Raw genomic sequence first — 70,794 nt, 5'->3', positions numbered from 1 at the left:
GTGTTTGTTCGTTTGTTTATCAGAAGCCATACACCATGTCTCGGTCATGGTAAACGCATCTCATTCCAGCCTGCACTGTATCGAAGCCTGGGGCACAGAGCCCAAATTCAGCTGGCTACATGAGAAAGTAGCCGTTACCGAAGCGGTGGGCTATGTCTCTGCAGACGGCACGTGGCTCTTTCTTTCCACCGAGGTTTGCGGGCACTTCACCTGTGTGGTGAGCAACAAGCTAGGCCACAGTTCAGCCACGTACACCGCCGGTGAGTCGGTGCGCTACGCCGCTGTGCATTTGCCTGGGTGATACTGAGCTTGAAATGCCACGTCAGCTAAGTAGAGGAGGACTGTACTAATCTCTGCAAATACAAAATCAAACACGTGTGATGATTTTGAGGCTGCCTAAGTATCGTTTCATCTGAGGGTCTGATTTTTCAGAATGGTGGACTTGGCTTTACAAAGCGCAGCCATGTGAGCGTGTTTACTTAATTTGTGTTGTCTGTTCTGTGCTTGTGTTTGTTTGTGTATGTGTTTGTGTGTGTGTGTGTGTGTGTGTGTGTGTGTGTGTGTGTGAGACAGAGCCGTGTGAGGGATCGGGCAGGAGCACTGCCGTTGCAGTGGTCTGCCTCGTCATCTTAATTCTGTTGGCTGGAGTTCTAGGCTACATTGTCTGGAGGTGAACACACACACACACCCACACACACACACACACACACTCTTTCACGATGCATGCTTACATGAATGGCAGCCAAAGCAAGCAGCCTGGCAGAATAATCATTTTAAGTCACTCTGCTGTAAGTCAGACAAAACGTAGCACAAACTGTTGTCTCAGCTGTTTTAAAAACATCCATGGTGTATACATTTCTGTCTTATCTATCTAGTCTGACATGTCACTCCACCCTTGTCTCGTTTACTGAGCTCACGAGTTTTTTTTTTTGTTGTATGGGGTTTTTTTTTTGGTTAGGAGACACAGGAGATACAGCATCAGGCGTGAGAGACTTCGAGAGCCGTTCGAGGGGACTTTATAACCATAAGTCTGATGACCTGCATTTACTTAAATACAGGAATAAACACACATTAACAAGAAGTGGACTAAGTCTTAAAAGATAAACTTCCTGTACTCCCACAAAGGTGACCTTAATGTACCTTGTAATGGACGAGAAAGCTGATTGTATATTAGCTATATGAAGCCTTAAGGGAAAAGAAACCTTTGCTGTAATTCTTGTTGTTTATCAGTTGATGTCATTATATTTATGGAGTTGGTATGTATGAAATGCATGCAGGATTATGCTACATTTGCCTTAAAAGGTTGTCTGTATATGTTACTTTTTTTTTTTTTTTCTTTTTTGCTCTGCTTTGCGTAACATATTTATATAGTGTATGAAGTTTTATGGGTTTTTTTACTTTGCACAACTATGAAATCTAAGTTTTATGATTTCTACTTTGCACAACTATGAGATTTATATTTGTTCACTCTCTTCAAAAAAGACTACAAGTAATAATTTGTAACATTTAAACTTGTGTGTGTGTGGTTTTGAAACATTTTGCTGAAATGGTTATGACTGTTAATGTTGTGTAGGACTGAGACTTTGTATACATTGTGTTTGTGGGTGTATGAGAATTCCTGTTTAATAAGACAAGGCATTGTTAGATATTAGATTGATCCTTCACCTGACTCGATACTACACATGGTTGGAAGGACAGAGGTGAAGACTTCTGAAATATACGAGTTTTTGGGGGATGGTTCTGGGGTGCTGGCAGCCCAGTGGACTTTTGCAGTCCACACACAGAACCTCCTGTTTAAAGCAGAAGTCCTTCTCTATCCTAAACTAACTCTCCCTCAAGGTCAGTAGTAATCTGAGAATCTGTCGTGTTTCAAAGGCATGGGTTAATGATGAGGGTTTGTGATGTCATGCATACCCGTGCTTCAAGCTGTGTCAGACGGCCAGACTCTGTCAAAGAGAACCAGCCGGTCTTAGTAGATACACACATCAAACCAAATTGAGGTACTCACCAGGTACAACCATATTCAGCCAGAGCTGGATTTGAAAACATCCTTCGTTGAATCTTTAAAGACTATATCTGAACAACAGTACCCAACTGAACAATTACCTGCAGCATTGCATCAGGACAAATAATCAGTCATGTCCACAAGATAGTCCTATGTCCATTAATGTCAGTTTCCATTGTAGTCTTTTGACAAATGTCCTTATGACTCATACAATCGAGAAAGAAAGAAAAGACGCCAAATCTTTATTTGAAGTACAATTTGGTAGGTACACTTAAAATAATGTTCATGTTTCATTTTTCGTCATCTTTGAATCCTTGAGATATTGGGGTGAATCCGCATAGTCACTTGCATCATATCTCAATCTGCCAGACATCCCCTCTTTGTTATCGTTTTTTTTTTCGCTCTGAACTTCCTCATCAGAGCTATACATGTCCATGTTTATGTAGCTGGGGGAACAGAGAAGCGCTGAAATAACCTCCAGAGAGCTTCCAGTAGAACAAGGCCAGACGGATTCAACTGAGGGTGAATAAGGACAGGGCCTTCATCGTATAACCCCCTTGTGTGTAACGTTCTTTCTGGCCTATCTGGGGGTTTCCTTTTAACTGGCTAAAGGGATGGGTGGAGAGAACAGATAAGAAATCTCACTGATGTGAAGCTGATGCTGTTTTCCGTGACATTTTTTTTTTCTGAAGCTGTAAGATAATGGAATACTATACATTGTGAGTCCGAGAGGCAGGGCCGGCGCCAGAACAAATCTAATAGGGGGGCATTAGGGTGGCCGCGAGGGGGGCACAAACTGCCGTTCGAGAACTCAATCTATGGTGTAATTACATTTAAGTGCTTGATAATATGGGTTTGTCGTCAACGACCAACACACCAACCCAGTTCCAACTTCAAAACATGCTGCAAAGTCTTTCTCTTTCACACGCACCCCCCCCCCCCCCTACACTGCACAAAGTATAGCCTACATGAAAGCCATGTCTCTCTTTCCCTCTCTCACTCTCACACATACACACACACTGCGCTGTGCGCGTCAATAGAACATCATTTAAATAGAAACAGACTATATGCTCCAGGCTTACCGAATGAGTGCAGATAGACCCAAAAGACATTCAGCATTTTGCATAATAATCATGAAAGCCAAGGCTGTCATAAAGTGAATTAAAGCGCCGTCTGACTTGCTAATGCTAACTGTACATTTTGCGTGCGCTTATCTTGATGTTATGAAAACAAATCAACAAATCAGACCCTTCCGTCTCTCACTATCTAAGCTGTTTATCCTAATGAAGGTCGCTGGGGTCATTGGAGCCTATCTCAGCATTCATTGGACGAAAGGCGGGAAAACCCTGGACAGGTCACCAGGAGTGATGGGAAGTTCGGATCTTTTTACTGACTTGGACCTTTGAATCAGTAAAATGAATGAAGCTTTTTTCAAATCATCTGTTCATTTCGTTCTTTGGAGCTAGCGTAGTGCTGTAACCATCATCTGAGTGATGACGGAAAGAGCATGGTTCTCAGGCACTAAGAGCAACATGGTTCGCTTCACTTGGTAAAGTATAATACACAAGTTCACTTTTGTTAAGCTCTTAAACAACCTTTTGGACCATGGCCTACTGAGTTATTCAGTTGAAATGACTGATAACTTAATTTGCCCGTACTTAACTGCTGCAGAACATACCCAGCTAGTCTTTCATAAGACAAATAACTGCTAGCATAATGACAGTGGCAAGATGACTTTATTTCTTTCCATTTCAGTTTTTAGTGGTGATACTCTCTTGAGGTCTCTCGGCTGTTGCTGCGGTGTGGATGGTAATGAATGAGATGCAGTTTAACTAATGGTAACCAGTGGCATGATAGTGTACATGACCGTCCATTGGTGGTGTGCCTGAAGGCAGGACCTAAAGAAGAAGGTCAAAGTAATGCAGATGAGCACACAATGAATGGCGACTGTGGAAAGCAAAAGCCAAATCCTGGACATTTTTGGAGATTTAGAAATCCGGACAGACGCATTTTTGTAGGTCCGAAAAAGAGGACGTATGGTCACCCCACACATAGGGTGACCGGTAATAATAGCGTTGGTTACTGCTATAACCACGTGAATTACGAACGAAAGACCCAAAGACCCGTAGTTACGAGTCGCGAACGAATCACTCGTTCCTACACCGAGCCTGCGCAGCGGCCGTGTGACAGGTGAACGGAAGACACAGACCCCGAAAGACCCGTTTTCGTGAACGAAGCTGAGCCGGAGTGGCGGGCATGCGTGGCCCAGGGAGAAAATGAACCAATCGCTCACTTAGACGTCCAAGAAGGGTAAAGTCAAGGCTCTCGTGCTAAAGACGCTCTCATCCAAGAGGCTTCTTCAGTACCCGACTGACTGGTGGGGAGTCCCAGGTATTTAACTTCTGTGGGGTCGTTGTCAAGGCCATCATGTGACTTGGTAGTTAGTTCTTCTGGTAGTTTCAACGACAGACGTTAAGGGTCGTTGGAGTCACCTGTGGCCAGGTGTGAATGGTTGTTAAATCTCCTGGGCAGGGATGAAAGGACAGTATTGTAGGTGGGTGATAAGTGGTGTCATAGACCTCCTCTGTTGGGGGATGGCTGCTCTACTTTGATGTAGACGGCCTCTTTCACAACTCTTTCAAACCATCTGTCTTCCCTGTCTCACTTAGACCACTTGTTACTCCCGAGTCATACAAAAGATTAGTTCAAAATGAACTTAGACCACTTGTTACTCCCGAGTCATACAAGAGATTAGTTCAAAATGAACGAATCGTTCACGAACGACACATTCCTAGTCGCCAGTCCATCGCAGGGCGGACACACAGACAAACACATTGGCTGCGTCCAAAACCGCATACTAACGTACTAAATAGTACGTCAAAACAGTACGCCACCATTAGTAGTACGTCCAAATACATAGTATGCATAGAGTAGTATGTGAATAGTACCCGGATGAAATACTACTTCCGTTGGAAAAACGAAGTATGCGAGCACTGGACACTTTTCAATCCCATAAGGCTATATGGAAAAAAGGGGCGTTTCTGATGCGGTGTTTAAATGTACTGCTGTGTCCGTTTGCAGGTAGTTGTCATTAAACCGTGATTATAAAGCTCACGCGCAAAAATGTGGCGCAATTTGATTACCTCATTAGTGCGTCCAAATTCTAGCATACTTTCTGTCTACAATCTTTTAGTGCGTACTCCTGCAGTACGTACTTCAGTGCAAGTTTAGTGTGCAGTATGTAGTATGCGGTTTTGGACGCAGATATTGTCACGATTCTCGAAAGAGGCTGGATGCACCCGCAGATCAATTTCTCACTTTATTTAAAAGTAAACAAGAATTTCACTTACAGACTCGAGAACAGAACCTTGGCAGAACAAGAAAATGAACATGACCTGGAGGAAATATCCAAACAATACCAACACAAAGAAACAGGGGAAACCAAGGAGTACTTACATCAAACAATACAAGATCTAACTACTAAACACAGGTGAGAGCAATGATAGAACAAAGACTAAACAGGACTGAACCAAAAACTGACAGAACGGGGGTGGGGGGGGGGGGGGAGACAAAAGAAAACAGAACCCAGACCCAACACTAGAGGGAGAACAAATGAAAAAAGGGGACACAGGAGACAGAGGGACCAGGGCGTGACACACATTCAAATGTGACCTTATGCAAATATGACCAACAGGGTGTGTTTTTTCTTTTCTTACCTTTCATGGTGCCCACACCTTCTTAAACCTCAAATTCAAGGACTTTTCAAAGAATTCCTCAAATTCAAGGACCCAACACAGCATAGTTTGAGACGCGGATCAAGGTTGATTACTGTTACAACACTGAGCATTTTTACAATCAGAACCAACAAGCTTTACAGAAGCTCACAGACAACAAAATTAAACAGAGAGAGAGAGAGAGAGAGAGAGGCTTGAATGTGTGAACATTTCTCAGTCGTGCTGTGTTACAGTGATGAGTCGCTTAATGTTAGCTTTCTCGCTTGCTCACTGCTGCTTAGCCTGAATCATTTGACTTCAATCACTCACGCGCGCTCGTGACCGTCACGGTTTCTCGAGGCAGGTGACGCGTGACACAAGGACACGCAGACGGCGGGAGACACGCATGCAGACGGCGGAACGTAGCCTGTTTACCAACGTTAAGTAAAAGAAGATATCAAAAGAATTGCTGCTGAGGTGGGGGGGGGGGGGGGGGGGGGGGGGGGGGGGGCTGCAATAACTCATTTGGGGGGGGCATGCCCCGTATATGCCCTGCCCCACCCCCTTCACAGCGATAACTCTGTTGAGAAGAAACCGTACAATTACTCAGTAATTAAATGTCATCATAAACGCCTACAGTTGCATGTTGCATAAATGGGTATTTTGTTAACAAAGAAAAAAAATCCTAACAAATCAGGCAGCCAACAGAGACATGAACAAAAGATGGGCTGCTTTTACTCTTATATGGCTTCGTTCCACTTGTGATCTAAAACAAAGAGATTCCACTTTTTATGAAGTTTTGTGGAGATAGAGTTGTATTCCCAAAAGAGAGTTTTCATGGGTAATCTTCCATGTCTTTCCCTTCTTAAGGAGGGGATTTTCGTCATTGAAGGGTTGGCTGCAAACCCTACACCCTGCATTAGCTAACAAAGTGTTTCTGTTTGTTATCAAGGGTGAAACACCCCTGTCCTTAAAAGCTACTTATAGACACACCCTGTACTGTTTTGTGTTCCCGTTGGGCACCCTATATCTGACTTTCATGGAAACAAGTTCTATAGGTCAATCATTGGAACACGTAGCCAAACACAGCAGTGTGCTGAAATGAAAGACAATTCTCATAAAAGCCCTGGTGGATGTTTATGACTCGGCCAGATTAGTTCTGAAGATACACCCAAGCACAACTCCTTTTTTTTTTTCCTTCTTAATTGTCCGCACTGACATCAACGCTGTCTGACACGCTCTGTCATCTCAGGACAAGACATTTGAGGGACGGAGGAGGGGGGAAAGGAAGAACAATGCTAGCAGGCTAGCGTGGAGAGAAACAGAGTGCAGACTCCTTTAAAAACACAGACTCTCTTGCTCATGGAGCACAACTGCCAACACCACTAGTCCGCCTTTGGTCTGTTCCAGCTGGTGAGCTCTCATCTTCAGGGCCAACTCCGTGGTCATTCTCTGGGCCTGACCGGCAAAAGATAAGAGACTGACCATTCATCATACACCTCCCAACAATGCGACAGCAGTTGGAAACCAGTAAGATGGTTGGCAGGCTATGTGTTCCAAGGCTAGCGTGCAGGGGTAGGTTCGTGCTTCACAAGTAGCTTTGGCGTTCCAGTCCATTGTGACACACGTGGGCGTGGAGTGACACCGCCGCACAATATGTTGTTCCCAGTGTGGATAAAATAGACCTTCTCAAAATATTTTGTGAATCACAAGATTAAGAAGAAAGGGCTTTATGAGGGTGAGATTACTAATATTGCATGATGCGATTTCCACCGCCCTGCAGCTGCTCCGGGAAAACAAAAAAAGAGTTCATGGAGGGGTTTTTGAACAGGAATAACCAACTTGACGTATCTGTCAAAACATCGGATGGATACTTCAAAACAACTAAAACAAAGGGCCCCTCCCCCACGCCCCTCCACACCCCCCATTTGAAAATATAAAATTGATACAGAAAAGATGGGAAGGAATTAAATGTACCGCTACGTATTTCATACCGTGCTTCCAAAACTGATTTTTTTTTTAATAACTCTTACAGAAATGTTTGTGTGTGTGTGTGTGCGCGCATGCTAAAATAAGCACGAAGGAAGTGTACAAACTGTAACTTCCAGGCACCGGCACAACAATACAGAATTTCCTTAGGAATCAGTTCCACCTGCTCCTCCCTTTAAAACACACAAACACACGGCCAGACATACACACATTTTCCATCCGGCACCTCTGTGACAACCTACTAAGGTTTAAAAAAAAAATCAGTCAGTTAGGCAAAGTGCAGCGTTTCCTTTTGAACGCTGGTCAGTTAACCGTGGGTGGATTGCTCCCCCTCCTGGCCAGAATTAGGAACTGCACAAAATCTGTTCCGCTCAGTCCCACCGAAACGAGGAATCAAATACTCTCCAGATGTACTGATTTATTAAGGAGATCACAAAAACAAAATTGTGTTTTTTCATTTTTAAAATTTTGATTATAGTTTTTATTTTTACTTTATATAGTCAAGATACTTGATTAAGTATACCAAGTGTTGGAACAATAAAGATACAATAAATAAATAAAAATGGGAGATCACAGTGCTCTCACAGAAATTATGAAAAGACACCCTGCTGTTCATTCCCTGACCTTACAATGAAAGACTGATTTTTATATGTGAAACAGTGTATTCTCCTCACCAATCAATGAAATTTAATGGCTGTTAGGAACAGATTTGAAGGTCCAACAAATTTCGGGCTTAAGTTGATTAGCCCTTTCACGCAACCATACGGAGTTCATTGCAATCTGAGGAAAAGAACTCTGAGTGACAGAGAGAAATTCACACTCAAGGGGGGTCTTTGACTTGCCTCTAAGTGTCAGCTATTTTTGGATTACCTGATGAGCAGAACCGAACATAGAGGCCTCCTTTCTGCGAGACAAGCCGTCTGCCGCATCACCTCAGCCATCCAGATAAATTGTTTGAGCAATAATCACGAGTAATTTCACTTGAGTAGATGCTCTAATGTGCTCATTAGAGACTGAAGCGTCCCCTTGGTTTTCATTGTGTCTCCATTTAACGAACTTAATGAGTCTGTTGAATAAAAAATGAGCAGTGATTAACCTCTAAAGCAAGACAAGGTACTGCTGCGACTTCGCGTTTTGTTTCATCATAAATATTGTATTTGTTTTTTAGCTGAGTGACACGACTGGTACGTTTGGTCACGAATACCAAGTTGTTTTTAAGCAGAGTTTTATGAGGCTTGAATTCATGTGTCAGAACATTTTTAAAAGGCTGTAATGCTTTACTGGATGACTTGTTTGTTCAATTTTTCTACCTGGTCTGACAGACTACCATTCGTCTTTATGGTCAAGGCCTTACGTTTTTATTCAAATGAATTTTTTTTCCCCCTTTAAATTCATATCCTTTTGTCTTCACGAGTTATGACTGTCGTTTTCAGGAACAAGCTTATCTTTTATATTATCAAAGAAAAAAAGAAACAACAGTTTCTTCACTATTATTGTCATAAACTATGGCTATGATATCAGGTGACAGTTTGAAAAGCAAAGCTCATTTTTATTGCAAGTATTAGTGAATGATACACTTCAAACTGAAGCAAAGCAACACTGAAAGGCCAATATTCTACAAAGAGAGAATTATAAAACAAAGAAAAGACATTTAAAAGGTAAATAAAGACCTCTTGGTACATGAGCGAAAAAAAAAAAAAAAACCCAAGAGAAGAGAGATGGAGAGGCCGAGTCATAGAGCTCCTGGTGAGAGAGGCCACCGCAGCGCTACGGAACATTCTAGAGAAGTACACATCATCTCACTTGACTCATAAACAAACCAGTGCCATCTGATCTGAACTTTTGTTTATTTATTTATTCTGGTGGTGGAGGGGAGTACCATATATATATATATATATATATATATAGCTGACAGATGTGCTGTTTCTGTTTAATGAGATAATATACTTTTTGGAAGGGTTGGGGGGGGGGTGTTTTACAGTTGCTATAGCAACCTACACATTACATATTCATGTTGTCGGAATGTTTGAGGTTAACATTTCCATTAACATATATGCACGGGTCTCTCTCTCTCTCCTTTTTTTTTTTTTTTTTTTAAAAATCAGAAAACCCTGCTTGTTAAATCCGTTTGGTTGAATTTAAGCCCTACCTCTTAACAGGAGCTACATGGTCTCTGGTCCCCCAAAATGAAAAAGGTAATGACATCAGAGAGACAGAAGAGTGATACATGACAAGATTATGATGAATAAGACAGGCACTGGTCTCCCTAGAGCAGACATTACAGCTGTGTCCTTGTCTAAGCCTTTTTACCCATAAAACCAGTGAGGGTAGTCCATAGTTTTCAACAAGGCTTACATATTCACACTCTTATCTGGATTCGCAAGAAAGACTACTGCCGCACTGTTAGTGGTTTAAGAGACACGAGAGATACCACAGGGCTATGGTTAGTATGCTTCCTCTATACCCAACTAAGGCTTATACTAGACATAAATGAACTGGACAAATGTAAGAGGAAATTTAAGGCTGAGGCTGGCATGTTTGAGTGGAATGGGACACGTGGAAAGATTCTACCCCCTCTTCCCCTTTGCTGTTAAAAGCTCTGGCACAAAAAAAGGAAAAAAGAAAAAGACAGAAACCGAAAACTGCGGAGGGCGGCAACAGAAAAAGAGAGAGACAGAGAGGGAGCGAGAGAGAGAGAGCGAGAGAGAGAGAGAGAGAGAGAGAGAGAGAGAGAGGGAGAGAGAGAGAGAAAGGGGTCGCTCTCTGTCTCCCTCTTGGTTGTGTTCAGCACGTCTGACTAAGCTAACCTGGCTGCGCTCTCCCTTCTATAGCCAAGCCAGGCAAACTCCTATGGCTAGTACGTTAGCAGCTTGAGATGAAAACATCTGGTTCTGTAGTGAAAGTCAGTGTGGTTCAATGTATTCTTCCCCAAAATGAGATGAGACGTGACACGACACAGGGGAGGGGAAGACTCTTGCCCTCACCTAAACTGGGGTTACTGAGGAACAGTCAGTGTGGAGAAATGTAAAAGCAGGACAATGAAAGGAGGTAATTTGGAGGGGGGGGGGGGGGGGGGGGGGGACTGAGCTGGATGGTGCTCAGTGCGTTTCCAGAAGGCCACGTTTTTGGACCATCACGACATCTTTCACCTGCTCCACAACCTCTGTAGCTCAGTGACTAACTTTCTGTTCCCACTGTGGTGTTGTGCTTATGTGTAAGGGGAGAGTGAGGCTCCGTTTCCATGGGAACCTCACTCTTTACTACCCCCCCCCCCCCCCCCCCACCGCCCAGTAATGCTGCCTTACAGTGCGGACACTTCATCCGCTAACTTGCACTCTCTCAATAAATACACCATAAAATATTTCCAATATCATATATTTCATATATATTAAAAGAAAAAAAAAAACACAATTAAATAGGACAACAAAATAAAAAGTTGGCTCAATAAAAGGAAAAAAAAAAAAATCAAGGTCAGATAAGTGTTAAGACAAAAAAAAAAAAAAAAAAGTATCTTCTTACAGTTACACTTCTCATTCTAAAATAGTTATAAGGATATTGTTGTCAGGCATGAATCGAGCAATTATACCGTAATCAAAGCAATATTTGCAGGTTGTTGTTTTTTTTAAATCTCATTTAGTATAATATTTGCAGCATACCAAGGTAATTGAGGTGCAGTGTTTTGAGATCTCTTAAAGAGGTATATCCTCCAGGACCAATGGGCACCCAAGTGACAAATACAGGCTATAGGGTCAGTCCCCCCTTTTTTTCAGTCTCTATCTTACTGCTCCTAGTCACAGGTGTAGGTAATAAAAATAGAGCTATTTGTCTACAATATATAATAGAATTATAGATATTTATATATTTATATATAGACGTATGTATGGGGCATTGCACATGGATGAGAAGAAGTGATGAGCCACTCAAAACACTGAGGGGGGTGGTTTCTGTCTGTGGAAACCACTGGAAAGCTGGCACAGACTACATGGCCTGGGCCTGGTGTAAACTCTCAGCGCTAAAAGTTATTAACCGTCTGATAAAGTGGTTCCACTCTCCCTATAGCAGAATCTCTATGGACCAAAAGTCTGTCTTCTAGTTTTTCCTTCTAGACTACGAGAGAGAGAGAGATGGAGAGAGAGAGAGAGAGAGGAAGAGGGAGAAAGAGGAGACATGGGAAGCAGGACATAATAATAATAATAATAATAATAATAATAAAAATAAAGACAAGAACAAGAAGCCAAGCACCATGACTTTGTTTCCTGTTTGGGAGGCAGTCTATAAAGTGCTGTGCTGGGTTTGCTTCTCCAGGGTTGGGCTGTGTCAGATGAGTGTTTGCTCTGCTCGGTCCAAAAACTCCACCGTCGCCTGTACCTACACAGCTATTGGTCCTGACTCCTGCTGAACTATAAAGCAGAGCTCCACCATACTTTCATATACTTGGCATATGTCATCAAAAATATGTACAGAGAAATCAGTGTGAGTCTTACTCTCTAAATAAAAGTGTGTGTGTGTGTGTTTGTTTCTGTTTGTGAATGCGTGTGTGTGTGTGTGTTTGTCTGTTTGCATGTGTGCACCTGTTACAGTGCGTTGTAAAAGTAAGATAAACGCCACCTCCTTTGATCTCTCGTTTTAGTTACGAATTATTCAGCACCATCGTAAGTAAAGGCACTTTCTGTGGACTTCTTAAACTCCATGGCAGAATCGAAAACAAGACAACACCTTTCCAACTCCACACTTGGAAAGAAAGACAACATCCAAAAAAAAAAAAATGGGAGGAAAATAAATTTGACAATGTGGTTCTCTCTTGGATTTTGTCAAGTTCTGAACCATCTCCAATAATTCAGACCTCAGAGGTTTACGCTTGAACTGAAAACGAACATGCAGGGCTACCATCTGTGTAACTAAATCAACTTCATTTAAGCAAAGCTGTCAATAAGTCAGGCAAACACATATGCTACACCAAAAGCAGCTTTCTTTCCAAAAAAGGCTATTCTGTGTGTGCTTCTTTGCCTCTCCCCAAGTCCTCATAGCAAATCTGGCCGCAGTCACACGAGTTACTTACACACACACACACACACACACACACACACACACGGACTACAATGCATTTCTCCAACCTCTATTAGTCTTCCACTAAAACATTTGAACTCAGTCTTCATCAGGTGCAGAAAAGCGGCAGTTTAAAAAAAAAAAAAAACGTGATGAGAATCCATACAAAGGGAGTCACAGGTTGGGTCATTAATCAGATTAGCATTTGAATGTTTGGAAAACTGCCATCTGTCAGGGTCAAATTCCCATACCACATCCCCTTCTGATTCTAACCTTAAAAGGAAGTGATACAATGCTCTTCCCTCGCTGAAAGTGATTCCATCACAGAGGGAAACTTTTTTTTTTTTTTGCCAATGTCTTCAAATAATAAAAATAATAACAGTAACAAACAAAACAAGAGGCCTGGATAAAGACTGGCTCTTGTTTTCCACTCTTTCCACAGATGGTCTTTCAAACGGAGCCTCTGATTAACTTCATATTAGTACAGCATGAAATCGAAGCCTGACTCAGACTGGAACTGGCCTGATTAATACACAACAGTCCATCACAAATCACCAATCCATATGCACAGCCTTCAAACACTGTGTGCAGCACTATTAACACAACAAAACATACACTATACACTCTTACAACAGCCTACTGCGTTGGCTTCGCTAGAATTTGCTCTACCAGCTGCGATATTAATATAACTATGATTAATCACTAAAATTTCTTTTTAAAAGCTTTATCAGCAAAAATAAGTGGTGTAGAGATTGCATAATTTAAATGTTACACGTACACTCCTGCTCTGGTTCAGAAAGGGTAAAATATTTTTCTTTTTCTTTTTTTTACATACAATTTACTTCCAGGCAACAAACACCAGGAAAGGCAGTCAAATACAATGAGGGGATCCATAGAACAAAACGCAACTCCTGACCACAGAGTCACCTACATTTATCCACTCAACTGACTAGCTATAGCACTGTACCATTTCTGACAGTCAATTACATAAGCACACAAAAGTCCAAAAAAAAAAAAAAGTTTATTCTGACAAAAGAGGATCCTCTCAATCATTAGGACTGAGAGATCCACAGTCAGCACCATTTAAAAGTCTCTTCTGTTTTCTCACCCGTCCTCCATGTCTCACGTCAATGACAAACCTGTCCGGGTGACACAGAGTCACGGCCACACCTAATATAGCACCAGGCTTGAGTTCAGTCCCGCATGCGAATCGTTCAGTGCAGATTATTGTCTTCCTCTTAAGCTACACGCCTGGAGACGCCTCAAAGAGAGCAAGGCACTCACTGGACAGACAGTACGTCAAAACACACTCTTCAAGTAAACCTCGACGCTGACCCCTACTGGCCATGGGGTGAATAAGTATGCTTTATGTACTGCTGGAGTTTCCCCCCCCCACCCCCAGTGAAAGCAGAGCCTCATACTGACAAAAAGCTGTCAGACACACTCTCGTTTGAGGAGCTTATGCATGCCTCCCCCTACTCCTTATTAAGGAAACAAGTACAATAGCAGCTAGAGTGGCCGGAAAATGATCATTTTACTGGAGTCCTGCCACTCACAAAAGGCAAACAGATGGGAGCAACAGACACACGGCAAACACAAATATTTGTCTTGAAACCATGATATTCCAAACTGGTCTCTAACTAACAGCTCCCTTACCGGACACACAAGCGTATGTACGAGTTCGACAGAGAAACGAACAGCAGGTCTAACGTGTAGATAAACCTACTGATGGCAATGTCCTCTCTCCATAGGTCAGTGGGAACTCTGACAATGAACAAAACGCGTGTAAAACACAGAACTCTAGCATCAGAAACTTACTGAGCATGAAAGGAAATGTATAAAGAGACAGCTGAAGCAACAGCATCAACTCTGGCTCATTTCATTTCAGGATTTTGTCGAGGCAACGTGTTTGTGAATGAGCTTGGTCACAACTGTTCCTCCTATAACTCTCCACTAAAATACATACATTTCTCAGTCCAGGTTCTCCAGCACTAAAAAAAAACTTCATCAACCTCCAAGAATCCATCATTTCCAAAACCAGGCACTTGATTACATACCCCACAACAAACAGGGCAGCAGTCTTTTAAATCCCAGAGTCCCGTACTCTGTCCAGAAAAATAAAATAGGATCATCATCATGTAAAAGTGCCAAAACGTAGTCTTTCTATTACCTTTAAAAAACTACAATGCCCACCATTCCCTTTCCATGTTAAGCTCTCACTAACTCTGTGGAGAGAGCTGGATTTGTCCACTTCCTTAACTCCCCAAGTTTTTAGCCTCTTAAAAACTGCTACAGACTTCCCTGCTCTAACAGAGCTTCCCACCTTACTAGGACTTCTCATCTTGTCCATAGATTATTGCACTAAAATAACAACTTGATCGGTCAAAATAACATGGACCCACAATGACTCGTTTAAAAACAATAATTAAGAGGCAGAGAAAACAGAAAGGGAAATGAGAAGGGAGAGAGAGAGAGTGAGAAAGAGAGAGAATGCTGCAATGACAAACACATTTTCATCTAGATCAGGCTTTCAAATAAATACTGAAAACATTGAGGAAAAAAAAAATTATACAGGTAAACCAGAGCACACATTTTCTAAGGATCACTTTGCAGAGTTGTACATAAGAGCTCAAAACAGTGGAGATGTGGGCCACCCCTGGTTGATATTACTTAGCATCAAAGAAAGTGACTTTTCAAACTGCTATTATAATTACTACGTTCAGCATTTTTGCCCCAGGCAGGGCCCATCCTAAAGGGAGAATTTGCGTGTTATGCCTGTAGGTGGCACATTGCTCAAAATAATAAATTGTTTTGTAATTTTTTTTTCTGTTTTCCCATTCAGTCGTACAACTGGTTAATCGCAATTGACACTCACATTGTTAAGTCACTGTTGGCTACAAAAGTTAGGAGAAGAGGAGAAAGGTCCATTGGTAACTGTAGAAATGGGTTAGACACCATTACTGGTGTGGATTCTCAACAAAAAAAAAAAAGGCCCCATTTTAAACATCTGACTTGAAACATGCCCAAAATTTCCCCCCAAATACCTGCACCAATCTCTCCTATTTGCTCAATTTCATTCTGTAAGAACAGACTGAACGAGGTGGCAGGGACAATAAAATGGCAATTTAAAAAAAAAAAAAAAAAAAAAAGAAAGAACGAAAGAAAGAAAGAAAAAGTGCTGTCATTAAAACTTGAGGTAAAAGTCATGACAAACTGGGAGCTCTGAAGAGCACTTGAACGTGAAACTAAAAGACAGATAAAGGGAGGAAATAAAAAAAAAAGCAAAAAAAAAAAAAGCCACCCTCTTTGATCAAAGCAGACGTTAGAGGGCCATCTTCTGGGGGCGCCCGAACTAAGTGGTTGGCTGGTTTAATATTGCATAACAGTGCTGAGTTCCGGGCTTGTCTGTCTGTCCTTTTTTTTTTCGTTTGTTTGTTTTCTTTTCTTTAAAGCAGGTTTGCATCTTCAGGCCAGTGTTGGGGGGGGGGTGGGGGTGGGGGTGTTCAGCCTCTCCTCCTGCCGCACAGTGTCAGGTCCAGATCGACTGGGCGGGGCAGGCCATGTCGCCATGGAGACGGGTTCACATCGCCACGGTGACAGACACTCCAGGTTGCACAAAGAGGTATGGGCTGTGAGGGCACGTGTATGAGAGTCTTTGTACGGTATGTAAGATGGTGAGTGTGTGAGTGTCTAAGTGTGTGCACGCGCGTATGTGATGTGATGTGATGGGTACAATTTGAGTGTAAGTTGGGGCTCGTTCAGGCGAAGTACATGGTCCTCAGGGTGTCGTGGTGAATCTGAACAGCTTTGGCCAAAGCCTGGGGGTCTCGGCCGTTACTCTGCCCAGACACATGGCTGCCCTCAGCACTGACCATGGGCCAGAGAGATGGAGTGAGAGAGAGAGAGAGAGAGAGAGAGAGAGAGAGAGAGAGCGAGATCAGTAAGTTGCTGAGGATATAACTATATACAGAAAAACCTAGAATTAAAGTACACAGCTTGTACTGTACATCATGAGAGAGAGTGATGTCCACCATGCTATAGTGAATGAACTAGTATTCACCCAGCAGTAGTGCTAGATTCAACTCTGCACTCAGTAAGAGACAATACAAGAAATGAACCAGTCTTCATAGCTAAACCTTCATGACTGATCACTATTCAGCAATGGCTGTGCAATGTCACGTTGACTGCGTTTTTGAATCTCACCTGTCGTGCTCCTTGTCCACCAGGTGGTAGCGGGCGCGGAAGGCCACCAGGTGGGCGTAGTAGGCTGGCGCGGGGATGGAGACGGAGCGGGTACAGCGCACGTACGTGTGGCACAGCTGGTAGGTGAGCAACTGGAACTCGTCGGCGGTAAAGCAGTTGTCATCCCACAGGACGTGGTAGTGGGAGGGCCTGCTAGTGCCCTGCGGAGAGGAGGGGGAGAGAAAACCGTCAGCAGGACACGCACACACACACACAGGCAAATACGCACGCACACACACACACACACGCACAGGCAAATACACACGCACACACACACACGCACACACACGCACACAGGCAAATACGCACTAGCAGAGGTTTTTTTTTGTCCACTGCCTATTTTGTTAAAAAGTCCTTATTTTACACATTGCTTTTGTAATGAAATCAGTGACCAGATTTTCTCATTATGTAATGAGTCTAAAACAAAACAGCGTGGGTGGTCTGCATCTTTAATGGTAATAGACATGGGCAGAGTGGATTTATACAGCCCACAAACACAATTACCATGGAAAATCACTTCCTGAATAAACAAGTGGCAGGTTTCCCAAATCTTCTAAACCCATTTCACACTTTGACACATCACCGCTTAAAAGACAAGAGGCTAAAAAGGAACTGGATATCTGTGAAAACCTAAGCGTTACCTAAGGAAAGAGAGAATGAGAGAGAGCGCCGTGTGTGTGTGTGTACCTGTATTCCAGCGTGACTGCAGAGGTAAAAGTCAAACTCATATGGGTGGGTGATATCCGTGTCCACTGTCGTCCCAGCTGGAATATTTCCGCTGCGTCCCACCTGGAGAACAGAGGGGTATTAAAGCCTAACGGTTTACTTCAGAAATTCCCCTGTCGCTTAACACAACCTAACAGTGCGCAAAACCGAAAATGCATAATCCCGCAAGTCAACGGTCTTACGCATTATCAATGTGGACTTAGACGCTCAAGAGTCTGAGAATAGAGTGATAAGATTCTTTAAATGAACGCAAGCTCCGTCGCTTCAGTGCATTAAATCAATTTAGTCCTCCACTTGGCAGGCAGGCCTTGCGCTAACGACGAGCACTCCCGAGTCAGAGCACTTAAAGAGAAACTCTGAAAGTTGCATTAAGGCCAAAACAGTCAATGAGAATGTGGCTGCTGTTCTACAGCTCATATACTGGTCCCACAACACCCCCTTCTCACGCTCTTCGCTTCATATCATGAGCCCACGTCTAATGAAGAGCAATCAACGAGTTGCCCAGGGAGATAACAAGCTAGGTAAATTTGAGAAAACAATGTCTCAACAATCTCTTTTATTTGTTGTTGTTAACTCACTATCATGATCAAGATTACGCATTTTATTAGCCTCCCTTATCTCTTATTATGTAACGCGACATGCGTAAGGCCCTGCAGGTGAACTCCTGACTGCACTGCAGTCATTTCAGAGTGAGAGACGCTTCCTTTTCATATCCCCGTCTCTAAAGAGAAACGTGAACGAGGCAGCAGTTCTGATGAGACTAGTGCTCACCCTTTCGTTACGGTCGGCACAGAAGAGACGGGTGTGATGACGCTTCTGCACCACGATGTAGGTGATGCCCGGCTGGTATTCCTTCTCCAGGCTTATACAGGCCTCTCGAATGGCCAGGAGTTCATAGTACAACACCTGTGCGCACACACACGCGCGCAGACACACATGCACACACACACACACACACACACACACACACACAGAGAGAGAGAGTCAGCATCAAAACCACTTGCTTTACCTTCACACTGCCTATAATGGTTCAAACTTTGGCATTTTTCACCTTGGTAGAACTGTCCTGTGAAAGACTGGGAGAGGAGAGAGAGAGTGTTAATGTGTGAGAGATGGCCTGTGACGGCCGTGCAGACCTGTCTGAACTGGCCCTCGGACACGCCGTCGCGGTAGAAGATGATTCTGGTGGGTTTGTATCGGGTTGACTTATAAAACTGAATGAGCAGCTCTCGAACCATAGAGGCCAAGTCTTGAATCACTTCCTGTCTGGGCCTTTGCACTCGCACTGTGGCACAGTACCTGCTGGGATGGGCATCCATGCTACCTACCACCTAAAGAGGGAATTAAAAAAAGAGAGAGAGAGTTAGAGAGAGCGAGAGAGAGAGTAAGAGGGAGCGAGAGAGCGAGAGCGAGAGCGAGAGCGAGAGAGAGAGCGAGAGAGAGAGAGCGAGAGCGAGAGCGAGAGCGAGAGAGAGAGAGAGCGAGGGAGGGGGGAGTGAGGTATGTCAACTCTCAGGCTGTCCGTGTAGGCCAGTTCGTGCATTGTTGAGGAGTAATGAATTGGTTGGTTTGGAAGTGTAGGAGTGAGCAAGTGACTCAGAATCAGTCCATCACAAACAAACAGGCGAGTTTCACGAACAATTAAGCACGGTGAGTGGGTGGCAGAGAGATGAACTGACCGCTGCGATGGAGGGCTTCTTTCCATCTCCAGCCGGTGGATGTGTGACATCCGCCCCCAGGAAGATGACTGGCTGCTGAAACACTGAAGGCCTGTGGAGAAGACACACACCACACAAAGACAAACCACATAAGGCTTTTTTTTTTTTTTTTTTTTTTTTTAAAAAACGACTGTAAAGGTTTGTAGAAGTTCATTTGTATTTCTCGACAAGTTCCTCTGTCTTCCTCTCTTATTTATTTCTCTCTGTCTCTCTGCTCACCGTTGGTGTGGTACCAGGATGTTGTTGATGCCGCCCAGTTTGACGTTGATTTTGAGGCAGAGGTTGGAGAGGGTCTGAGGGGACGTTTTTACCACGTTCTTCACCTGCACACACTGAGTGGCCATTCCTAAAAGAGTGTCTCCTACACGCTTCACCTCGGCTGTAATGCGCACACACACAAACAACAAACTGTGTGTCAGTTTAAAGACAGTAAGAAACAACCTTGAACACAGATTTTGGATTCAGGTGACATATTGTAGACTAAGCCAAACTGTCTGTGACAGCACATCCTGGTCGATTACGATAAATTTTAACACAAATATTTGAAGAAAACCAATGAGATGGTAAATCAGCGGTAATAGCTTATGAGCTCTCACCATAGACAGGGGTTTTTCCAGGCAGGATGACGATGATGAGCTGGAGACCAGAGTAGGTGTTCTTCAGGTGCCTGAACATGGGCTCCACGCTGTCGGCTCCCTGGGCGTACTTACAAAAACACGGCTGGCCCTGGATGGGCATCCCAGCATCCTTTGAGATCTTACGCAGCTGGTCTGTGAAACTCCTGGAAAAATAAATAAATAAATAAATAAATAAATAATAAGAGAGTAACTGAGCAAAACAGTCAGGAGTCTATTGCCTGTCATTAGAACTGACAATCCACTGACACACTGATCTTTACATGCTTACTCAAAAGAGAAAGCCCCCATCTCACTGCATCCTATTCGAACGACCCAATGGCAGCTATTTAACTTGTGAGAAATATTTATATGATTCAGACAACCAAAAATATGTAGTCTTGTTGAGGAGGCTGTGAGACGTTTATATGAGAGAGGAGAATTATACAGGCAGAGAATAAATGCTAATGACGATATAAAAAAACGTGAGATGGAGAAGAGACAGCGCGTGTGCACTCACTTGAGGATCTCCTCCCTGCACTGTCTCTGTGTGGCAAAACAGGCGATGGCCCACATTTTAATCTCCACTCCAGTATGGAACTGCTTCCCTCTCATGTCCCACACGCCGTGACTCGGTGTGGCCACCGTGCGGTTCTGCAGATGACAACACACACTACACCCTCAGCGTAACTGTGCGATCACGCACAATCACACACACGACAAAAACAAAATGTACTAGAGACTCCTGGTGCACTGCACCGTAAATAAATTACATATATATATATCTATAACAGGATATCTGGATGAACTGACAAAACTAATACCACAAATGTTTACACAAACTAAAACATAAATATGCAATATGAACATAAGTAGCAAATAATACACAGAACACAAACACAAGTCAATGTCAAATAACGCAATGTCAGACATAGTCTGTGCAAAGCAAACAAAGCAAAAACAAATCAGCAATGTAAAAGCTGTCTTCATAGGTTGTATGGCTATCACTGTTTTGACTGCAAAACCCAATACAAGAGATAACAGATCAACATACGGCTGATTTGATTTTATCTACATTTTATCGTACTGACATAAATTTAGCTGAGTTACAAATTACATTAAATACATTATAACTACGAAAAAAAAACCCCTTTAAAAAAAAAACCCCAGCAGCAGCGTTTGAGTTTGTTTGTTATTTGACACACGGAGAACCACACGGTGACAGTGGTTAGGTCGGGGTTAGTTCCTCCAGGTGAGGGGGGGGCCGTGCAGACAGACAGAGAGAGAGGTGTGTGTTTAAAGGAAGGGTACCAGAAAGTGCTCTGTGCTCACCCTGCCCCCGTACTGCAGCATGGGCGCAGGCAACACACGCCCGGTCACGTGGGCCATCTCGTCCCGAACTTTAAACTGGAACTCCTGAACAAACGGGTCGGCCTCGTAGTTGGCACTGCGCACCTGAGAGAGCAGAGACGGAGTCAGAGGGCGAGGATGGGGTAGCAGCCAACTCAAACATTGACACGCTCAGGCTGGGCACGATATGCAAACTGGTGAATAAACAAACGGCTCGAGGCATAGAAGTACATAGTGCGTGAGGCGACACACTCAGAATACGGTTTTATTGGGCACATGCTGTAGCATTTTCCTTTTTTCTTCATTTTGTTCTTTTTTTTTTTTTTTTTTTCTTCTTTTAATATTCAGTTCACCCAAAGAGATTTCTACTGGTGACATTACACAATTAGACTGTTAGGAAACTGGCCCAGGATTCTATTTCAGACAAGAGTGCAAAAATAACCGAGAGAGAATATTTATAGAAATTTGTGGCTCGACGTGGGTGTTTTTGTTTTCGACACATCTCTGGCACTGTCAGTCTCTTTCCACCCATGTCTCTGTCTCTGGCTCCATTCACATATTTCTCTACCTCAGTGAAGGGGGGAGGGGTGGGGGTTGGGGGGGGGGGGCATCCTGATAACCGCAGCAGCGGTAGTGACGGCAGCTCAGAGCAGAGCAGGCAATCCATGAACAGTGCTGCTGAGAGATCAGAACTAATCTAATGATACTTAGCAGGAACAAGGAATGCCTTTCACCCCAATTAACAGCAGTGCAAGACCAAATGAGTTCAGCTACAGAGGTGAGGACGGAGGCTAAGCACCATTAAGTGCTGGGAACATCCCGTCCAGTTCACACGGAGGGGACATTCGCTGAGTGTTTACTCTGCGTACGATATACAAGGCCTGCTATCAGATATGGAGAAGTGCATATGGTCCTGTGTGAGAGGGGTGCAGATCAGCCTCCGGGCAGTAGGTGTCAGCACTTACCAGTCTGCTGATCTCCTCCTGTCTGTCTGGGGCTGAGCGGGCTGTGGCTTTGATCATGGTGGATGTCTGATTATCGGTCAGTTTTTTGATGCACCTCTGACCTGCTACAATATTACACACCTGGACAAGAGAGAGGAAGGATTTAAGTGACTTGTCCCTGCCGTACCCAAAGAGATCCACTCTGCACGACTGTATAACCATACAACTATCTCTAGAGGCTTTTTTACTGTCGAAAACAGGGCCTAAAAAGAGTAGAGGGCAGGCCAGTTTGATGTCTGGGACTCACCTCCAGGGGCAGGTAGGTGTGTTTCTGCTCCTGGCCCACCTGAAGGCAGGGCAGGTGAGGGTAGCGTAGCTGCAGGTTGTATTTCTCTCTGAAGTATTGAGCTACTGTCCGTTCGACTGTCTGGCCATTCTCCAGCTGCAGAGGAAACCTGAGGATGTGTCACGTTTAACACACAAACACAGATACACACACCACGTAAATATGATACATATCACATATGACACACTGACACACTTCTGCAAGAGATCAAGGAGCCGCAGAGGCTGAGGCGGTAGCAATCTCACTGGAAAAAAAAAATATGTGATATTCACAATGTTTTGGGGTTAAATGTACAAAAGACACATTGTATTAGTGAACTGAAGTGACTCATTTGTTTTACAAGGCTCAAAAGATTTAAGACACTCATTGCCTCAAACACCCCCCCCCCCCCCCCCCCAACAACCATGATATAAGTGGCCACATCCTCCTCTTTCAACTACACCTCCTCCACTCCTACCCACTCCTCCACTTCTCTCCTCTTCACTCCACCCATCTCTCAGTGACTCACGTTTGGTGGCTGGCAGGGCGGCGGGTCACGTTGCAGACCCGATACTTCCTCCGCATAGTTCCACAGTGCGTCACCTCCACCTTCAGACCTGCGGGACGTCGAAAGAGTGAGCCTGACACACAAACACATACATCCACAACCAAACACATATGGTCCCCGGCCCCTCCTTTCCCATCTCTCTGTAGACCCACCTTTGATTTCTTTGGTGAATTTGACCCGGTGGGAGTCAGTAAGTGGGCGTGGCTGTTCGTCGATGTTGTGAATGTCCAGTACCTCACACATGAACTGGATGACTGGCTGTGCTTTATAGAAGGCCGTGGCAGACACTGGAGGGAAAAACAAAACACAAACACAACACCAGTGGTCAGACACAATCACGTCAGCCCCGGCTACAGCGAGAACAACGACATAAGACACTACAAGTTCATACTGTTTGTCATGATATTGGCCCTTAAGGGCTGGAATGACTTAAACCTCAACTTAAACAATAATCTCTTGTAAAGGTTTTGTATTTGAATATATTAGTATTTTAATTAGGTTTTCTCTGGTAGCTGGTATGCATCAACACCAGCTTACCTTTACTATTTCCTTGTCTGGTCATTTGATTACTATGGCTTGAGTGAGTTTAAAAAACTTCGTGTTATTTTCATACAGCTAGACTTCTCCTGCCCCTTTGGAGGGGGAGAAGGGGAGGTGGAGAAAATTACAGAGGGCAAATAGATTTGCAAGTGTGTGAGAGCGGGAAAAACACCCAGACAGGGAGACCCAGAGGACGGAGACACACACACACATAAAGGAAAAAAAGAGAGAAAGAGAGAACAAGAGAGAAAGGGCCCTAATATTCTTCAGACAAAGGTTGTCTGCACACACACACACACACACACACACACACACACACACACAGAGAAGGGGAGCTCTCCTGTTGCCTCCCTCCCACAATTCATTGCTAACAAACCCCCCACTCCACCCTTCAGTGTCACAGAGAGGCGGCCCTCTATCCCCATGGCAACCGGCTGAGTCGTTCCCACAGTCAGAGCTTAGACCTCAAAGTCAAACAACAAGCCCCCCACCTCCACCACCCTCTCATTTTGAAAAGCGCTTGCTCCATAGCACCCTCTGGAGACAGGAAGAGTCAAGGAAGAATTCTCACCATCGATGTTGAGCATCATCTTCCACATGGCAGGCCGTACAGACTGATGAAAGCCAAACCACACCTCCCTCCCTCCTCCCAAGGGATGGTCATAACCCTCAGGAGCAGAGAAGAAGGACCGGCCCACAGGTGTATACCTAAGAGAGGAAGAGAGAGAGAAAGGGATCACACAAGGTGGAGATAAAGACATCAGGCAATCACTGGTAACAGCACCAGATTCCATGAGGGATGAACATTCAAACACCTTCAGTTGCATAACCACGTTCTCCGGAGAGAACTCCTCTGAAACGATCGGATTTGTTCTCCACCGATTCCAGAACAAATATCTTTTTGCCGGGCCGCGCGGGAGCGCTTAAGCCGCCAAAAAGCGGCAGCTTCCGTCATTTGACGAACGCGCAAACGTGTTCTGATGCGAGCATTGCGCTCGTGTGCGAGGGCTTTTCTCTCCCTGCTCCTCGGGCTCGGAGCGACACGGAAACGGTAAGCTGCCATATACAGCATAATGTGAAGAACACTGACAAGAGGAAAAAAAAAACAAAAAAACACACATCTGCTGCAGTGCAGCCATAAAAGACCAGATGGGTAAAGGAACAACAGTATCAGCAGAACGCTCCTTTTCTCTGCACGCGGATATATAGAGTGATGATGTGGGAGGCGTTTGGTATCCGTGAAAATTTCAGCTTCATTAAATGTCCTCTCAAACCACGCAATTCGTCTTTAATGAGCTCACATTACTGCCATTTAAAAAAAAAAGAAAAAAGAAAAAAAAGAGACGTGCATATATAAACTAAAATATAAAATATAATGGCAGTTGTATCAGGTAGTCGAGGGAGTTTAGACCAGTGGTCTCCAAATCCTGCTCTTTTCTCTGCTTTTACACACCAGCTTAAGCTAATGGAGAGCTTGATCATAATTTGAAGAGCTGAATTAAGTGTGGAGCAGTGCAGCAGAGATGTCAAACGTGTAGTGCTGAGGATTTCCATGAGAGGGACTCTACACTGATCAAGCTGTCGAGTGTCTCTACTTGACCCGGTAACCAGAGTTGTGGGTGGAATTTCACACTCAGTGGCACTCTGGCAGAGTGAGGCCTGAGAGAAATGTAAAAAAAAACAACCAAACAAACAAACAAACAAACAAAAAAACAGCTGGTCCAGTGGCATGCATCGCATAACCTGTACAGATTTTTGCCTGCAATTTAATGAATCATTCATGTGTCATTGCATGTTCCCAGTTATCAGTGCCTTTATCTCCACACCCACCTGTCTAATTATGCAATTAGTGACTAATAAGAAGGGGTTTTTTTTTCCCTCTATTTTTTTCTAGCGCTCCTCAAAGAATAAAAATTAGTGCTAATGAAATAATCAGTTTCAGTGATTAGGGACCTGCAATTGGATAGCTGCTCAACAGATAGTTGAACTAAAAAATTAAAATGAAAAAAAAAAAAAAAAAAAAAAAAAATCAGTCTCTTGATACTGGAAGGTTAAATTACATGCATAAAAAAGAAGTTGTAAAAATCTAAGCACCCAGGTACGAGAATTCCAGTGGGTAATGATTGCTATTCAGTCCCCTGCATCAACACTCAACCCCATTATTACATATTATTCAAAATTCTGTTGTTCTGCTTGACAAGGCTGGTTACAGCTGTGAAACCTTACAATGTTCTTCCATCTGAAATACACAGCAAATCAAATTCACCAAAATATCTGGTGTGGGACCTGAACCCACCCCTATTTCCCTCAGCAGGCTCCACACACCCTAAACATCATCCCGCTACAGGACACGCCCGTGACCCTGTCTCGGCTTTCTCAGTGAGGATGCCAGAGGAGCCGATGAGATGTTTAACTGTTTAAACTCACTTCATGGAAGGCAGATGACGCAGTACCACATCTACGGCGTGTACAGGATTGGTGCTGATTGGCTTGTCCAGTTCCAGTGGCTCAGGCATGCTGCGTCCCGTCAGAACCTCGTGCAGAAGGTGCCAGCTCACAAGAGACACAAACTTAATGGTGACTTTGAAGGGGCGGTCTTTGCCCCCCTCTCCCGGCAGTGTGACATCCAGGTCCACCTGCAGAGGGGACAAAAGTAGGTGTCAGTCAAACTCATTCACGTATAATGAGAAATTCTGAGCAACTGACTAATTCCAGCTTTCTTTGATTTGGTTGGGTTGAGTGATGTAAGAGTACACAGTGACAATGTCAGACACTCCTCATGGCAGAAAGTTAGAGCTAAACTGGAAATAAAAAAAAGCAGGTGCAAATCTGTGTAAGACCTACCCCTGCGGGAGCCACAGGCAGTGGGTTGGCTGTATAGAGGCTCTTCTTCCCATCATAGACTGGCCTTCGATCTCCAAAGATGGTTACCTTAAAGTGCTGCACCATGGAGTCCACCACCTCCCTACAAAAACAGCACCACAAAGAGACACATCATGAGGAGAGGGAGCGCTTCTCTCCACTGTCAACAGAGCTATTCAAACCTGCCCTTCAAATCCAGAAATTCACATGCTTTTCACCGTCCCCTTCCAATTAAGCACAGCCATCTATCCGACAAACCGAGGTGTGTTCTCTTACGTGACACACTGTGGTTGCGAGAACAAAAAAGACTCAATGGGAGTTGTATATTTGAAGGAGACAGGTGAGCATATTTGAAGGAGACAGGTGAGCATATTTGAAGGAGACAGGTGAGTGGTTGCAAACTGTGCGCCTCGCTATCCTGCCTACCTGTTCACCCGACGCGGGCACTTTTCCGGCTTGATGTCTACCTCATAGAGGTAGACATCCATCTTGGGGATCTCCACCTGGAAGCAGTTGGCCAGCAGCTTGATGGGTTTCCCCATGGTGCCATAGCCAGGCCTCCGAGGCATGGAGAAGAGGGCCGGGGCCCCAACGGTTCCTGAGATGGGGGAGAGGAACACAAAGAGAGAGAGAGAAAGAAGGAATGAACAATGTGAGTTTGAGTGTCACCACACTGCTAATATGAATGAGAACTGTTTCGGGGGTAATGGACATCAGACATGAAGTAGTTCTTAATGTTAACAGCAAACGGTGAACCAACCACAGATTAACACAGGGGACAGGTTTGTTTTTTTGTTTTTTTTTACACAGGGCTTTATGCTGACTTTTTTCAACTGGTGGCTTTTTAGACTGCCGGCTACAGGACGCTGGTGATGCAAACATTGTCACAAATACATTAATTACACTATCATTCCAGAGTAAAACATCATGTTAGAATTTTAAGGAAATGTCCTTCTTTTCTGCAACACACCTAGGATGCATAAATGATTCTCCTCTCATCATCAAGACCAATAACATTTTCATGAGCGTATCCTTTTTAATAATCGTTAATCGTTAATAATCGTTTTCAGTTGTTTTTAGCAGCAATTATGGGCTAACAGGGATCTACCTAGAGCACTCGTGCCCCATTGTCTGCAGACTACACTTGTTTCATTTATTATAGGCATTGGGTTGCAAACTTTATAAGCCCCGAAGCCCAAAGCCCTTGGGAGTCAGTTACAACTGTACCAGCTTTTTAAATGATTAAAGCTCTCTTACCAAGAGAATGTATCTTCCGCCACAATTTCACCTGAGGGGGTATTTTGGAACTTGGGGGGCATAGGTGGTTCTGACTAAATCGCTGAATTGGGTGGATAAAAATGTCTGGATTTTTTAAAAAAAAAAACCAAACAAACAAACACAAACAAAAGAAATGCACGTTTACAGACATCTTCTCATGTTACAAGCAAGTACGCCCACTCTTTCCATTCAATTTCCACACACGGAAAACCCTGTCTGCAGAGTGGAGTGAGTAGGTCGCACATAGCAGAGGCCTACCACAAATCAAGCTCATTAGGAGAATGCATTGATTCATTAACCTAGTTTTGTACCACAAGCGCTTGTCCAAGCTTGGGGTTTAACAATTTGAAATTACATAGGGACACACGTACATATGAACTAACAAATGTAAAAATAAAAGAAAAGATCATTTTCCCGATCACACCATAACTTGCGTTGGGGGGGGGGGGGGGGGGGGGGGGGTGACACCAAGATCTAGAAGTCTGTTTCATGACTATCAGGAGTTAGCCTCCATGTGAGGAGAGCAATACAAGAACTTGCACGCCCAAAGCATCTGGAAACAGTACGGCGGCTTTATGGGATGGCGGAAGGAGGAGGACGAAATAACGGCAAAACTGATGGTAAAACCCAGTGAAGTGGCAACCACTTCTAAGCAAAAGAGAACCAAAAAAGCCAGCCACGTGTGCAGGCCGAGAGAGAGGGAAAGAAAGAGAGAGAGAGAGAGAGAGAGAGAGAGAGAGAGAGAGAGGGAGCAGCTACGGCGGTACGTCACATGTTGCCACCCCCGGACACGGGATGTCTGACACATGAGTCACTTTAATCCAAAGACATGGCGTTCTGTTAAAGCCCGAGCTCATGTCCCACACATGCCACATTGTTATTTTTGGTCTTTAGAAAAGCTTGCCTTTTACACTGCCTTCAGTTTCCTAGACAACACGCCCCCCCCCCCCCTTTTACCTTACGGCAAGGCCTGGGCAACGTCAGGTGGATGTGGTTATGGCTTCAAAGCGACTGATGCAGCAGCTGCCAGGCATACTACCGAGCAGTTAAGCTGGCATGTTTTGATGAGAGAACTTTGATATGCCTGTTTTACCAAAAAAAAAAAAAAAAAAAGTCTATCCACCCCCGTCACACCCTCGAATATAATTCTCGTCAAAAAAAAAAGAAAAGAAAAAAGTAAAAAAAAAAAAGTTTCCTACAAGCATAGTCTTGCGCTACCCACTAAACAGGCCCAAATGTGTCACTGATATATGAATGTCAGGCAAGGAAATGATTCACCGTCATTTTGACTCAACGCAGAGTCAGAAAGTGGATGTTCTGAGGCCCCGTCAGGGGGAGAGGCCCACACACTCAAATTCAAAACAAAGCCACGTTTCAAGTAGTGCTGGTGTCTCAGGAGGCAGCGGCGTGAGCAGTCGTGTTTGTTTACTGGCTGGTCGGGAAGCTTAGCACGTTGGGCATGGTTTTCACCTGCTGGGCTTCCACCAGCACACACAGGTCACCCTGTTCAGACACGACCCTTTCACAGCCAGCCAGAGCAACTAACAGGGGAGGTTTGAATTCCAGACGGCGCTTGCTGTCCCAATACGGCCTATTGTGATGGAAATTACCGTCAGGCCTTGAGCAGGCCGATAACACTTGGTGTTTTGAGCCACACACACACAGTCGGTCTCTCTCTCTCACACACACACACACACACACACACACACACAGAGTCAGACACACAAACACACACAGACACAGACATAGACACACAGAGTCAGACACACGCACACAAGAGGAGGAACACGTAGAGATTTCAACTCTGACCGACCACGTTTCCTGGGCTGTGCAGAGGGTAAGAAAGTGGAAGAGGAGGAGGAAGCAGAGTGGGAGGCAGAGGAGGAGGAGGAGGAGGAGGGAAAGGAGGTGGCGTTTCTCTCTTTCATCCTCCTCGTACACGCACTGTACACAATACAAACATGAGTCACTAAGATCACGCACAAACTGTGTTTGTGTGAGCCCTGCGCTTTCTCTCTAACGCACTCACAACCGTCTCTCCCCCCCCCTGCTCTCAGGGCCAGGCACCATCTCTCCAAACCACCCACCCACTATCTAACCATCACGTCAAACACTTACACAAACTGGTTCAACGTCATCACGCCATGCACGGACGCTGAGTATCCAAGGCCACTGAGATTAAAGGAGAGCGTGACACAAGGGAAGAACAGAAAAATGTTCAGAACAGACTGTCGCTTCACGTCGGCCGACAATGTCCTCTCATTACTAAAAATGTATTTATTGGCAAAGGCTGAACAGCTTCTTCTTCCTCACGAGGACTCATACACGACCTACTTTCACACCATGCGTACGAAATCTGAATACGATGCCACCAAATTGGACGACGACACCTGAAAGACTGAAAGTTGGGATGTTCGCTAATAGCCACAAACAGCGCAAACCAGTTGGACAGGGTGTTTGTGAGCGTCACATATCTCTGGCTGTTTTATTATAGAGCGTGTACATGCCAATTATGTTAAAAATGTCCGAGAACATTCCTTTTTGTCGGTTTCAACTTCCTAGACGCGAGCCGTCCCCGACCTGTTTCAGCAGAAAGGTGAGAGCAGGCCGGGGAATTTTGTGGAAATGAAGAAGGGAAACTACCAACTGTACTTGAGGCTTTAATCTCTGCTACTCCACACAGCAGGCCCTGTAGTCATCTGTCCTCAAGTCACCTACTGGCAGTGTCCTTATATGGGCAGTGTTGTGCTTGTACTGGAGAAGCGCTACTACGACATGCACAACTGCTTTAACAGAGGACGCGAGCCAAATTTTGACAAAAAGGGATGATCCTTTATTACCGAGCTATCGAGATCAAATATTACGCCCACTGTTTGTGTAGAAGAGCAGCGTGCTGGCATCTGAGACATGAGTGTTAATACGATAACAGCTTGCATACTCTGAGTGAAACATTTCCATGCAGCGACTGTTCCAAAATTAGTCTAGACCATTTGATTCTGGCGATCAAAGCTTGAATCTGTTGTGCTAGGCCTCATTAAAGGAATGAACAGAACGGCTTACTTTGATGGACTCTGCGTGTGTGTGTGTGTGTGTGTGTGTGTGTGTGTGTGTGTGTGTGTGTTTGTAGGGTGGGGGGGGTGGGGGGTTAGTGAACAAGGCCAGCTGATTACAGGAAGGACATTTTTCAGCATATAAGAGATGAAGAGATAGGGGCAGGGGTTCAAACTGAGGTTCCACCTCCCACCATGGTCAGCTCTCGTGGAGTTTAGAACAAGAAACCAAGGGCACACAATTCTGCAAAACATTTTCTTTCACAGTAGTATGCTGGCCCCTTTCCTCTAATTACATTCCATGGCTGAACAAACAAAAATTCCATTTCATGGAAAAAAAAATATAGATATTTACATGTAGTGTGGGAGTAGCTGCTTGAAAAACTTGACGCGTATCTTGCCATCTTGCTGTTTGGAAAAACATATTTTTAAATAAAAGGCTGTGGTTGACCTTTGTAAAATGCGACACACAGTTCCATTATCTAGCACTGTTAGATATGTGAACATCATTTTCACTTGGTTTAAAGTTACCTTCGACACAGCATCACTGCTCCACTCCAACGCTACTCCAAGAGGCTTTTACAACATTACACTGGAAATAATAAATAATACAATACTTCTGACATCACAGTTTCCATTCACAAAACATCACAGAACTCTTGGCCACAGACACATCTGTCACCAAACTGAACACATTATCAGCAATTACTAAAGCCTACAGCCGTGTGTTATCGGGGTTGACACCTGATTGTCTGCGCGTCGTATTCACTCAATTTTAAAGCAACTCATTTCTCTGCTGGTAAGTGAGTAATGAGTACCAGTCATTTGGCTGAGTTGGCTTAACTGATTTTTACTGCAGGATTTTAATGTGATATAGCAAAACAAGTGTCACACCGAACTCACATCTGGTTTCCTTTCAAGGTGAAATTTAGAACGACTTTCTCAGATACGGTGTACAGTCCTACCATTTGAAGGTCAAACCTAAAAATGGACTGCCTCATAAGAAGATATGAATCTGCCGTGGACTTAAGAGTCTAATCTTGTCTTTATGTGGGCTAGCAGACACACAGAACGATTTTCTGGTAATGGTGGGACTTAAAAAGCTCACTGAGGTTGCAGAAGAAAAAGCACAGACGCACTGCCGAGAATGCTGACTGGCAAATTCAGGCACTTCTCAGGGAGCCAACAGTAAAGGCATAACTGTATCAGAGGTCCTGCTTCTCTGCCTCTGTACAGTGTGTGCACTGGCGTTAACACCAAGAGAAGCACGTGAGCGTGCAGGCGCGTGCGCGCGCACACACACACACACACACATACAATACAGCTGTTGTGTGTCTAATCCGTAGAGGCTTGAGTTGTGGGAACAGAGTGAGCGCTCAGTGGAGGGGCACAATGGCGTCAGTCACAGCAGGCAAGGCCCAGACGAACAGGGTGACAGCACAGCTCTGGGAGTTGTGTGCGTGTGTGTGAGCGTGTGTGCGTGCGCTGAGTTTGTGTGGCTGTCAAAGTTAAAGTACTCTAAACTCCACCTCAAGCTCCCTATTACATCTCCAAGCACTCTTCTCATGAGATTTGCATCTCTGGGGAGGGATGTATGTTTACCACAGCAACCCAGGATACAAGCTTCCATCGTAAGCAGAGCACAAGCGAGAAAACGCTAAGAACACCCTCGAGCAAGCAGACACTCATGTCTCAACCAGCTCATTACCTCACTTCCATTGCACTGGTTCTACCAAGACACTCAACCACTCTCTACAACTATGAATCACAACACTGCTTTCATACTTATAACAACAGGTCACTGTCACGCAGTGTAACAGCTAAAAGTGGCTAAAAGGACAGAGAGTGGCTAGTGTTTGGCTGGGTGGACTGCAGGGGGAAGCTGTCTGGACCCAGTGCGCGCTGAGAGTATGGCCGTATGAATGAACTCCATTCTGGGGCTGGATTCCATGCAGGCTGGGTGAATGGGGGCCTCTGTTGAGAGCAGCGCCAGAATTCTCCGTGGACGAGTCAAGAGGGAGGCACAATAAAACATGTCCACTGCCGAGGGAGACCCCCAGTTAGTGGTACTGCGCGTGAGGGAATTTCAATATTGGGAAGTGCTTCAGTGCTTTTAAAAGCTCTGCCAGCCAATAAGAGCGCTCAGAAGTCTCAAGGGTGCAATCTTAGAGAATGGAGAAGAGTTTGAAAAAAGAAAGAGAGAACGGGGAAAAAAAACTCAGGGATTTAGCCGCCGCCCTCGGCAATAAGGTCAATCTCTGCCTCCGTCTTCGCTTACTGTGCCCCCCCCCCCCCCCCCCCCCCCCCCGAAAGAATCCCCTCCACACTCACACCCCCTGAATGTCTGTTTTTTGGTTCTCTTCCTGTCTAGGTTCCCCCACACAGTCCTGTGATAAGTTCACCCCTCCCACCTCTTTCAGAAGAGGAGGCCCCAACAGCCTCAGCCAGGAGAGGCCCTCCTGCTATGTACGGGGACTTGGTACGGGGCTTCTCTTGCTCTTGCTGCTGGTGCTGAAACATTCACCAGGCCAACAGCCCGCTCCAGTCGGCCCTAAGGCCTCCCCCCCTTACATTTTTCCTCATGTACATATTCACGCAGCCCACACACGGGGACATCCTTGACTTATTTAACACATGGGACAACTTAAGCCTACACTTCACCTGCGCCCACACGTAAACATGCAGAGAAACGGGCCTTAAATGACCATGGGACTTGTGTCTCCGCAAGTCATTACAATTACAAGGGCAAAGATCAAACTGTTAAGATAACGCGGGATCATGGTAGCTACGGATTCAGCTATTGCCAGTCAACTGTTTCCTCAAAAAGTTACTGCCGAACCAAGGACCGTGTCCTGTCTGAAATGAGACGGTTTTCAACGAGACGAGACAAAACTCTGACCACAGGGAAAACAGGGGGACACCCTATTTCTTGATGCATAAAAAGGCCGCCCAACCCCAATACCACAATAGACTGAACCATGGTGCCAAAATGCACTCTCCATAGAAACCTGCAACAATATGCTGTCTGCTCATGGGTGGCTGGGAGGGGGAGCCAGAGGCCATTGTTGAGCTTGACTGACTGAATGAGATTGAGAAGGAGCTAGACTACAAATCAACTTAATAACCCTTTCCATGTGCTTCAGCACCCATGCTGAATATAAGTCGCGGAGATCAAAAGTCAGCGTGGCCTACTAAAGCAGAAAGATGGGCAGGGCAGGGCAGCAATGTGGGTCGGTGGGAAGAAACTCAAAAAAAAGCGGGAAAAACTGGAAACTTGAACACAATCAGAAGGAAAGAGAGTGCTGGGGGAGAATAAAAGACGAGAGCATTGAAACCCCCAATGCACCATGGCAACCGCTTGCATAAAACCATGTGAAAAATTCTGTCTTAAATATTTCAAGCTTCTTTTGGCCTGCCTGAAAGCCTTACGCCAAGCTGGGGGTGCCCCTGTTTGCCTCTGGAGCGTCCCTCCGTCCAGTGATATGAGTGTGTGATGTTAACACTTATTTCAACATGTACAGAGGCAGGAAACACCTGGCGTCTGACACACACATGCCATATTAAGCATCCAATCAAGGGTCCGATTCTAACTGAACCATGAATTAACAGATGGTCAAATTCTGCATACACAGGGATATTCAGTGTAATATTCAAACATTACTGAATTCTCCTACTGTGATGCCTTTAATGCTAGTTATTTCATTGTAATAGCGCCAATGTTAGTTCTTGTCGGTTTATTTTAAAGGACTACTTGTGAAATTTCCTCTCTGAAATCTCAAAGGAGTTTTATTTTAGCTCTGCAGACAGTGATAGTATGTCAGAGACAGAGTCAAGCTCTTGTTCTGTAAAGCCATTTAGTTAATAAGCATGCGGGGCAGTCAAATAGCATTTTCTCACGCTTAGACTGTGGCCTTCTAACTACAGTGCCCATACGACCACCTAATACTGCCCACTACACAGTCCACAGCTAGACTCCCAAATGAACAAATATCCAGCCTGTAAAGGAATAGTCATCTTTTTGCTCACTCCAACAAGACAAAATGCAAGTTTAGAGTCGCCACTAAGGAGCATCCAACATCATTCAGTGTTTTCAACTGAAGCAGTGTGGAGACACTGCAAACACTGGCAAACATTTTTAAGCTGTGGTGGTACTTAAAGGTAATTAAGAGTAATTACAGAGGTTATTAATATAAATAGGCCACAACTGAATAGTGCCTTAATGACGGGTTCCCAGCAAAATTATATCGGAACACCCCCGAGAAAGCTTTTATTGTGTTGTACTTCAGACTTAAAACAAATTCAGTGCTTCAAATTTCCCTCTTAAGACACCCTACGATTGGCAATTGTGACAATGTCACAAAACCAGGGCAGGAAACCTCTGCTGCCTTCGCTTAACATCAGTATATAAAAAGGTAGCTGTCTGACAGAGTTAATGGTACTGGTCAACTGGAGGTCACTGAAGTATGTTCAGTGACATGCCTAACACAGGCCCTTTTCCAATTAGGTTTGATATAAAGTAGACAAAATTATTCAAACTCCACTTTCAAAGTATTAAGTTCACACAGTGACTCATGACTTGACTTTTTTTTTACTCTATTGATTTCCCCCCTGACTAAAACAGTTCATGATGAGACAAGATGAGAGAATATGATGTAATGTGTGTTCACACTCAAGAAAACAAAAAAAAAAAATCTGCTTGTTGCTGCAAAACATTACAGATCGTATTACGCGACAGTCACTAAAATGAAGGGACGTTGGAATACCAGAGTGACACCCAATCCGTGACTCACACTGGACGAGAAATAACCGCCTAAGGAAACCCCTTCCACTAGCTACTTGAAAATAAAGGGATAACACAAGCCCTGGCATCAGGGGGAGTTTCCAATGGCCGTTTCAACGCACCTGGAGGATCCAGAGACACCTGTCTGGTGAGAGCCTAGATACACTGACATGAAAAATGCCAGGCAGCTTTAGTACAAAGCAAATATTTGCTGAACTTTGCCAAATTCATTTTCAAACCTTTAAAAACGTATGTACATTAAATCACATAATAGCATACGTAAAAAAATACACCTTCATGTATCACTCTTGATACTCACTTAAGGAGAGCTCAGTTTAAGTTTTTTCATAATTTCATCATAATCAGAAGCTGATTCTCTGGTTATGATGACGTTGTCAGTTCAATGTGTAAAATGTATGGACATGAACACGGTGTCAATCAGGTCCTGCACGCGCCCCGTAACGGTAACTTACCTGTAGTTCCGATTTCCATTCATGAGGTCTCTGTCCGGTTCCGTCCCCGGCTCACCGTTGCTGAACTCCAGAAACTCGTTCTTTTCTGGTGTTGAGAGAATATGAATAGAGTGTTTCGGCGACTACCGCCGACCAGGTAGTTAATTACTCCTGCCCTGAGACCCCTTAACGTAGTTCCAGAGTCGGGTTTACTTAGGGGATCGTCCGCGTGCCCGTGTCTACAGTTCGTTCTCGCGGTCAACCTGTCCAATCAGATTTCCCAGCCTCGGCACTAGGATAGGCTACTGACAAGCGAGCTAGCAAACTAGCTAGCCAGAATTCAGCCTTGTATCAGAGTTTGTTGTAGCTATCAACATTGGCCCCTTACATCCGCAAATGTTTTTAAAACTAGAAAACCAAGTATACAGACCTTTTGTTTTAGAATAACCAGTCGGAAATACCGATGACTGGTTGTCTCTCTGTTCTTCGACACTCAAATACCTGCCAAGCTAACATTAGCTAGCATAGCCAGCTAGATTCTCCATCCGACCAAGCAACGGCTTCTTGTCGCTCAAAGTCTGTCTCACTGGCGAGATAATTTAATCTAGCGACAGTCGTAGTATCCCCATCAAAGTGTTCCTTCTACCTCAAAGCGGTGACGGGCAGCTAAAACCGTCGATACAAAGTTTCACACGCCAATGTATTCCACAGTATTGAAGCCCGGTTCTCGGTGATGAACTCCGTTGGGCTCACTGACTAGCTAAATATGGGGAGCCTGATAATCTCTGACGCTGACAGGAAGCTACGAAGACCCCGGGTGTTCATTGGTCCAGTCCAAGAGGTAATGGAGGCAAGAGGAGGGGCTCGGCCCAAATCGGAAACATTATACGTCAGTACAAAACTCCTATATTCGAGACAACCTCTTACAAATAAATAAATAATAATTAAAAAATTTCTGTGTACATATACATATGCATGTATATATACATATATATATAAATATATATATATATGTGTGTGTGTGTGTGTGTATATGTATACACATACGTGTGTGTGTATATATGTATGTGTGTGTATATATATATATATATATATATATACACACACACACAAATCACACTTTCTTTCTAACGATTGAGGATCAGCGCATAATATACTGATTCATGATATATTAATATAGTTCATTAATACAGCTCAATGCACTTAGCTTTGCCTTGAGTCCTGGAAAGCAGACATGCCAGTGAGTCTAATAAGCGAGCACCAATTTTTATCAAGATCAGTTTATGTCGAGGCAAAACTCTGTATCCAGCAACTACATAGCTCAAATATCACACACATAAAACATACAATGCTGAATGGAAACTGTTTTGTATGTAAAATATATATTCGCGCATTATGACGACAATCAGAGGAAACCATTTTTTTTTTTAATAAAAAACCATTTTTATTTTCTTTAAAAAATAACCCTCCCCCAACAAAGTCCCCCACACTAGTACATACAGAGCCAAAATAAGTTGTTTGCGTGTCCTTTCATTCGATCTATTGGGAAGTGCTATGACAAGGACTGTTCTTGATCAGTGGCTTTATATTGCTTTATCAGTGAGGCTGGTGAAGCTCACTCCTCAGTTCTCTCTATAATGCACCTCCATTCTAGTTCTCCCCTGTGTTAGTGCCCGTGGCTTCAGTGAGCAAGTTACTGCATCAGGATATGTACTCCTGGCATGAGCAGCCTGATACCCTACAGGGGAGAACCTGACCCAATTGTAGATGCCCAGATATCAGAGAGAGACCTATTACATTAGAAGTTATAAATACAAATCATCTTGAAGATGTGGATTTGGTAAAACACTGTACAAAGGCATTTCTTATTATTCATTTCATAAATGTGAAAAACAAGGTTAAGCATCACATTTTTGAGATCCCTTTGAGGCTCAAGGGGCTCTAAGAAATTGCCATTGAGGTGCATTGAGGCTGAACAATAGTTGCCTTCTTACAGCGCCCCCTTGTGAAGCACCTCTGGCATTACATCACAACTGTAAAGTAGAAACAGAAGTTCAGTTACAACCGTTAAAGGAAACTGTGGCGACAAATAGACGGGCAGATCTGAGAGGAGGCCCGTTTTTTGAAGAGGACTGAAGTAGAGAGGGTACGGTCACTACACAAGTTTGACTAAAACATGCATTTCATAAAGCCACAAGATGACAAAAACAGATGGCAGGATGTTATCTCTTCTATCTGTGCAAGAGGTCCGTGTCTGTGTTGCCCATGCAACACAGTGAACCAGTGGACATCAAACACATCAGTGTGGATGTGTGTCTGTATGTGAGCGTGTATGCATGTCTGTGTGTATAAATTTGTCAGTTTGTAGCTAGGGAATCTGTACCGTTGAAGGAAGGAAGTGGTGTGGTTTTAAGGCGGTTACATCTTACCGTGTGAGAAGGTGACTGTAAGTGCAGTGAAGAGGTTGGGGCTGTGTGTGGGTGTGTGTGTGAGAGACTGTGTCAGTCTGGGTTGTCTGGGACCTAACGGAAACATACAGTTTTCTCATGCCAGTGTGAGAGGATGTAGGTGATGATAGATTGCTATGTACAAACAAGGAGAGGCCCAGTTCTAGCACTGAACATTTTGTGAAACCGATAGCAGAGCTGAAAAGTGTCTGTCAGGTTCTTCTTCGAGTTCTGGAATGTGCGGTATGGGACGATTCAAGCCAGAAGTGTTGGAATGAGGAAACCACTGCTTTGAAGCGAACCCTGGCTCTGCTGTGTCGGGCTGGCTGCTACACTTGGGCTAATTAGACAGATGACCTTGTATTGCTTCTCTTATCAAAACACTGGGGGAGAATCCAAACGGAACTGAGGTGTGAGAATTGGAGAATACGTGTGTGTGTGTGTAGGCAGGCGTATGTTCATGTTAATGTGTGCGTGTGTGTGTGTGTGAGATTATGTATACGGAGACCAAATCAGTCTCAAGAAAGAAAAGCGCATGTCCTTCCCTTCCAGAGGAAGGCAGACCAGTCAAGTGCAGGAAAGCCACGTGGTCATTCCTGACAAAAAGAAAAAACCCCACAGACAAATGCATAAGTGCCCCCCCCCCCATTATTTTTTAACAGTTGGCATCGTATTTGGCTGGTATATAATGCTGGTTTGGGTGTGTTACATGGGTGGAGTGCAAGCATACTTAATGCACTCCATGGTCCATCTATCTTTATGCTAATTCTGCCACTTTACTACTGTGGCTACTTCTATATACAACTGGCTACACCTCTGGCTGCACTGGTAACAGCGCAGTGAGAGACTCCTTCTTTGTGTCTATGGCATGCTACTGTTGCTTGTCATTTCTGTGTCCAGTTGTGTGCACTGCTGTTTTAAAACAGACAACTCCTGGACACCAGGGCTCACGCTGTCTAAAAAGCTAACACTAAGTGCTAAAGTACCACATACCTTTCATTCTTCAAGGCAATTTTTTTTAAAAATAAAAAATAATCTGAAAGACAATTTCAAAAAAAAAAAAAAAAAAAAGGAAAAAAAAAAAAACATAGTTCGTAGAGCAAGACATAAAATAACATTAAGTGTCTCCTTCATCCCGCTCAGGGCTTTGAACACTGGTGTCCGCGTGATGCGGACTGGTTAAGAGGCAGCATAGTGGTGGCAGTCAGAACTTGTTTTTTTTTCTTTTTTTTTAACCGCCCGTGTTCCCTTCCCCATTCCATATTGCATACATATAAACAAATGGGAGTGTGAACGTAGTATACATTTTGTATGTGTTGAGAGGACAAAAAAAAAAGGATAATAAAAGAGGTGGTTGTCCAGCAAGGTTAAAAATGGATCACCATAACGGCAGGAGGCTCCAAAGTCAGTCAGTTCTGATCAGGTTGAGCGGGTTACTGGAGTACTGGGTGGTACTGGGTTGAACTGGCTCTAGGTGCAGGGCTAACAGAAGCGATGGGGTGCCTGCATGCTCTCCGACCAGACTGAACGGCGTTGAAGACGTGAAGGAGAAAGTGGAGAACAAGACGCGTTCAGGCGAAGTACATGGTCCTCAGGGTGTCGTGGTGAATCTGAACAGCTTTGGCCAAAGCCTGGGGGTCTCGGCCGTTACTCTGCCCAGACACATGGCTGCCTTCTCCACTGCAACGAAAAAAAAAAAAAACATGACAAAGAACATATTGAGTGTTTTCAGGAGAGCTCTGTGATGGGAATATCATATGAAATTTGACTGAAATGCTGCAAAAACATTTGCAGCCAACTAGCTAGCTATGAATATTCTAGAAGTTTTTGAAAATAGCTGCAGACAATAGTCCAAAGGTAATTATAAATATCTGAAGAGAAGTTCCAAAGCAACACGAATCAAAAAACGAAGAAGATTATACGTCACAAAGGGGACATTCCTCCGAGCGCCGGATCACCCTCTTACCTGTCGTGCTCCTTGTCCACCAAGTGGTAGCGGGCGCGGAAGGCCACGAGCCTGGCGTAGTAGGCTGGCGCGGGGATGGAGACGGAGCGGGTACAGCGCACATAGGTGTGGCACAGCTGGTAGGTAAGGATCTGCAGCTCGTCAGCCGTAAAGCGATTGTCGTCCCAAAGGACGTAGTAGTGGGAGGGCCGGCTGGTGCCCTAAAAATACAGCCGAAAGAGAGAACAACAGTTTAGACTTAAAGAACTGTCATCTACCATTAAACTTATGGTGTAAACAGCTCTTTCCACAAACAGGCTTTTGACCTAAGCCCGCAGGTGTGATAAACAACTGCACAGGTATTGCATAAAACTCAACTCACCTGAATACCCGCATGGCTGCACAGGTAGAAGTCAAACTCAAAAGGATGTGTGATGCTGGTGTCCACGGTGGTTCCTGCTGGAATGTTCCCACTCTTTCCAATCTGAGAATAACAGAACAAAACCGTGACATTCAGCTTTTTTCCACCTCATATGACTGTCTTTTACTTCCAAATGGATGTGCATCCACTTACATTTTTCACTCAAAAAATTAGTTCATAACCATCAAACTCCAGGGCTTTCGAAAGAACTGCCTATCACTTTTTGGAGTGCTCAGATTGCATTACAAAATGATCAGAGTTGGAGATTACGGTTCAGTTAGGGAAGATGCATCGGGGGGAAAAAAAAAAACTCACCCTCTCTGACTTGTCGGCACAGAAGAGACGGGTGTGGTGGCGTTTTTGCACGACGATGTAGGTGATGCCAGGCTGGTAATCTTTCTCCAGTTTGATGCAAGCGTCTCTGATGGCCAGCAGCTCGTAGTGGAGGATCTACATCATAGGACGCATCACATTACGGTGAACATTAACGAGCTAAAAAGAGCAGGCAGAGTCAAACTGCCATCATCTGGAGTCATCACACTCTCTCTCTCTCTCCCTCTCTCTCACAATGAGCTCACAAGTTTATCATCCCCGCTGTCTTTCTTCAGGCTCGCCTCTCCTCCCTCTCTCCTCTCACAGCTTCAGATCAATTAGCCCGTTTCACTATGCCAAGGCTTTACTGGCTGTGATTTACAGAACAGGTCTGAGTGCACATCCAAACTGAGAGGCTCTGCATTTGTTAAGAGTGGCATAACTGCGCAGACATCCCCGAGCCACATTTAGGTCGCGTGACAGGAGGAAACCACGGGCAGGGCGCAGGGAGCGAACTGGGACCAGTGGACGTATTTACCTGAGGCAGCTGGCCCTCTGGGACCCCGTCCCTGTAGAAGATGATGCGTGTGGGCTTGAAGCGGGTCGACTTGTAGAACTGGATGAGCAGCTCCCGTACCATGTAGGACAGATCCTCAATGATCTCCTGCCTGGGCCTCTGGACCCTCACTGTAGCGCAGTACCTGCTGGGGTGGGCATCCATACTACCCACCACCTACAGAGGTCAGAGAGGGTGTTGATCAACATTAATTAGCTGTATAGAACATGTGAGGTTCGGTCTGTTCACATCTAGGTATAGGCAGTAGGCAGTCTGTAGGGGGATGGGGGGGGGGGGGGGGGGGGGGTGCCATCCCCTTTGGTGGCAAAACGACCAAAACGCATCCCCCTTGTTAACCTGCCATCCCCATACATACTCTACAGAGTAGTGTCAGTGACCACTGGGCCATCCCCCCTGCTGGCCATTGGGCCATCCCACCTGTTAAACAATTACAAATCACCTACAGGATATAGGAGTGGGTGACTCAGCTACTTTGACAATGAACAGCAAGAAGAGATGAATATCATGAACTCAAATAAACTCAATATCATGAACTCAATAAACTTGGTTGATGTAATGTATGTAATATTTTAGATATATAACCTTAACTGGGTGTATTTCAGTGTAAAAACAAAAAAAAAAAAAACATTTTTGATTTTCAGATTTAAGGAATGAGCATGCCACACAAACCGTTCTAGAGGTAAAAAGAGGTACTGCAAGTGCTTATACGTGGTCAGCAGTTCACATCACGCTCTCCAATGGGAAATGATCCACACTTCCCATTGCTTTCGTACGACGCGTATGCACGGGCATACACGCAGATCGCTTCAGCAATCATCCACCCATTCTATCCTTTTCTTTCTCCGTGTGTCTGCATGAGTCAGTCTCTTGTCACCATTGCCTGGCAACAGTAATGCGAACATCACCCCAGAGAGCAGGGGCTGTGTGCGGTGATGTCATTTCCTGTACTTCTTTGAGTCATGAGTCAGCTATTCTTACTCTTCGACAATCCCATCCCTCCCTTTTCCACCTCCACCGCCTCTCCTCTTGTCATTTCTCTCTCGCTCTCTCTATCACGATACCGTGTAGCTGTGTTAAGGGAGAGGTTCCGAAGTCATAAAGGAGCGTAGGCAGTTAATATGCCGTTTGGGTTTGATATTGTGAGTTAAGAGTCTGGAGCCACAGGCTTGCTTTCTCAGAGATCCTAGTTTCAGTCTCTACTGGCGCTCGCAAACGGGCAACTGGGATTCCTAGCGATGACAAATTATAAAATACACTAATCAGTCTACGAAGCTTGTGTAAGCAACGTGAGTTCAAAGCGTTTTATTTCAGATGAAGGAAATTATTAGAATGGCTTTTTGTTTTTGAAACTTTATTTCGAAAGGATGGAGCGTGAAGCTTCAAACCACAAGAGAAGAATTAAAAATCAAGAACAGAGAAGCGAGATAAGCAGCTGGTAACTTTTCTACCCAAATCAAAATATTACTACCAGAAAACACATCAGTCTGATTTCTATCGCAGTGCACCAAAAAAAAAAAAAATCCCCATTACGCAACGACGAATAAAGACCAAACTAAACCACATGCCTAAATCAGGCCTGAACTCGTTAAAAGCAAGGCCTCCTATGACAGCAGCCCCAGAACCAGATTAATTTTTATTATTATTTTTCACATTTACCCCCCCCCCTCCCCACCACCTGTTCTCCTAAAAATGTAGGACTTTCTGCACTTTCCTGACTCCTTGTATGGCTATCGTTTCAGTTCAGATGAACGAGGCTAATAAATTCTTCCCCCGTCACTTTTAAAGCCAGTCGTCCATTGGTCGATGTTATTTGACCTGTCTATGTTAGACCGCGTCTGAACCGCATGTTCGATTCGATAGCTTTCTGAAGTCTAAAGTTTAACGGCAAAGACGTGGACACAATGGAACGGAACGGTGTCATTGTTTTAGCGCATACCATTTTTGCTTTGCCCTCTGTATGTGGGTGTATGTGTGTGTGTTTGAGAGAGTGAGAGAGAGAGAGAGAAGAAGCGGCTTACTGCAGTAATGGAAGGCTTCTTCCCGTCCCCAGCTGGTGGGTGTGTAACATCTGCCCCGAGGAAAATGACTGGCTGCTGGAAAACGGCAGACCTGAGAATGAAAATGCCTATCTAGTGTTAGTGCTAATGGGCTTTTAACTTGGAAAGCACAGCTGGCCCTTACTCTCGTCCGCTATTTAATAAAATTAATGCGAACTGACACTATAAAACATCGGTGGCGTCACGTGTCAACTATTGTTCTGTCAGCGGCAATACTGTCTTGGCACGTCATTTGGTGCAACAATACCGCTGTCTTATTTCACATCCCCCCCCCCCCAAATTTTTCTGTGAAATACTGCCACCAAACTGATTTTCTACATGACAGAAATATAGCCAATGTTTTTGCAGTAGGATTTCTGCAATGACTCACAAAGAGATTAAAACGGGGCCAGTTGGAGATGATGTGGGTAGTTTTTTTTTTTTTTTTTTAATGCACAAAAGAAAAGGGAATTACACTGTAATCTCCCTATTAGAAAACGTAGCCTGTGTCTAACCCACTCTTGCTCTTGGCGTGTTCCTTAGAGAAGAAAGAACCTTCCAGCGGAAAGGTTCAACAGTTTTGTATTACATCTTAAAGCCACCCACACCCGACGTCCTGTAGACTAGACGAGGACTCACCGCTGGTGTGGTACCAGGATGTTGTTGATGCCGCCCAGTTTGACGTTGATTTTGAGGCAGAGGTTGGAGAGGGTCTGAGGGGACGTTTTTACCACGTTCTTCACCTGCACACACTGAGTGGCCATTCCTAAAAGAGTGTCTCCTACACGCTTCACCTCGGCTGTAACGCGCACACACACAAACAACAAACTGTGTGTCAGATTAAAGACAGCAAGAAACAACCTTGAACACAGATTTTGGATACAGGTGACATATTCTTGACTAAGCCAATCTGTTTGTGACAGCACATCCTGGTCCACTATGATAAATTTTAACACAAATATTTGAAGAAAACCAACGAGATGGTAAATCAGCGGTAATAGCTTATGAGCTCTCACCATAGACAGGGGTTTTTCCAGGCAGGATGACGATGATGAGCTGGAGACCAGAGTAGGTGTTCTTCAGGTGCCTGAACATGGGCTCCACGCTGTCGGCTCCCTGGGCGTACTTACAAAAACACGGCTGACCCTGGATGGGCATCCCAGCATCCTTTGAGATCTTACGCAGCTGGTCTGTGAAGTTCCTGGAGGAGAAGACAATGAAAATTAAAAAAAAAAAAAAAAATCTTCAAACTTGTTTTCAGTCCGAGTGTGAGTTTCCCCATTTGTTGCAAATCGTTTGTTCTCTTCATTAATGAGAAAATCCCTGAGACAGTGCGAACTGCTTTATCAGCCATGCGTTCACGTGCATGACTGCACTTCTTAACATTCCGGCACAAAGAGCCAGAGAAAAACAGTTACTACCTAACGGCGCATCTTACCACAAATTTTAAATATTCAAATCAATGCCACTTAAAAAAAAAAATCACTTTTAAACCTCTCACATGAAGAAGAAAATTCACTCCGTTTCTACAGAGGGTCATTTCCAGAAGCCCTTACTTGAGCACCTCCTCGCGGCACTGTTTCTGCGGGGCGAAGCAGGCGATGGCCCACACCTTAATCTCGATGCCGTTGTAGAACTGTTTCCCCCTCATGTCCCACACTCCTTGATTAGGCGTGGCGATGGCCCGGTTCTGTTTGTCAGAAATGACACGCAGGGGGGGAAAAAAAAAAAAGCTTCAGGGACCAGTTTACCCATCTCATGTCAGCGACTGGATCAATCTCTCTATGACTGAGAGAAGATGTTTCTTTCTTGTGCAAGTCGGCGGCAGAAAACAAGGATGACACACAAACCAAACCGTCGTCAGATATTGAAATGTTGGCAGGGGTGTGATATGAGTGGGTGGATGGGATGACAGTTAGAATAAGCAAATGTTTCCAACGGCAACGGGCCCTCACCCTTCCTCCGTACTGTAGGATTGGGGCTGGCAGGACTCTCCCTGTCACTTCTGCCATGTCATCTTTCACCTTAATCCCAAATTCTTGGATATAAGGGTCCAGATTAAAATTAGCATTCTTCATCTGAGGAAAGATTGACAGACATGATCAGTGAGGAGGTATTTTTTTCCCCCCATATATTAATCACTTCCATGTAACCAGTTCACAATTTCCAGTTTACCAGTTTCTATTTAACCACTATTTACAAAGAGGCTACTCCATAATTATTAATCAAAACACAGAGATGTTTAAACACACAGTTATTCCCAGGTGAGAGAAACAGACAATTTCAGAGATAAAGTCATGCATCCAGGTCTTCAGACTTTTTCAGTCACCACAGTGCAGCAGGTGGAACGGTGAGTCGACCAGTGTTGGGCACTAGGTGTCAGCACTTACCAGTCTGCTGATCTCCTCCTGTCTGTCTGGGGCTGAGCGGGCTGTGGCTTTGATCATGGTGGATGTCTGATTATCAGTCAGTTTTTTGATGCACCTCTGACCTGCCACTATATTACACACCTGGACAAAACCACCAGAGAAAGAAAGAAAGAAAGAAAGAAAGAAAGAAAAAAAAAAGGTTCGAATGAGCTGAGACTAGCCCTTTTGACAGATGAAAACTCAGATGACAGACAGACAGGCTTCACAACGAGAGGGACTAGGGGACGTTTCTCACCTCTAGGGGCAGGTAGGTGTGTTTTTGTTCCTGGCCCACCTGAAGGCAGGGCAGGTGGGGATATTTCAGTTGCAGGTTGTATTTCTGTTTGAAATACTGGGCCACTGTACATTCTACTGTCTGTCCACTCTCCAGCTGCAGGGGAAACCTGCCAGAGGATAGAAAAAAGCAACTGCTACAGCCTCGTTGGCAGTTGTAAACATGATTTAACAAATCTGTCCAGCTTTAATTCGTTTATTTTGACATGAGGGCGAACGAGGACAAAGATCATTTTTCCTGCCCAGAGTGGACTATGATGTCACATTGTATTCTGTTTTATTTGGAACTTAACGCTAAAACATTTTACAGCGGAGCGCCGCGCTTTGACGGGGCCGTGGCAGCCCGGGCGAAATGAATCGCGGTCTTTCAGACTCACGTTTGGTGGCTGGCGGGTCGCCGCGTCACGTTACACACGCGATACTTCCTCTTCATTTGACCGCAGTGTGTCACCTCCACCTTAAGGCCTGGAAACATCCAAAAGTGACAAAAATAAAAACACAAACGCACAAACATAGTAAACAACAACAATTCGTGACTGGGGTCAGATTGAGTGACACGGTGGGGAGTGATGTGGGAATACCAGAGGAAGGCCGGATAAGGGCCATATGAGCATCTCACAACGTTCGATAACTCACCTTTGATCTCCTTGGTGAAACGGACCCTTTGCGAATCCGTCAGCGTCTTGGGCTGTTCGTCGATATTACGAATGTCCAGGACCTCACACATGAACTCAATGACAGGCTGAGCTTTGTAGAAGGCCGTCGCAGAGACTGGAGTAGGAAGGATGATGAAGGTTATGGCATTATTACTGCGCAAACAAATGATGAAAACAAAATGTTAATTTCTCAGACATACTGGACATTAACTACAGCCAGAGCTCAGGTGAAAGACATCTCTCTGTTAGGATGACTACAGTTTGGTTAGAATGACTACAGTTTGTCTTCTGGATAAAGAGATGCTTCGGCCATTCTGTGGTCATTACTGAAGGCTCTCACCATCGATGTTGAGCATCATCTTCCACATGGCGGGTCGTACAGACTGATGGAACCCAAACCACACCTCCCTGCCTCCTCCCAGAGGGTGGTAATATCCTTCAGGAGGAGAAAAGAAGGAGCGTCCCACGGGAGTGTACCTTGATGGAGGAAAGAGGAGCAGTGTCATTCGCCATGCCAACAGTAAAATACCCAGCAGTCTCACAGGCTTTATGATGGCTTGGAAATGATGGGGGTACAGTTTCACGTAATTACACATTTCTTCATTTTAAATTAAGATCTTCAGAGAAAAGAACCAGTAAGACTTCTTTTAAAAGAAAGAGCTACTGGTGGGCCAAACTAAATTTAGAGGAGACTTTTAATGTTCAGGAAGATGACCTGAACTTTTACAATATTACTTTATGCCCTAAAGACTATGTCTCATCTCATCAATAAAATCTTGCGGGAAGAAATACCATCTTGAAAAAGTGGCAGATGAACAATCATATAGGTAACATGTTACCAAACCATTCATAAATGCAATGGGTGCAACGTGCGTATATATGCGCGTTTATGTGTGTGCATGCGTATGTGTGTGTGTTATTTCTTTCTGAATAACAGTATGCAAAGCATGCATTCCATTATCAATATATGGAGTGTCCTAATGTGTATATGGTACAGCTGTTGTCGTGGTTACCTCATGGAAGCCAGATGCCTCATGGCCACATCCAGAGCCTGGACAGAGTCCATAGGAACCTGCAGGCGCCCACTGACCAATGTCTCCTGCAGCAGTCGCCACGAAACCTTCGCCAACCAGCGAATGGACACTTTGAAAATACGATCTTTTCCCTCGCCCGGGATAGTAACCTCAAAATCCACCTGTTGGACGTAGAGAGAAATAGAGATAGAGACAGAGAGAGAGAGAGAGAGAGAGAGAGAGAGAGAGAAGAAGAGAGAAAGAAGTGAGATGCTAGAAGGGAGGGAGATAAAAAAAACAAAACCTACTTGTCTATAAGAGGACGAAAACGTACCTTCTCACTCCCTATGGGGAGAGCTAATACTGTGTAAATATTCTTCTTGCCATCATACACAGGTTTTCTGTCGCCGAACAGCTGCGGTTTAAAATGCTGGACCATGTATTCCACAACTTCCCTAGAGTTAGAGTGCAGTACAGCAGTGACATGTGAGTAACATGTTATTTGCACTGAACACAAGAGACTTTCAGGTGCAGGCCAAGTAACTATGACTATATCTCTCTTTGGAGATATAGTCAGTAATACTTTGGAAGATTAGGAATCAGGAAAGAGGTTATAGACTTGGAAAGGCTATTCGGCGAGTTTGTACAATTACAAGGTTGAAAATTCGTCTCTCTGTCCTCTTAAGAACTTAGCACTTGAGGAGATTAAATGATTAAAAGAATTTTGGTCTGAACCTGCATGGTAGTTCACAGAACTGGACGAGTCTGCCTTTTGTGGGTCAGATTTTCTATAACTGAGGACATCAAAGTCAAATAGCTTGACCTTTAAAAGACTGACCCTTATAAAAATGGGGAAAACTGGTTAAATCTTGTGGTCTAATTCACACCCCAAAATATACATCTGTATATATAATTAGAGCCCAACTGTCAAACTGTGTAGCTAAGGACATCTGATCTGTATATGTTAAATCGGCAAACCAAACCACACCATCAGCCAGCATCCAGCGGTTCAACTTAAGGTTAGCAATGTTTTTTTTCTGTGCATGCACAAGGAGAATCTCTGAGAAGTGTTTGTAACAGGACACTAGTTACCTGTTGACTCGACGGGGGCACTTGTCAGGTTTGATGTCCACCTCATAGTGGTAAACATCCATTTTGGGGATTTCCACTTCAAAGTAATTGGCCAGGAGTTTAATGGGTTTACCCACGGTGCCCATGCCTGGCCTGCGGGGAGCCTGGAACACCTGCTGTAGGGGTGGGGGGAACGGCCCCATGGGCACTGAACACAGGGCATGGAGGTATGGGCACAGAGGAGAGAGGAAGGAGACACACAGAGACAGGGCGCAGAGGAGAGAGACACACAGAGACAAGGCACAGAGATATGGGCACAGAGGAGAGAGGAGAGAGACACACAGAGACAGGGCACAGAGGTATGGGCACAGAGGAGAGGGACACACAGAGACAGGGCACAGAGGTATGGGCACAGAGGAGAGGGACACACGGAAACAGGGCACAGAGATATGGGCACAGAGGAGAGAGGAGAGAGACACACAGAAAGGCATTAGTAAAGATGACATCATACAGATGACAGGAATGGGTGAGAAGAGTGGGAAAGAGTAAGGGGAGGACAAGGAAAGGGGTTAGGGACAGAAAAATAGTAGTAGGAAAAGAGAGAAATGGGGGAGGGAGAGAGAGAGAAAGAGAGAGAGGGAGAGAGAAGAAGAAGAGAGATGTTGATGGTTGGGTGGAAAGAGATGGAGGGAGTGTGTAGACAGGATTAGGAGTGGTAGCGAAGTGGAGAGTATATGGACACAGGACAAAAGAGGAGAAAAAGGGAACAAAGACAGGACAGCCGCCAGCACGACAGAGGGGGAGGGAGAACGACGGTAAAGAAGAATTGAGGGGTGCAACAGGGAGAGGAAAAAAAAAATAAGAGAGAGAGAGAGAGTGAAAAGGGGGGAACTTTAGGGCGATTCTCAATCTCATCGCAAAGGACACAGCGAGTTAGCCGAACCTCTGCATATTCAGCAGACAGCAATGAACTCAAAGACGAGGTGGAGTGACTACACGTCTCTATAAAGCGGTGAAAGTAGCACTGTCCTTTATTACATTACTTATTAAAAACAAAACTAGGGCTAAATTTAGACTGCATTAAAAAAAAAAAAAAAAAACGCATGTGAGAGACCTGCAGGACACCCACTCTCTAACCCTACGACTAGTTTTACAAGTCTCCTTTTTTGGACAAATCCCTAGCAGCAGAAACATCACTCCATATCAATTATGTGCAATCAATCAATCAATCAATCAATGGACCACAACAGAGGTCAATCATGTGGGAAATTGTGGTTTGGGGTTTGATATTTTGTTTTTTATTTATGTCACGTCATGGAAACATTCAACCTGCAGTGCTTGAAATATCTCAAACTCGCACTAACTTTCACAAACTAAGTGGTGTGGCAGGATAATAATGATCCAGTTTTAGAAGCACTGAAATACACAGAGTCACAGGGTCAGGGACAGAGTGAGCGATCCAAGTCAGAGTGACTCCTGCTTCACAGGAGCCCAATGCCCTAACCTATCAGCCCCTGGAGAACCCTCCCTCCATCGCAACAAAGACTCCAGCTGCCCTCCTTCTCTCTCAGGGGGGGGAGAGAGACAGAGGGAGAAGGGATAGCAGAGAGAGAAAGAGAGAGAGAGAGAGAAAGAGAGAGAGAGAGAGAGAGAGAGAGAGAGAAAGAGTGTTAGTGAGTGAGTCAGTGAGTGAGCCCCCACATCCTTGCATCCCTACATCAGCACACACAAACACGGGGGCCCCAAAACATTCCCAGTCTCACCATAGCAACACCACAGCAACACGTATTGTCATGGAGATCAGTGAAACCTGGGGGTGTGTGTGTGTGTGTGTGTGTGCATGTGTGGGGGGGTTTAGAGGGAGCAGAACTAAGGCAGAAGTGCAGAGACCTTGGTCTTATTCATCCGACAGTCTTCAGCAAAATGTTTCCGCATTATAAGAGGTGTAGGCCATCAATCTCTCTGTCCAGGACGAGGGCAAGACCCTAATTTAAATCATTTAAAGAGTCGTGGGTTTGCGTGTGGGGGGTGGGGGGGTGGTATAGAACAATTCCACTGCTTCAAAAACAAACTGTGTCATCATAGCAAAAAAGGAAATAGATTTTTCTCACTGACCTGAGTGAGTAACTTATTTTGGCTAGTGTGTCAGTCACTAAGATACACAAACCACACAGGCGAGCACACACTGACACACACATACACACACTCCAACCAAAAAGCAGATGGCTGGAAAGGGAGCCAGCACTCAAGCACCACCAAACAATACCTGCTTTTCCCACTAAAGGATCTAGGACCGGCCAGAGCTAGAACAGGGACCAAGAACCAGCATTTTGGCTCGGGTCTTATTCTGATTGGTCTAGCATCTGAGTCCCAGATGTCTTGTAGTTGGGACACAGGGCGTAAAGCACTGAAGTGTGCAGTGCCCCCAAAAGAACCACCTGTCCCCTCCACTACTCCGTTGACCTTTAACCTCTCCCTCATCTCCAAAAAGCAATCTATATATTTGTGCCATTTATACATCTAATGACCAGGGCACTGTGCCGTGAGTTTTGGAGATTCAGCATAAGGCCCTATCACAAACAGGCTGATGAATGGGGAGTTGCATCTTTATCTGATGTCTAACTGACACATCCATGTTAAGGGCAGGTTGGTGGAGCATACAAAACCAACAATTAATGCAACACCTGATCTCAACCCTTCAAGTCACAAGAACAAATGTTTTAGTGTCACTTTTAGAGAATGAACCACTAAACAGGATACTTAACAGTTAGTATGACACTGCTCTGTCCGTCGACTGGTTACCCTGTTCTCTAAACTGCTCTTACATAAAACAAAAGTCACAGTATTTGGACTCAGTTCTATACTCGGGTCACAATGTCGGTATGTCGAGTTCATACGCAAAGTGTAGACACAAGTTAAGTCATTTCAACTGTCCACTCCGTGATATAACTGTCGTTAAAACCCCATTGTTGATGTTTAGGAAAATTAGGTAGGGAATGTCGCGAACGACATCCCGTACTCTTGAAAACTTGTAGTGTAATCAAACACACATGACAAGTGACAAAAATATGATAGGAATGCAAACAAGAAAGTAAGGCCCACTATAAAAACACAAATGTTCTTGACACTTAAATGGTTATTCAGAAATCATAAGTGAAAAAAGACCATGATTGTGCAAGGGTCCAGTTGAATATTTTCATTTAAAAACGCGGAGGAAGCATAAATTATTTAATTTTGTGCCTGCAGGTCTTGCACAGTTATCCCACACAACAGGATGCATGGAGGAAAGAGGTAAAGTAATGACGGTTTGACGACCTTATTTTGCACAATAATCGTCACTGTGGGGGTCACGTTCTCCGGTTCGGGGAGGTGCGTGCGGGTGTGTCCATCTGCCCCGGTGGAAGGCGGGCTCTACCTCGTGTCTGCTCGCTAAGGATTCCCACGACCCTGCTGCCCCCGCCTCTGACCTCACACATTGTCACTACCCCATGCATATTTCAAATAATCAATAATATTTCGCAAGATTAAACTGTTTATGTAAAATAACAGTTTTACGACGTACAAACAGGTAAGAACACCTTGTTATTCGCTCGAGGGACAAGCTAACGCTAGCAACCTCATCGAGACCCTAAAGCACCATTGGTTTTACCAGTTTCGACAATTCTGAATGTCAATGTTGTCTCCGTTAAATCGTTAACCACTCCACCCTGGCTTTGAAGGACCTACCAGCGCCAGATGGTCCCGGCTCCATCCCATCCACTTAGCCGCGAGGGTTCAAAAACAGTCCAGGGTTTTTATCTCCACAGCGCCGGCCCCTTCAAGGCTGGAAGTGTTTTAGACCTCCAGCCTTCCTCTCTCGCCGTGCAGGGCTTCTCCTACCTCGCTAAACCCCCCGCCCCCTACCCCTGTAGGAACCCCCCAGACCCCGCAGAGTTGTATCGACAATAGCTCCCAGGTTGTTCTTCAAACAGCTCTATCAAGGGCTCTGGACCGACGGCGTTGACCTCCCAGAGTCCGTTTCGTTGAAGAGTCCTTTCTCGGGTCTGGTTAATCGAAATGTTCGAAGAGCAGTCTTTTCTGTTTTGGTCTGTTATGTTCCTGCTCACCGTTCAAGCAGGATTCTCCAGCTGAACAAAAAACGGCCAGCCCGTCTCCCCAAGAATGAAACCCTCCTCTTCTTCGTCCCCTATTGCTGCTCAAATCTTCAACGCCCGTCGCCCTGATTTACAGTCGCCCTCTAATGGTCGGTAGTGATACGTATCAGGGTTTGAATGACCATATTAGTCGTGCATGCAAGTTTTGAGTGGATAAAAGTTCTCAGCCCTCGCTGTCTAATTTACATCAAAGCAAAACCGTATTTCCCAGTTACACACTCCAATAACCACTTAATCTGGCATTCCTGAACACGTCCAGTACTATCCAATCTGATTAAACAATGACAAGATATCTGCCTATTTGAGTCATTGCTCTTCACTTGAGTAATAACTCTTCGATCAATTCTACCACGAGAATAGATATAAAATATGCAGTCCTTCATATATTATTGCTTTTTTGTTTTGGGTAAAATAAATAGCTGTTCATTCATTCAGTAAAAACTGTGAGTCTTGAAGCCGCAGCGTACGCTAGCCTATCCATCCTTTTGACATATACATCTATTCCCACTCCCAGGAAGTAGTCGCCTTTTCATTGACGTCAAATTCTCTTGCAGGAAGTAGACGTCATCTTACGGAGAGATCGTGAGTTGGAGCTCTCTTATATTTTTAGAATTACAAATATTTCATTGAACAGCTTATGCTTATTTCAGTTTATATGAATGAAAGTCTTTATTCTTGAAAGTATTAATGAATCGTTGAGTTTAAATTGATGATGTTGTCATGTTTTTGTACATCAGTGCTGAGCTGTCTTACTGGCTTCAGGTTTTACTGCTAAGAAGAGTAGCTTAAGCTGATGTATAAGTCCTCAACGTTCTGGCATTATCTGAAGTGCAGTTTCTTTAAGTACTCATATTTTGACATAACCGACGAGATGAGGTGTGTTTGCGATCTTAGAATGTACCCGCCACTGACTTAATTTCGCGTGGGAAAGGCTGGCCAGAATTTTTGGTCACATGACAATCATATACGGTCCTGATTCATTCGTTGCTTGGTCTGGCACGGTTAGGCACGTCTCAATGCACTTTAAACCTTAAACAGTAATGCTGTCAGTTTCTCTGACTTAGTGTGCACGTGGTGTATTTTCTTTTTCTTTAACACTTTTCTGTTTTCACACCTTTCGTTGTCATAGAGACAATCAAATGTCGTGGATACGAGAAGGGGAATTAAACCTTCTTGAGAGGTTTGCTGCTAACGTACTGAAGGTACTTCCTCCTCTTTGTGGCTTAATTTTATGTTACTATGTTGTAATTATGTGTCTTATTTGCCGTGAATTTTTATTTTTTGATTGTGAATTTAGATGGACCATTAGACAAGGTTGTCGTTGATACTAAACCTTAAAAAACCTGATCCGTAGCATTCTTGTGCCTAATCTAGGCAGGGCCAATGCCCAGGCATGTGGCCTTTATCATGGATGGAAACAGACGCTATGCCCGCAAAAATAAAGTGGAACGACAGGAGGGCCACTCACAGGGTTTCAACAAACTAGCTGAGGTGAGAACCATATAAGGGGAAATTTGGTAATTTGACAGGGTGGAGGGTAGGTTTGGCCTCTCTGGACATTGCATTAGGCTGAATGATTTTTTGCTGGTGGTGAATCGCAGGCACGTTTCCTAATCTGTAATCAGTTTATGTTACCCGTGTTGCTTCCCTTGTAGACACTTCGGTGGTGTCTGAATCTGGACATCAAAGAGGTCACGGTCTACGCGTTTAGCATCGAGAACTTCAAGCGGTCGAAGGAGGAGGTGGACGGCCTGATGGAACTGGCAAAGCAGAAGTTTTACCGTCTGCTGGAGGAACAGTGAGTCACATGAGCACCCTCACCCTTCACTGTGACGGGGGGGAATGACTAAACCAAAAAGAATCATCTATGGAGTGGAATTGTCATCAAAACTGTCAAGTGTTTTGTTATCCTGTGTCTCTCAACATCAGACAGAACCTGGAGAAACACGGGGTATGTATCCGAGTGCTGGGAGACATGACTCTGTTGCCGTATGACCTCCAGCAGGTCATCGCCCAAGCAGTCGTGGCCACTAGAAACCATAACAAGTAAATATACTTTGCTCTGCCTTTTACCTACAAAGTCAAATAAATATTAATCTTGTGCTGCTGTTCCTCCATGCATCTGTTGTAATTGTTGCTCTTTTCTGCACTGTTTTATAGATGTTTTCTGAATGTATGCTTTGCATACACGTCCAGACATGAAATTGCCAATGCTGTCAAAGAGATGGCATGGGGTGTTGAGCAAGGCCTGATTAAATCCAGGTGTGTGCTTATTATTTAACCTCTGGTTTATCGTTTTCTCTACCATTACTATGTTCTTACTATAAAACAACTCAGTGAGGATTTTGGGTGTTCTGCCTGCTGTGAAAGCTAAGTGACAGCACTCTGACTGTTAGAAGCTCTGACTGGAAACAATAGTTGCTTTCGGACCAGAGGAACTCTTCCATAGTTCTTAGAACTGTTGGAGGAAGTACTCCCTTTTTTGCGTGTCTGCACTGCAGGAACTGAGGACGATCATAGTTCTTAGAACGCCTTAGAAGTGCTGGTCCAAATCCTGAACTATACACCCACTGTTTCCACTGATGAGAATCTTAAACCTTGGCTGTCACAGTCAGTGGAGTACATCACACTTCAACTAAAACATTCACTTATAGTGATTTTAATGCGAAAAAAAAAATGCAGTGGCAAGAATGTTTACAAGTAGCAAAATTATACTTAAATGTTATTGAATTTGGTGATTAACAAATCATGCTGCAGTACTCTGGTACTATCCTGAACTATGTCTGCCTGTATTTCTGACAGTGATGTTTCTGAAGCCTTGCTCAGTCAGTGTCTGTACAGCAGTAACTCTCCCAACCCGGATCTGCTCATACGCACATCAGGAGAGGTGCGACTAAGCGATTTCCTGTTGTGGCAGGTAAGGGGAGACAAACTATGGTTTCTGTTGTGTCATAAGCAGGAATCATAACAGTGATTTTCTTTTTTTTCTTTTTCCTTCTCTACAAACAGCACATACCACACACCATCATTATTGTGATTAATAGTTAATTTGTTTAATTACCATGTATAGTGAAGTATTTGTTATGCAAATTATTTGTCGTCTGTGTTTCCTCCATAGACGTCATACTCATGTTTAGCGTTCCAGTCCGTCCTGTGGCCAGAGTACTCTTTTTGGAATCTTTGTGAGGCTATACTGCAGTACCAATTTAGTTACCGGTCTCTCCAGGTATGTGTAATACCACTTCTAGAACTGTCTCATCTTAATATTTAGGCATTCATTTATTCACACTTTCATTTGTAATATATTCACACACAATTACACTTACGCAATGGTACTCAGAATCATATATATATGTGTGTGTGTGTGTGTGTATATATATATATATATATGTATATATGTGTGTGTCTGTATATACAGTATATACATCATACAATTAAAATGAACATCATACACACATTGTAATGTTAGAGGGTTTTTATTTGCAGATATCCTTTTATTTTACTGTTTACAGTTTGTTTAAAGGTTATTTCTTGGCACAGTGGACAGCTCAGCGTAGCCCAGTGTTGGAATGAGGATGAATTAAATTGAGTTTGTGGCATGTTATGTATTGCAGAAAGCTAGAGAGCTACACAAGGAAGAACAGGCTCAACAACAGCTGGAGTCAGACCGTGTATGTGTAGCTCAGCTGGTACAACATGGTGGGAATGGTAAACCTATGGATGCCCACAACAGACAGAAAGCACTGAATAACTACACCACGAGCCGGGAGGAGAGAGTCCACAACTTTCTTGCAGCTCTGCAGAGCAAAAGGGACAATTTCTTCCACAAATTGAGCCAAACAGCTCTAACATAGATCATAATTAATTTAATGTCTGTTCCAAGCGAATATGGTCTGTGAGCAAGAGAAACTGATTTTCAGTGATATTTGTATTTAATAATTTGTACGAAGTTGAATTCAAAAATGATTTTTCACCCCGTTTTATGGGGCACTTTGTGATGTACTGTATGTTTCTAGCGTGCTTGTTAAAGTGCAGAAAAAAATCACAATGTGTGAAATACCCCTAATTCTGTTACTACACCTCCAGGAACTTTAATATAGCATTTATGAAATAATTAAAAATATCAGACAATTTGACTTTACTAGCAATCTTGAGAGGCTACATGCATGCAAATATTTTAATGATAATAGTATAGAAGGCTGCATATGGCATATCAGATGTGCTGTAGCGTTAATAAGTACACTTCATCAAAAAAATTTCAATGTCAAATTACATTACATTTTTTCTGTTTACCCTTTAGATTAAATGTATTACATTATCATACATCAGAACGTGCAGTTCTTTTCATTCTCAAAACGCATTTATTTAAGTGCGGGGTCAGAGCGCACTAAGAGATTTAAAAAAAAAATTACATTTTGTTTGCAGATTTCTTGGTTGCCCTTTAGCGTTGTTAAATGAATTTGACGTAGAGATATACAAACTTGCTTTTGAAAGTTGTGACGCAGCGCTGAGGGGTGAAAAACGACGCCAGCAAAACAGTATATTGTAAACGAGTATACCGCTTTAAGAAAAGAGTTACGCCCTTAAGCATGTGATGGCGTTGCTATCCAATGTGTGAGCTCGAAATACAAAATCTGGTTTAAACCGGTTTCTATCTAATATTTCAATATAAAAACTTAATAAAACATATACAACCGTTATTGTAATTCTTGTTCCATTGTAAGGCGTGTGTCATACTCTTGTACACTAGCACCTTAACCAGATAATTTGTGTATTTTTTCAGTTATTTTTTTCTATTGTTTTATATTGTAAAGATGCCCAAAAGAAAGGTAAGGAAATGCATTTTATCATTTATCACGAAAATGTTATCTGTGCAAATGTTTGTGTGGATTGCATCAGAGGCAAGGTGTAAAACTCTAGAAATTTTTTTCCTCTGTTAGGCAGTCAACCAGTCCTCAACAAACAGAGCTGTCACTCGACGACAAATTGGCGCTTAAAGTAGAAAACACAGTATTTTGAAAGTATTTTCCCCACATATTTTAAGTTTTGCTGTTAACTGGAGGGACGTTTTGACACATTTCTGCTCTTTTCACGGTTCGACATAAAACTGTGTACTAGATTCACTTCAGTAGCTACTTATTTGTTGACAGGTCTTGATGGCTGTCTTGTCTGGGCAAGGGTGTATTTTTGCGACTAGCGAATGGCTAGCATAAGTCATTAGCTTCATTTGACGGTGCTCATTTGTGCAGTAAATGCAATTTTGAGGCTCGGAATGAGTGCATGCACTTCTGTTGAAATAATATTCTTAATGTCACACCTTTGAAACCACTTCAGTGCGTTCGTCTTAAAAAAAACCCCCAAAAACATTCCGTTGTGCTGTGGATAACTTGTTTAGAATTTACGCTGCGCTCAGTTCAGCTAATACACTGCCTAACAAGTTAATATGTTTTCACTGTCAGCTGAATGTCGTCAGCTTACTCGTGGGTCCTAAATTCAAGTCTGTAACTTTATGCTTTATGATCTGCCTTAACAGTGCGTTTGAGGAGGCGGTTTTATTAAATGTAAAAATTGGTTTATATTTTGTTTACCCTATATCGCCCTGTACTGGTTAATTCAAATAAAAATTCCCCTGAGTGTGAAGTACAAGACGATGCCCTTATTGGCCAGCACCTTTGTTGGAAATTAAGTAAAATACCTTAATAACTGACAAGATTGGCGAGCAAGTACGAAGTCGTTCTCACGATTACCTGATAAAATATCTAACTTTAATAACAAAGTTCTGTACTTTCAAAACAGTATGATTGGTCACCATATAGCTGTTAATAGTTTAAGTCCAACCCAAAATGAGCCATGCGCATAGAAATAACTTAATAAAGCTAGATTCCTCGTAAGCATTGATGTCGTGCAACAGTGGTAGAGAAGACGTTGGGAAAAGAAGGCTTATCAAGCTAGGTTGTGGGTGCGCGCTGATCAAGCGGAACAAAAGGAAGCGTCGTTAAATCGCGCGCATTGTGACATTTCAGATTTGAATTTGAATATGCGCGGGAACAGAGCTCTCTGCGTGAAGTCACAAGAAACACATCAGACGGAAGTGTGGGGGAAAGTAGCTTTTCGCTAAGACTTCTTGTGGTCCAACCGTCACGACTAAACAACTATAACAAAATTTCAAATAAAATCACTCAACTGATCCCCTTGAGATGCCAACAATGCAACCTAGTTTACTAGATGGATAATTTACTCCTAGCTCACATAACCAATAAAAGGAGGGAAAAAAACGTCATATTGAATCAACTGTGACTTTTATACAAACGGTTAAATTGCTTGATGTTATCCTGTCATATATTGTGTCTCATGCAGTGTTTTCTCTTTGATTTGCAGATTGATGGAGAGAAGGTGGCCAAAGCCAAGGAGGAGGTTTGTGTCTTACTGTTCCTGTTGTCCTCTTCCTTCAGGTCATATTTAATACTGTGTTAATCAGCGATAGTTAATATGTACAGAATGATCTGTAGTTCTTTCTTCTCTAGACATAATGTCTGTCAAAGTTTTAGTGGATAGGGAGGCAGATTCTTTTTCATCTATAAATCTTTATTGACTTGTGTTTTTTTGGTTTGGTTTGGTTTTGTTTTTGGTTTGGTTTGAATTGCCACAGCCCACAAGACGCTCTGCGAGGTTGTCTGCAGTAAGTGTTATTTGTTTTGTTTTTCAGTGTTATTTGTTTTTTTTTTGTCTGTGTCTGTCCGTCTGTGTATTTCAACATTAATTTACTGAACTGAAATAACTCTGCAAGCTCCAACATTAAGCCTTATTAGCATTTTAAAAACACCCTTTGTCTGTTTTAGAGACCAGCTCCTCCTAAACCAGCCCCAAAGCCCAAAAAAGCAGCTGCACCTAAGGTAACATGTTTCAGTAATATGTGTTTCATTTATTCATGTGTCTCCCTCCCCTGTCATCCAACAGTACATGTTTTCCTCACAATACATGTTAAAAGATAATCACTAATTATTATTATCAGTCAACATGACACTAGATGTTTCAGTGTTGCTAGTAAAAAGCTGACAGCTGGGCTATTATCCCATATTATTTCCCTGTGTTTGTCAGAGGCTTTTACAATTTTACATTTGCTCCAGTTCCTCTCATGAGACCAGTTTTGCAGAGCTTTATCTAATTCGTATCTTGGCAGCCATCGATAGTCCTTAGCGTATTTCCACAATATGTAAAAAGTACTTTTTTCCTCACCTGTGTTTTCTTCCTTTGGGCAATGACAGAAAGCAGCCAAAGGGAAGAAGGGAGCCAACCCTGCTGAAAATGGTGACACCAAGGCAGATCAGGTTGGTTTTATAAATAAGATCATAATGTAACGTGTTGACCCGGTATCTTTTTACACAAAAGCCACTAGTGCTAGAGTGTGTCCGCATCTGTGTCTTTGTGATTTAAGCGTGAAGGCAGAAACGTCGATCGTGCTCTAGCCTTTTCGTTATTTAGATATTTTCTAATGATTTTGTTCGCTTGTTCTTCATTTACCTTAGGCACCAAAAGTTGAGGCCTCTGGAGACGCCAAATGAAAAAGCATATGAATTTTTGACCCCTCTGTGTACTTGGTGACTGTACAGTTTGAAATAACTATTTTTTACCAAGTTTTATATTAAGAATATCATTTATAGTTTCACTGTTGGCTTACATTTGATGTACTGATACTGTTTGATGGGAGTTACTATATCTTAAGGTTTTTTTTCCTCTTGCCATTTTTAAATGAAAACCGTCCATATCGAGTTGTAATAATGGTTTACCCATGAATCTGGCTTTTAAAAGCTGAATGTTACATTGTTTGTCCCAAGGTTTTTTGTTATTTTCTTGTTTTGTTTTGGGTTTTTTTTTACACACCAAACATTTTCATAAGGCAGCTAAAAGTGTGTTTCTAAAACGTTTTAAGGAAGTCTTTTCCTTAAGTTTTTTTCTCACATGCTTACAAAAAAAAATATTTTAAGATATTGTACTTTCATGTATACATTCTGATTTTGTTCAGACAAAACAGTTAAAAATATCATTTAAAAAAAAATGCTGATCCTTGTATGATTTTATGATAGGACTACCCCTGAGTAAATTTATAATGTGAAATTTAGTCATTTTGTCAAACTGATATAAATGTTGTTTATATTGTTAAATTATATGTTTAAAAAAAAAAGTTGAAGGATGCTTTGTGACTCCTAAAGAATGATATGTTCTAAATGGTTTTGAATAAAATAAAAATAATGAAAACATGTTGCCTTCCTTTGTTTGTTTCTTGGAAATACGTAACATTTCAAAGGTCACGTTCAGGAGGGAAAGCCTGTGCCAACGTCAGTGTCCTGATCCATTAAATTTGTATTTTCATATTTCAATCCATACATTTTTAGTGAACATAACTTCAGAAAATGAGAGAACATTTACTGTAGATGTCTTGCATGCACTATCCATCCTTAGATCTGTCACAAAGTGTTTCACTTGAAAGAGTGGTGTCTACTAGCAATGCTTCAAGTAGTTCAAATAAGTGAAATGTACCTTGTGTTTTTGTTACTGAAAGATTCCCACTACCAAGCCTTTAAAAAAAAAAAGGGGATAATATGGTCATAGGTCCTGTTAGAGGTATAACATTCAAAGGCTGTAAACTTCTCAAGCTAGTCTGCTAAGCCAGACGTGGGACACAGTGGATGTCCACCTGGCTTCAGTTACTCGCCTGATCGGCTGGGGTTCCTTACTTCGTCAAGAGGGATGGTTTTGAAAAGGTTTGTTCATCAAAGTTAACTGTTCAAAAGAGAGACCAGTTTTAACGTTGTGCTGGCAGTTAAGAGCAATGACCCTTTTGTGACAGTCTGTGTGGATGTTCTTCCTCCCTCATTCTGTGTCTTCTTTGTTACCACTTCAGCATACACTACAGTGTTTTTCGTTATATTTGATCCTCCTGAGCCAATACAACATGTAAAACAACATTCCATTGTACAATGGAACTATTCTAAATGCACAAAGAAAAAATAGTGTTTTTGCTGTCACAGATCTTTAGTTTAAACATTGGTCCACAATTATTGTGGCACGTTCACAGCCTTATGGTTTTTTTTTTGTTTTTTTTTTAAGAATAGAAACAAAAATATAACAGGATTCATTAATTACAAGCAAGGAGACAGTCTGCACAAAGCATTTATTTGTCCCCAAAACCTTCACCGTTCGTTACTGTTGTTGTGATTAAATAATGACCCGCTAGATGGCAGTCTCACATAAAATTTTAATAAAGGATCGGGGAAACTGTTCGGCAGATTCATTCTGTTAGATGCGATCAGGGATATTGGGTCCGGAAAAAATCCACCCAACATAAAACTGTTGAACAGGTGCGCCAACAAATGGTGTATATAAACTCATATTTTTATTTAATGGTTGTAATACATGACACATCACTCTTTCTCAAATCTGAATGTAAAATAAGATGAAAGAACGTATGTGGAGATCTCGGCAAAACACTCTTTCGTTAGTATTGTTTCTGCAGATGAGAAACAACGGTGCATTTTGGCTATTACCAACATGTAGTCAAATTTCCAAATCAAAGGGCAAGATTCAGTTTTTCATAAAAATCATAAAGATTAAAAATCAGAGAATACTGATACATAAGCTTATCAGTACCTCAGGACTGCTATGTTGCTCGTGTTGCTGCCAAAAACACAGTATGTTAACAGTTTACACAAACGGTTATATATTTTCAGCCGTGAGGTAAAGAGCGCCCCCTTCACGAAGCGAAGTCCCTTGCTGCATCGTCACCTATATAGATTAGAAGCTCTTAAGTGGGGTCTGTGTTGAAGTCTTTTCTCAGTCATATTTGAGACATGATTCTCCTTATCTGTGCATCTCAGTTTTGTCCTTTGTCTCTCGCGATATAATAAACTGTCTACTGTTGAAAACGTAGACCGGTACCACTTTTTAGTATTTGGTCCAACTCGTCAACTTTGAAATTTATCTGAGACCATATATTGTGTATAAACATTAGCAGCACACGCACACGCTATATACGAAGGAGAAATGACATTTTGTGTCAAGAAGCAGAGTCAAAATCAGACTAGAAAAAAAAGCGTTGATCGGAAACAGCGTGGACCCCTCAGGCGCATTCCAAGCAATGGAGAACGTACAGGTCATGAAGTTCATGTCATATGTATTACGTACAAGGGAGAGTTGGGTTTCTCAGCAACATCTGAGACACTGTAACCAACAGAACCGCACATTGTAAGAATCGGCTTCATAGACTTTTTGTGGTATTACGGGGAGGGCGGAATTGTTGAAAATTCTGAGATGTATTGATACAATATCGATATGTCGGCCCGACCATACTGAAGCACTTAAAGGTGAGCAAAACAGTTGTATTTCCATAACAAGGCCAGAAAGTTTTCCAAAATTGAGTAGGCTGACGGTATCAAAATGCGAAAGGCATAATGAGCACAGATGCATGCTCGGCTAATCAGAATACAACCAATCACATTCTAAATGACTCTATAGCGCTCCACTGTTTGTCTGCTGTCAATAATTTTAAAAAAAAGAAAGTAAGAAAGAAAAAAATGAGAAAATAGGAATCATAATCGACGAAAGATAAATTTTATTACTGTGCTACGGTTGTTTTCTTCTACGGCCCATTGTTTGAGCTCAAAGAGAGCGATGAAAAGCGACGTCAAAATATGTAGGCTGTGAAAAATACCCAATATAAGTAGGCTGGAAATAAATAACAGAAAGGCTATGTCGTAAAATTAGAAACATTTTCTCTGCAAAATATCCACGTGGACACAGTCTACGTGCACAATCAATGACTTTAGTGTGTTTTTGTGACTATGTCTGCCCCACCCCCATCATGAATCTATAGGCAGACAGGGCTTCCTATATATCTTGCTTCTTGAACAACGTGTGCCTTCACCCCTCACTCACTGAAGCACATTCAGACCACATAGACCAGCAGAATCGCAGGTCAGTACTCTGTAATACATTTATCTTTAAAACACTTTTGAATCGTGATGCAGCGGTAAATCAGTTAATTACCACCGATCTTTAATTTAAATTGCAGTTTTGCATGTTTTTTTTTTTTTTGGAAAGGAATTGGAAAATTGATGCAGTTGAGGTGAAAAACTTCACCTTAAGTATTTTGAGACAACACTGTGTAGAAACTAATTCTGATATCGGATTTATTATTATTATTAATAGTGTTTGCTTTCAGCAATCAAGCTAAGTTAACAAATGGTTTCCAATTGAGCTGAGGACTGCGCGCAGGTACATCGTGTTCCCTGGCCATGGTTAATGAGAGATAAACGCTGTTGAATAACAGGAGATGAAAGACGCCTGGAATGGGTTTATACGATAAAAGAAATTGTTGGGATTGTTGTTTTCTTTCTTATTTCCATTATTTGTGTGTTTTTTTGGATACTCGTCGTAATTTGATCAGTTTCAGCACAATCACAAGAAGAACGCCAAAACAAGAGGGTTGAATCTCAGATGGGTTTTATTATATATAAAACCTTTTGGTGGTACCGAAAGACTATAAAACGCGTCGTCTGATTAATTATATTGACTTTTTGTTGTCTTCACATAAAATAGATCTAATTTATTTAATTTTATTGCATAAAGCTATTGCACGTTCCCACAGTTTTTTGCGTTCGGGGCGAACGCTTTAAAGCGTTTTTGGTAAGTGTCGGCTTTTTTAAAAAAAATCAAATTAGTTTAGAGTAGAGCGCCCGCTACTTTCTCTAAATTCGGTTAACTATGTTGGGACAATTGATAGGTGGTGCATGTAGCCCTTGCACACTTTGGAGAACAATGGAATGATAGAAGTAACACTGGTATGAATTGGAGGAGGACAATTTGGAAACCAGCAAGGTTGAGATCAGTTATGTGGGGTTACTCTTTCTGTCGTTGTTTCTAACGTTTGATGCAGAGAATTGGATAGTGTTAATTTAGTCCTTTTGCGGCTTTGGTACCTGGACTCGTGTTTTGAGGGGGGGGTTAGACACGTATCTGATTTAACATTTGGTGGCAAAGGCGTAAAGGTCTCTTTGTTCTTTTGTAATCTTGGGACCCTCAGGGAGTTCTCAGTGTCCATATAAGTGCGTGGAATGTAGGCTGTATAAGGCAGTTTGTTAGGAAGTTGGTCTAAAATTGCAAAGGTACAAAGGCTACAGTATTTAGCACACATTTTTGTAAACTTAACTCAAAAGCACTCCCGTTTTGGTGTGGGATGCATTCAATTCCCAACCACTTCATTTGAGACTCGGCTGTTTTCCAACACTTATGCGAAAGAACATTATTTTTTTTCTCAGGTCTTACCTTTGTTGTCATTCAGGTGTTAATTAAGCAATGGGTCATTAACACAGGATTGGTGGGCTGCATCGTTTTCATTCAGACTATACACTCCCGATGCCCGCTCAGATATGCTAGTTTGAACAGTGTAAATTGTTAGTAATTAACGCTGAGTGCTTGTCATTCAGGGATCATTTCGGTGTTGAGTCACGATGGAGAATACCTATTAATCACATGTTGAATTGTTTGCGTTCGCCTATGTTATGAAGCGCACTTTGTGTGTGTGTGTTGGCACGTAGGGTCTCCCTCTTCCACTACAGTCAACAACTTCTTTACCACTATGTAGGCTACTTTATATATGTATAAAAAGTCATATGGCTCGGCATAAAACATGTTATTCTAGTTCATGTTGTTTCACAGCTGTGAGCTACGCTGAGTTAAAGTGACCACAGCAGCCATGTCGGATCTACTGTGCTTGTCTGCGGAAACCATGGAAACGGCAGCATGCATGCCATGGTCGTGTAACCACGGGAGGGTCTCTCTCTTAGCTAGAGATGAAGATTGCGTAATGGTTTAACTCAGTCGGGTCACTGGTGTAACGCACATCTGCTGTTATGACGCTGCGTGTGAGATTATGATTTTCTGACATGTGTGAGACTGGGATGTCTACCTGTACCGCTGCCCCTTGAAGTGCTACTCTTAACCGGGCGAGAACGAGGGGATTCCTTTCACTCGTCTCGGATGGAGTGGGGGTTTAGGGCGTGGTTAAAAAAAGAGAGCAGGACGGCGAGGAGGACTTTGAATGTACTCTGATTGGATCTGAAACACGGAACACTTGTAGGACTGAAGGATATTGCTCAAAGCACTGGCCACAATTGAATGTAGATTAACGTTACCATGTAATTCTCTCTCTCTCTCTCTCTCTCTCTCTCTCTCTCTCTCTCTCTCTCTCTCTCTCTCTCTCTCTCTCTCTCTCTCTCTCTCTCTCTCTCTGGCACATCCACAAACGAATATGGCGGCGCAGTACACACTGTTCTTTCTGCTATATCTACTCCCCTGTTTGCCGCTAATCGTACGTCCTCTTACCATATAAAAAGTGCTCTATTACTCCATAAGACAAAGAGGATTCGTATTAGCATATAGTTAGGGCTGTATTTGTAATATGGGCAGCAAAGTGTTATGAGAGTTATCAAGGCTGTTGAAATGAAATACCAAAAGATGACGGGGTTTAGATTTATAATGATGGTGAATATTATTACATTAAAATATTTTATTTTCATTTTGAATATCTCTGAAATCAGTTTAAAAGGCGTTTCTTTCTCTGCCTCCTTACTCATACATACCTGTGTATATTTGAACTTTACACTAAACAAAGAAACCGCAAACTGGTTCCCATTTAGCCATTGAAGAAATGCTTGACTTCTAAAATGCCAAATGCATTTTTAGTTCATGTGTCAGCAAGGCCAGCCTAAAGGAAACCCTGAGGTTGACGAATCTGAACTCAAGCAGAACCAATGTGAAAACACCCACAAAATCTGCAAGTGTGGATCAGATGATTTGTGTTTGACTCACCTTGACAGGCCGTCCCAAGGTAAACGGACTGTTTTTTATTGAAATATTTCAGGCCTTTCACATGGACATACAGTCACATTGGACTCAGTTTAGATAACTGGAATGTTCTGCTAATACTTGGTGTCTTTCAATGTATGGATTTCTGTTCTCCCCTTAAGTCATTAGAACAGACCAGGATGTTGATCACATCTATATGACCAACATTCATATAACACCAGAACTTCTGTGATCTCCTAAGTATTACAGTCTGACTATAGTTTGAGGACAACAAATAGCACTGAAAGGCAATCAGTGGAAGTTCTGATTTGCTTAGTAGTCCCTCAGTACTACAGCTCAAGACACTACCCAAGTTACTTTAATATGATTATCTGGAGTGACTACAGACAAACAGCCTGGATGGCTTCATTGCAAGTGTCCTCAGTGATATGGCAAAGACTTGAGCACGACATCGTCCACAAATGGTTCCACTGACATTCAGTATGCCACATCTTCTACTGAAGCTGTTTTTTTTTTCCTTAAATGTAGTACTTGATCAATTCTGATGAATTTCCCATCTTTTTCCAACACCAAGAAAGCACATCTGAATTTTTTTTTTTTTTTTTTTCATCCACTGACAGGCAAGATAATAGAAGATCTTACTTAAGCATGTTACATTGGATGATGTGACCTTTATTACATCATTCTACTGCAGATCAGCAGAGATGCCAACTGTAACTATTAGACCACTGAAATGGAAGTATCTTACATAACAACAAAGCAGGCTGTGCATTGCTATGAAGAGCAAACTGCTCAGCCACGAATTGACTCTACACCTGTGTGAGAATGTGACTCGCTAAAACCATTGTTAACAAGGAATTCAGTATGGTCTTGCCTCCCCTGCTGACAATTTATAACTGGATTGCTATTTGGTCAGAAGTGTTGCAAAGATTTAGACGTTAACTCTGGTTTCTTTACGCGGACCCAGTTTTATGGACAATTTCTTGGATTCCTCATTCCTCCACCTCCCATGTGTGATCATTTGAACAAATTGTATCCGACAACAAAACTCTTTATTTCTTTATTTCTTTTTTTTTTTTTTTTGTAATGTTTTGGTGTGTGGCGAAATGGGCGTGTGTGAGTGCAAGTCACCATGAGCGTGATGCATTTTGACAGCTGCGTTCATGTGGTACAGAGAGAGAGAGAGAGAGAGTCCACCAATCTGGTTGGGTGAAATCCGGTTTTATAAAGGGGGGCGGAGCGCAAAAGGAAGCTTCCTCAGTTACACAAGACTCGAAACACTCACTGGGGTTCCAAAACTCTGAGTGCATTTAGTTTGCTGACAGAGTCTAGTTTTTAGTGCATACGTTCTGGCTACCAGGAAGAGCTTTTTAAAAAGGTGAGGATCTGATATCACTGATACTTTCCAGATGTTTTGGACAGCTTTTTTCTTTTTCTTTTTGCCTTGGAGCTACCTCAGTAAGAACGGATTGTAGTCTCTCTTTCTCACTGGACTGAACCTCACTTAGACCCGAGCAAAGATTATAGGGGTAACCAGGTTTGCAGGTGTCTCCCAGTTGTGTCTACCTTCCCCTTCACACCCTTTACCTTTCCTGAGTCGATAGGCACTGGTTCAGATATGAGTAGAGTTGTGTTGAAGTGGAAGAACAGAGTCAACACAAACTGTCTGTGATTCTTTAGTGTTCTTTGGTGTCATCTGCCCTATCCTCTACCTGTTTTCCAGAGCTTATGGCTCTTTCCATTGTCTAGATCAGATGTTGTGTCTGTCATGGTGACTAGTTTGCTATCTTGAAGAATACCTGTTATTGAGAAGGATTTCCAGCAATCATTTTAGTCCCCAAACAAGCCATAACAATGCACATGGTGATTTGCTCGATGAGCATTGCAATCCTCTGAAGCTCAATTGATCCCCAAATGTTGTTTGTTTTTTTGAGCAATTTTGGTGGAGGCATCAACGTGAGTTCAAACAAGCCTGTTTAATAAGGAACGCATAGCAAGAGTATGGCTCCGAGCACTAACGCCAAGTAGGTCGAATCTAACCCAAGACCAGATGAGAATTTTTTGGGTTGGCACGCAATCCTCGTGTCCAGTCTCTCTCTCTCTCTCTCTCTCTGTAGGGGGATGTGGTGTATTGTGAGTGACTGGATATGGGCTTTGTTTTATGCTATGACTTCAGGCTAGACATGTTCCATTCCTCTTACATCTGCCGGTTTTATTTCATAGCAAAGAGTTTTCTTCCTCTTTTGAGATTTCCTCTGCATCAGACGTGGAGACGGTGGCTCCCGGTAATTGTCACTGGCGTGCGCTCACCGTTGTCCTTGTTCACCTTTTGCTGAAATGATCAGTGTTTGCATTTTCTACTTGAATGGAGGTAGAAGTACTCCTCCTGGTTCAGCGAATCTCGAATAGCCAAACATGCCTGTGTGCTAGGGTATAATTTGTTGAGTGCTTTTTTTTTTTTAAATTGGACTAATGGCTCCATGGTTGGTGATTGCTCCTAAACACTCCTCTTCTCTTCTCTTCTCTTCTCTTCTCTGTAGGTCAAGGTGCTGCATTGGCAGGCCATTCCTCTTAGGAGGCACACCCAAACGTCCATATTTTAATCTGAAAAATGATCATCAGACTAGGCAGGCTGACCCCTGGATACTTCCGTCTCTTGCAGGTATGTGCATCTTTTTCAGAGAGTTATGATACTGTCAAAGTCCATGTTTCTTTTGTTCCTAATATGTTACAGATTTGATTCTTTGCATCCAACTGTCTTAGACGTTCTAATGTCAGTGTGCAACTTTTGCCTTTATGCCGATGCGAGTTAAAGATGTATCAAAATTGTGAATCAGCGGTTTGATATTCTCATTTTAGCTTTTAGGTGTCTGCAGTCTGGCGAGTGTTTAAACGTGCGTGAAATCGGTTAACTCATACTGTCGTAGCTCCCACCCAAAACTGAAGCCTAGTACTTTGTGGCATTCCAGTTTGTCCCGACACTGGGTCCTGTGCTGGCTTACTGGGGGAATCAAAACAATGGCCATGATGGGCTTAGTAAAGTCTGTGTTGACATAGGAAATGCCAGTTGGGATATAGCCTTGTCCTGTCCTGGGATGGTTGTGATTCGCATGAGGCAGAATGTAACAAGCGTTTGAAAAAAATGCATTAGTTGACAGAGCAACAGCAACTGTACTCCTGAAATGTTTGAGGCGAAGAGCAGTTTGAAAATGAATGAGCTTGGCTGAGATGAGACTGTGGGAGTCTAAGTGTTATTAACCCTCTAATCCCCAGAATCCATCTGTGGAATTTATTTATTTCACTTGACGCATTGAGGCTTGACGTTATCTCCAGATGGAAGGGGCATTACTGGCCCTAAGGATTTCATTGGACTGCATTTCAGTTGAGGCTGTTTT

The 70,794-nt window shown here is 43.2% G+C and overlaps 5 protein-coding genes across 5 annotated transcripts in view; 3 read left to right on the top strand and 2 right to left on the bottom strand.

Annotated features, from left to right (window-relative positions):
- LOC115818935 (uncharacterized) overlaps window positions 1-1,429 on the top strand; it is a 3,213-nt gene extending 1,784 nt beyond the window's left edge. The window contains exons 4-6 of the mRNA XM_030782442.1: window positions 24-260; window positions 574-670; window positions 959-1,429. Coding sequence (XP_030638302.1) covers window positions 24-260; window positions 574-670; window positions 959-1,022 — 398 coding nt within the window. The 3' untranslated portion in view covers window positions 1,023-1,429. The remainder of the gene's footprint in view (window positions 1-23; window positions 261-573; window positions 671-958) is intronic.
- A 14,821-nt stretch (window positions 1,430-16,250) lies between these two features.
- Window positions 16,251-36,479, bottom strand: ago3a (argonaute RISC catalytic component 3a). Its single transcript, XM_030780998.1, has 19 exons — window positions 36,224-36,479; window positions 27,069-27,240; window positions 26,625-26,745; window positions 26,208-26,416; window positions 24,352-24,488; window positions 23,393-23,527; window positions 23,202-23,289; window positions 22,655-22,802; window positions 22,369-22,488; window positions 21,386-21,508; window positions 20,574-20,707; window positions 20,036-20,220; window positions 19,659-19,818; window positions 19,401-19,491; window positions 18,858-19,052; window positions 18,493-18,627; window positions 17,683-17,784; window positions 16,957-17,156; window positions 16,251-16,620 (listed from the first exon to the last, which is right to left on the bottom strand). Exons 1-19 carry the CDS (start codon window positions 36,240-36,242, stop codon window positions 16,512-16,514), a joined length of 2,583 nt encoding a protein of 860 aa, XP_030636858.1. The 5' UTR covers window positions 36,243-36,479; the 3' UTR covers window positions 16,251-16,511.
- A 3,520-nt stretch (window positions 36,480-39,999) lies between these two features.
- ago1 (argonaute RISC component 1) lies at window positions 40,000-53,153 on the bottom strand. The gene is made up of 19 exons (XM_030781088.1): window positions 53,109-53,153; window positions 49,404-49,590; window positions 48,646-48,766; window positions 48,312-48,493; window positions 47,639-47,775; window positions 47,279-47,413; window positions 47,020-47,107; window positions 46,605-46,752; window positions 46,331-46,450; window positions 45,896-46,018; window positions 45,497-45,630; window positions 44,957-45,141; window positions 44,580-44,739; window positions 43,923-44,013; window positions 41,866-42,060; window positions 41,331-41,465; window positions 40,977-41,078; window positions 40,616-40,815; window positions 40,000-40,329 (listed from the first exon to the last, which is right to left on the bottom strand). Exons 1-19 carry the CDS (start codon window positions 53,131-53,133, stop codon window positions 40,221-40,223), a joined length of 2,577 nt encoding a protein of 858 aa, XP_030636948.1. The 5' UTR covers window positions 53,134-53,153; the 3' UTR covers window positions 40,000-40,220.
- Window positions 53,154-54,088: 935 nt separating this feature from the next.
- Window positions 54,089-57,815, top strand: dhdds (dehydrodolichyl diphosphate synthase). Its single transcript, XM_030781948.1, has 9 exons — window positions 54,089-54,118; window positions 54,666-54,738; window positions 54,911-55,027; window positions 55,192-55,334; window positions 55,466-55,582; window positions 55,697-55,798; window positions 56,339-56,453; window positions 56,655-56,762; window positions 57,151-57,815. The coding sequence occupies exons 2-9, from the start codon at window positions 54,676-54,678 to the stop codon at window positions 57,388-57,390; spliced, it is 1,005 nt and encodes a 334-aa protein (XP_030637808.1). The 5' UTR covers window positions 54,089-54,118; window positions 54,666-54,675; the 3' UTR covers window positions 57,391-57,815.
- A 460-nt stretch (window positions 57,816-58,275) lies between these two features.
- On the top strand, window positions 58,276-61,752 carry hmgn2 (high mobility group nucleosomal binding domain 2). The gene is made up of 6 exons (XM_030782693.1): window positions 58,276-58,365; window positions 59,915-59,950; window positions 60,186-60,215; window positions 60,376-60,429; window positions 60,802-60,864; window positions 61,063-61,752. The coding sequence occupies exons 1-6, from the start codon at window positions 58,351-58,353 to the stop codon at window positions 61,096-61,098; spliced, it is 234 nt and encodes a 77-aa protein (XP_030638553.1). The 5' UTR covers window positions 58,276-58,350; the 3' UTR covers window positions 61,099-61,752.
- The last annotated feature ends 9,042 nt before the right edge of the window (window positions 61,753-70,794 follow it).

The sequence above is a fragment of the Chanos chanos genome, chromosome 8 (assembly GCF_902362185.1).
Source record: "Chanos chanos chromosome 8, fChaCha1.1, whole genome shotgun sequence".
NCBI lineage: Eukaryota > Metazoa > Chordata > Actinopteri > Gonorynchiformes > Chanidae > Chanos > Chanos chanos.
Note: the sequence above shows the minus strand (reverse complement) of the source record. Positions and strands in the feature narration are given on the sequence as shown.

Excerpts from the sequence above, each read along its gene's own strand:
- ago3a (XM_030780998.1), bottom strand. Across the intron at positions 24,489-26,207 it reads CGTCATCTGCCTTCCATGAA|GTATACACCTGTGGGCCGGT; the intron begins GTGAGTTTAAAC and ends TTCCTCTCTTAG. Across the intron at positions 23,290-23,392 it reads ATTCACCAAAGAAATCAAAG|GTCTGAAGGTGGAGGTGACG; the intron begins GTGGGTCTACAG and ends GACGTCCCGCAG.
- dhdds (XM_030781948.1), top strand. The coding sequence starts at position 54,676 with ATGTCGTGGATACGAGAAGGGGAATTAAACCTTCTTGAGAGGTTTGCT. Across the intron at positions 55,028-55,191 it reads GTTTCAACAAACTAGCTGAG|ACACTTCGGTGGTGTCTGAA; the intron begins GTGAGAACCATA and ends CTTCCCTTGTAG. Across the intron at positions 55,583-55,696 it reads GCCACTAGAAACCATAACAA|ATGTTTTCTGAATGTATGCT; the intron begins GTAAATATACTT and ends ACTGTTTTATAG.
- hmgn2 (XM_030782693.1), top strand. Across the intron at positions 59,951-60,185 it reads TGGCCAAAGCCAAGGAGGAG|CCCACAAGACGCTCTGCGAG; the intron begins GTTTGTGTCTTA and ends GAATTGCCACAG. Across the intron at positions 60,216-60,375 it reads GCTCTGCGAGGTTGTCTGCA|AGACCAGCTCCTCCTAAACC; the intron begins GTAAGTGTTATT and ends TGTCTGTTTTAG.
- ago1 (XM_030781088.1), bottom strand. The coding sequence starts at position 53,133 with ATGGAGCCGGGACCATCTGGCGCTG. Across the intron at positions 49,591-53,108 it reads GCCGGGACCATCTGGCGCTG|TGCCCATGGGGCCGTTCCCC; the intron begins GTAGGTCCTTCA and ends CCCTGTGTTCAG. Across the intron at positions 45,142-45,496 it reads TGCCGCGAGGAGGTGCTCAA|GAACTTCACAGACCAGCTGC; the intron begins GTAAGGGCTTCT and ends CTTCTCCTCCAG.